Consider the following 62,307-nt stretch of genomic DNA (forward strand, 5'->3'; position numbering starts at 1 on the left):
GCAAATCAATTACCGGATGCATTTAATGACTCCAGAAGAGTTACTAAATCACATATTCCTGCTGAAAATGCTCCGATTAAAATCGATGTCCCTGAAGGACAAATTACAAGTGCTAATGAGTCTAAAGTTGTGTCAATGTGAAATGGTTTGAAGAATTTTTATAGAGATTTTAGAACGTATTTGCTATGCATTTAATTTTAGTTCACATTTTGTTTCATTTGAAAATTTTAAATATAACTATTAAAAACATAAAGGACCATGTTGCTCAAAATTTCAAAAATTATGGACCAAAAATGTAAAATTAAAACTTTTGACTAATCCCAATTTGTTTTTCACCATTAAATATTGTAATATTTAGTTGTTCTAAATATGCTTAAAATTAAAAACTTTGGGCGTTGCATTTGTATTGGTTGAAATATTAGGGTCTAGTTTTGCACATCAACTAAACATTGGGATAAAAAATGTAGTTCTCTCTTATATTTAGGCCAAGTAGATGAATAGAATATCATAAAGAGTTGAGCCTTGATTTTTTTCTCCTTTTTTTTTTCTTCTCAAAAGAAGCCAATAGTAGACACGGGTTTTATGCTAAATTGTAATAGTTTTAATCTTAAATGTAAAGGCTGAAAAGCAAATTGGTATAACACGTGACTCGTTTAATTTTAAACAAGCAACATTTTATGGTCAAGATGCTTAATTTTTCTGTGGCCAACTATATAACACGTGACTCGTTTGATAAAAATAAAAAGAAAAATAAAAGGTATCATGCATGAGCTGTGTTGCTCATGTTGGAAAAGAACTTGGTCCATGGTTTCCAAATCCCCTCGACAGAATCATAAAGAAACAGAAGTTGAAAGTTTTCACTCTTCGAAAAACTGAAGTCCAGCGAGACTCATACTGCTGACTCCAAATGCTGAAAACCATGGTTAAATATCAGTATGCAAAATCCCTTTTTCGTTGTCCACACAATTTACTAAAGTAAGTTAACTTTTTTTTCGTTTGAACCCTCTCACTTATACTCCCTTGTTCTCAACCATCCAACCCATTTCTCTATTAAATCAATGGGCCGTTTGGTTTAGGGGTTTTGATATTTGAAATTACAATAATTTTAATACTGTGCACTTGATCCAATACAATGAGAATTGAAATATTAAAATCATGTTTTAAAATTTGGCCATTTATGATTCCCGACTAAATTGAAAAGAATTGATCAAAATCCTCATTAATGGGCCCTCTATCCATTATTCCATTTCTTTTTCCAATTCCAAAGCAAGAACCAAGCGCCTCCTAAGTTACTTGATTCTCCATTCTGGTTTATTTTGCCAGTTGCAAATTCTGGTTACTAAAGTACTCCAAAGCACATGTAAGGGATAAATATCTCATTCCAATGCTACAACTCCCATCTCTTTCAAAAACAAAAGGGGTCACCAGCAATAAAGACAGAGTAATTGTATCGGGGTTGAATTTTCTAGTATTCGATTACACTTTCCAGGACAAATTACACTTTACAACCTGTGATTTAGTAATTTTTCACATAATTCCCCTATAGTTTCAAAAACTATACTTAATCCCATAATAGTTTGGATTAAAGTGTCAAAGTGATGGAAATGATCATTTGTAACTAAACCTTTAAAAATGTCAAAATTACCCTTATAAATACATGACACACTAATCCCGTATGATTTTGTGTTTTACCATATGACCCCATTATGATTTAACACTTTATCATATAACTCCCTTATAATTTTCAAAATATACACATAATCCCGCTTGGTTAATAAATAATTTTCAACTTTACATAAGAGTATTTTTGATATTTTAAGTGACTCCGTTACGAACGATCATTTTCGTCACTTTGACACTTTAATTCAAATCATGAGAGGGTTATGTATAGATTTTGAAACTATAAGGGACTATGTAGAAAAATACTAAATCACAGGAGGGTAAAGTGTAATTTGTCCAACTTTCTAGGCAACGGGAAGCCTTGGGGAACTCATTCTTCTCCTCTTTAACTTTGATATAACAAGAACAAAGAAGGTTCAGAGATCAAACATGCACCAAGTAACAATCATAAAGTTCAAATTTCTAACATATGATTCAAATGAAAAGACTTATTGTAAAAGCTAAGGCATCAAACCAAAAAAATACGACCAATATTAAACTCATCTAACGAGCATGATTTTTCCAATTCCCCATTTGATCTCCAGTTCAGTTCATTCGACGACCGCATAGTTCACCAAGAGCAACCAAACTTTCATGATAAATATCAGCTTGCAGGGTGGTTGGAGACCCATGAATGTTGTATTTTGTAAGACTTCCTCGATTATCACCTAGGACAGCACATGAAGCCAACTGTCCATTGCTCATTTCCCAAAGCAGTTTATTACTGTTCCACGAAGATAACGGGCCCTGGATTCCTGAGAGTGGTCCTATGGAAAACTTTTTAACCCAAGACTCCTGCACGCCGTACTCCATCATCACCCATATGTCGAAATGCTGATCCGAAATTTGACTCCCTGTAATGTTATACCATATCATGGCAAGTGAATTGTCCAAGACAATGAGTTTCTGCATGCCATATTCTCCTTCCGTGTCTGGTGCTCCATCAGGAAATTGAATTTCTCGAAATTGCTCAGTGCTCAATTCAAAAGAAAGGATCTGGAGGCCAAAAGAATCAGTAATTAATGGTGTGCACCAATGGAAGCATCCATTAAATAAAACAGAGAAGCGCGGGTAATACACCCCTTCCGGCAGTTTGACGTCTGGATCGAGTTCTCTCCAAGAATTAGTACTGAGACTGTATATTTCAACCTTGCAGGAATTAAGATCATAATTGTATTCCTTAGGAGAAATTCCTGTAAAAGTGATGATCTTGAAATCGTCACTGATTGCATCAAACCCAAACCCCATTTCACCCACCAGGCAAAAATACCCTTGTGGGCAACGAAAGGGACGATCAGGGAGTGCAAGAAACTCTCGAGTTGCAGGATTGCACAAATAAATACCACCCGATTCATTACTTTTAAGACAAATTATGCCATGGCATGTGCCGACCAAAATCATATTGACGTATGTTGAGTACGGCACCTCAAAATCAGGGGCCACAACCTGGAGAGATAAAGATTCATCCATTGAATGGAATGATAAAACAATTTTTCTCTCATCCCTGATGAAGCGCTTCACCAGGATGACACCTTCCTGATCGCCGTTCTTGGCTCGAGTGACATGCAAATGCGTGAAACGGGGGCTTTTGATCAAAGAGCACCAAGATTTGCTAACGCATTTGAATTGGAACAAACATTTCACGGGTAATCTCACCAAGATCTCCATCAGGATGTCCTCCGGAAGAACATCCATTTCTGTGGGTTGTTTGGTCAATAGATTGATAGCAGAGGAGCAGAAAAATAAAAATAAGGTTGCGAAGATAAGGGTTCATCAAGAGGTCTCCTCATTTGCAGCTTTCATCAAGGCTCTCCTTTCTTCAGTGGGATCATTTCCTCGCGAGTAGTGAGAAGATTTATTGAGTGGATCGCTACTTGCTCACTTTATGATTAATTGGGAATAGAGTGAACGGCCGGAATGATCGCTCAACTACTCAAAATAGCATCCTTTGGTTATCAAACTTTTTTTGTGACCAAAAAGATCATTAAACTCACATAAACGTGCTAACAGAGTCATTTTACCGAATTTTAGTGATAAATCATCTGGTTACAAAAAACTCATGCAGGAATATTTTTTAGGGGGCAAAAAAGTCCAACAAACTCTTCCTTAAACGAAGGTGGCCTTATATAGCATGATCGAATGAGTTGGATGACTTTAGTGGTTTTGAATATCATTGTACTTTATAATTTGGTTTCATTGAGAAATCATGATTTTTTTCAATCAGTACTATAATGCATGTCTGATTCGTTGAACCCTCGCCTCCTGACTCTTGAACTCAACTGACTTCTACTACATAACCCATGCATATTAGTTCCAATTTCACTCATATTTTGAACAAAGTCACTGTTAATTTTTGACGTTTAGGTCCTTGTCACTTGCTTTCAAAAGGATTGCTATTCATTTCAAGTATTCATTTCATATATTAATTTTTCCCTTTTTCTGCTTTACTTCGATATAGAACTCATGATTTTCTTGTTCTCATAACTGTTTGCTTGCATCAAACATTTGGGGTTGGCTCCGCATATATAAGGCCTAAGAGGACACAGTTAAAAGAAGATGATGAAAAATCTTAATTAACTAAATTTATCTCTAGGTGCTCCCTCTTATAGCACTTGAATGAGCTAAGGATTTCATTTTTTTTAAATGTTTTATTTTAAGTGTAAGTGGAAGGGTTCAAACTCAATATTTCTCACTTACACTCTTTCCTTCGAACCATCCAATCCACCACTCCCTCCCCTAGTTAAGGCTTTCATTTGATTCAAAAAAATGAAAAAAAGGTGGGTTGTCCTTGAACTTAGAAATTGCAAGTAAAATAGAAGTTCATTAGTCAAACAAAATTTTCTCCATTTTTACACTTGGCAATTCGTATCTGTGTTTTTTTTTTAATTATTTTTTAAACTATTTTTGAAAAAATATGGAAAAAAAACCATCCAGAGCCGGCAATATTTTTTGGTAAAAACAAATAACTCTCCTTGGAAAAAAAACAAATAAAGATTGATTATAACTCATTGGCTGATAAACAACAATTACGTGGTGTTTTTGTAACTCATTAGCCGAATTAGTATGCATTCTTAATTGCTATTAATACTTTGAAAGCAAGTGACAGGTCAAATCAATTGTCTCTCTTTATTTTTCTCTTTATTCAATGCAGATGATAACAAATAAAGATTGTGAAAAAAAAAATTGTGAAAGAAAGTCAATTCTTGTGGTAAAATTTAAGTTTGGTCAAAGAAGTCACTTCTTTATGAATATGGATTCTCTAATGGATAAGATAACTACTCTATAAATAGAGGGATTAATCGCTTTAAACTATCATCTTCCACTCACACACAGCACTATTTCATCAATTGGGACGAAGGCGGTGTTTTTTAAGTTGTTATTTTTGCTGCTTATACTTTGTCCATTGGCAGCCAACTCATTTTTCGAGTATCTGAAATTTGTCCAGTAATGGCCTAAAGGCTTTTGCCATTTCAAATGTTCCTGATGCCTTAGAAACCCACCGCCTGAATTCACCGTCCATGGCCTTTGGCCAAATAGCTTCACAAAGATATTGAAACACTGCTCAAGCTCTAAGTACAAATTGTTGGTAATTCCTATATAAAACTTTCAAACATTTTGAACATGAGATACGCGATGTCATTATATATGTATGTTATGTAAGAAATTTCCAAGATCCCAATATCAGATATTTGAATAGAATTGTAATATAGACGCGGAAGCGTACCTGAATTCATATTGACAAACTGGTACTTGAATCCCTAGTGATTTTGGCATGATCTTTCAGGTCAACACGTATTTGTTAATCCTTGAGAGAGTCCTTTAATTTCTCTCTAGTATTTTTATTAACGATGGAATATCAGGAAAGAATTATTTTGTGGTACTAGAAAGTATGACAATAAGAATACTTATGACTTGGGACAATAATCCTATTTATAAATAATATTCCTGTTATTTCTTGAATTCCTATTTTAACCCATCATAAAAATAGAAAATACCCTTAAATCTCTGCTCATTAAAGGCATACACCCTACTAGATACACTAAATCTAAACCATATTTGATCACATTAATTAAATTTAACCTTATTTGACAGTATGCAACACATAATCATTCACATATAAGTTCAACTTTGGATTAAGGATTCAACAATTTCCTATTTAGACTATATGTGTAACCTTATAATTATACTTTGCAATTAACCATATGAGCTCAACTCTACTGTCATTACTAAAATGTATTTATAGTCAATTCAGTCCACCAATCACACCAGAATAGGATCAAAGCGGCCTTTGTTACAATTTCGTAATTTGACCCATCAATGGTCACATATATTGATATAATTGAATGACATGAATCATGATATAGATGTATAGCATGAAAATTTCATGTAATGTGATCATAACATGTCCATTTCGACCGGTCCATATTAAATTTTCATAAGATTAAACCATACCAAAATCAGAGTGTAATAAATCCAAACTTTATTTATGTATAAAATATCCTTAAAACATTAATAACCGAAAATTATTGTAAGAGTATTTAAAATAATAAACTTTCACTAAAACTGTGCATCATTTAATAACATGACACCTATACGAGTAGTATGCTCATGAAACATTTTAAATGACAATTCTTTAATAAACAGATCCGCAACCATGGAGTTTGTCCCGATATACTCTATCGATAACTGTCCACTCTGCACTCTTACTTTAATAGCCAAGAACTTGATATCTATATATTTAGATTTTGTCGAGCTCCTGTTGTTATTGGAATATAGAACTGCTGACTTATTATTACAAAATAATTTGAATGACCTTTCAATACTATCCACTATACGTAATCTTGTAACAAAATTTTGCAACAAAATTTCATGGTTGGACGTCTCATAATAAGTTATAAACTCTGCGGCCATAATAGAAGACATTCTAAGAGACTGTTTAGCACTCTTCTAGGATATGACACTTTCAGCCAACAAGAAGATATATCCTGACATTTAGTTCATAGTATCTTGGCATCCAGTATAATCGGAATCAGTATATCCAATGATCTCGAGTTTATCTGATTTTCGATACGTGAGCATGTAGTCTTTTGTTTTCTGCAAATATCGCAAGACCTGTTTGGTTGTTTTCCAATAATTTAATCCAAAATTGCTTAAATATCTACCCAATATCCCGGTAATATACGCAATATCCGAACGCGTACAAATTTGAGCATACATCAAGCTCCCCACTGTTGACGCATAAGGAATCTTTTACATCTCTTTTTCCTCAAAATCATTCTTAGGACACCACTAAAGACTAAATTTGTCTCCTTTAACTACAGAGGTGTCACTTGATTTATAATTTTGTATGTCATATCTTTTAAGAACCTTTTTTATATAACCTTTTTGTGATAGTTCCAAAATACCCTGAGAGTGATCCCGATGTATTTGTATGCTTAACACAAAAGATGCATCACCAAAATCTTTTATCTCAAAATTCATAGTTAGAAATCTCTTGGTTTCATGTAGCATATGAGTCCAATTAGATCTGTGCTTTGAGGTAGGATTGATCTTGGAAAAAGTGAGCTTGTTGAGATTACAAAATTTGATTATACATTTGGAAACTGGGGAGATGAGAATGATATTCTGCTAGTAATTATTCTTAGTTTTGAGTCTCAATTTATCGACCAATCTGTCAACTGTTGCTGTATTTTACCCAAACATCATGAAACGAATGGCAATATGGAACTGTAGATCAGAATTGCTTTAAAATTTCAAAGAGGAGAAAATGTTGGACTGAATACTGTGCTGGCGAAAATGTTGGACAAAAGTTGTGCCGGGGCGAAGCCTTGCCAAATTCACAACAACACACTTCAGAGACAAAGAAAAGAAGCTACTGATGATTTAAGAGCCATCTCAATCAAATTCAAGATTCTAGCTGCTTTGCACTTCCCTCATCCACTTACAAGATGCACTTCCTTAGCAGTTATATAAATATTTTTATTTAGTTTTTTCAATTCTCAAATGTCAATGACAGAATATATTCACAAGAAAAATACAAATCTCAGTCAGAAAGAAATGAAAAGGGGTGATCGAGTATGTCCACGTTTTGGAAATATTGGACAAGTAGAGTAGGAGAAAAAGAATTGGGAAAATTCGGATATTATGGCAAGAAATTCAAAATAATTGCTAGTGTCTTTAACTGAGAAAATTCGGTAACCTTAATTCATGGCTAACAATTGACGTTCAAATTTTTTGTTAATGACACTCTATGTTTTCCATGTTCTATTTGCTAAAATTATAACGAAATGTCATTAATAATAATTGAAGTGTCAATATATAACATCACTTTTAATTCGATTGGTGAATGAAGACCACCAGGGTTTGCCCCTTCACTTTGCATTCTTCCAAAATTTGAAAGAGCATATACCACTTTTATATTATGCTTTTCCTTTATTAATTATTTCATGCATATTTCCCAGTAGTCATCTTACAAAATTTTTCAGGAGGTACATAGCAAAATTTCTATCAATACTTTCTTTCAATTTTACATATAAAAAATCCATCCTCTGGCCAACAAAGATCATAATTAATCAGAATTTTGCATAAAGACCACACCCTATTTTCTTTTGCTATATTTAAATAATTTAATTAGTGAAAAGCATCAAATAATGGAAAATATTTTTAAAGAATATGCTATATGTGGGGCCCTAGTCATCGTCTCAGTTTCTTAAGTCTTTACTCTTTAGCCGAAGCCTAGCTAGATCTTGGCTTTGCCGAACTATTGCCTGCTAATATTGTGGCTGACATATGAATTTGACACCTAACACATGCCACATGCCTATGGTAGAACTCTCTGCTTGAGAATAATGATAGTAATTAATGTTGATCATCCTCTGTCTTTTATGGATAGTAATTAATGTTGATGAATTGACGGACATAGGTGTTCAAATGATATCTCACAATATTTCAGAGATGAAGGGATTTAACGTACCAAAATAGTGGAATCTGGGAATTCAAATTTATTCGCTCCATTTGGATTAACTATTTTTAAAAATATTTTTTGAATATTATACTATAGCAGTGTATATGAAAAATTTTTACTGTTGATATTTTTTGTGGTGTTTTTCGATGGGTTTTTGAAATATATTTTGGGACAGTTTTTAAAATTAAAAATTTTTTTTAATTACTTTTTAAAAATTAACACTATCACTCACAACCACCCCTACCCACAGCCACCACCCTCTCCCTTCTTCTTTTTTCTCCCCCTTCCTTTTCCCCTTGCTCCTCCTCCCTCTTCCTTCTCTTAGATATTCCTCCTTCCCTCTTCTTCTTTTCTTTTCCTCCTCCCCGCCCTTTCCCCGCCACCCTTTGCCCCTTCCTTCTCCTCCCTCTTCCTTCTTCTAGATATTCCTCCTTCCCTCTTCTCCTTTCTTTTTCCTCCTTCCCACCCTTTCCCCGCCACCCTTTGCCCCTCCCTTCCCCTTTAGTAATCATCTTACAAAACTTTTTAGGAGGCACATAGCAAATTTCTATCAATACTTTCTTTCAATTTTACATGTTAAAAATCCATCCCCTGCCCAACAAAGATCATAATCAGAATTTTGCATAAAGGCCACACCCTATTTTCTTTTGCGATATTTAAATAATTTTATTAATGAAAAGCATCAAATAACAGAAAATATTTTTAAAGAATATGTTATATGTGGGGCTCTAGTCATCGCCTCAATTTCCTAAATCTTTAGCCAAAGCCTAGCTAGATCTTGGCTTTGCCGAACTGTTGCCTGCTAATATTGTGGCTGACCCGTAAATCTGACACTTGACATATGCTGTATGCCTATAGTAGGCATGTAGAACTCTGCTTTAGAATAATGATAGTAATTAATGTTGATCAACCTCTGTCTTTTATGGATAATAATTAATGTTGATCAATTGATGGATATAATGTGTTCAAATGATATGTCACAATACTTCTGAGATGAAGGGATTTAAAGTACCAAAATAGTGGAATTTGGGAATTCAAATTTATTCACTCCATTTGGATTATTTATTTTCAAAGGTGTTTTTTTTAATATTTTACGGTAGCAGTGTATATGAAAAACTTTTACTGTTAATATTTTTTGCGGTGTTTTTGGAGAGGCTTTTGAAATATATTTTGGAATGCTTTTTAAATTTAAAATATTTTTTAGAGTACTTTTTTAAAAATTAACACTACCACTCACAAACACCCCCACCCCCAGCCACCACACCTATCATCCTCTCCCTCCTTCTTTTTCCTCCCCCTTTCTTTTCCATTTCCTCCTCCCTCTTCCTTCCCCAGATATTCCTCCTCCCCTCCCTTTCCCTGCCACCCCCCGCCCCTCCCTTCCCCTCCTACTCGATGTAGGCCATCCCCTCCTCTCTTTCCCCGATCTAGAACTCTGCTTCAGGATAATGATAGTAATTAATGTTGATCAACCTCTGTCCTTTATGGATAGTAATTAATGTTGATCAATTGACAGACATAAGGTGTTCAAATGATATGTCACAATATTTTTGAGATAAAGGGATTTAAAGTACCAAAATAGCGGAATCTGGGATTTCAAATTTATTCACTCTGTTTGGATTAGCTATTTTTACAGGTGTTTTTTCAATATTTTACTGTAGCAGTGTATATGAAAAACTTTTACTGTTGATGTTTTTGTGGTGCTTTTGGAGGGGTTTTTTAAATATATTTTGGAATAATTTTTAAAGTTAAAAATTTTTTAGAGTACTTTTTAAAATTAACACTACGACTCACAAACACCCCCACCCCCAGCCACCACACCCACCACCCTCTCCTTCCTTCTTTTTCCTCCTCCTCTCTTTTCCTTCTCCCAAAAATATTCCTCCGTCCCTCTTCCTCCTCCCCTCCCTTTCCTTGCCACCAGATTATTATTTTTTGCTACGTAACACAAAGATTTTGTACCAAATTTGGACTATTAGTTTTAAAATGATATTATGGTAGAGAAAATCATATATACTCATGACCACTAGATACCAAAGAATGAAAGGGAAAATGATTGAAAAAATCTTCTAATTTGTCAGAATTGTTGCATTCAAAAGGCACTAAAATCTTTTGTGCCTTCAATTTCTCAAGTTCTGATATTAAATAAGTGCATCCTTAATATAATGTCAACCTCCTAATGTTCCACATGGCCATTTGATCTTTCTTTTCAAATTCAACCCTAACCCTTCCAATTAAACTACACTGCAGGCCACAGATCTAAGTTCATGATAGAAAATGTTGTAATTTGAAGGTAAGACATAATAATTCGATCATGGCTTTTTCTAACATCTCAGAATTTCTAGAGAAATCGGGAAAAATGAAAAAGGAAAAAAAAAGGATCACAAAGATTGTACATCTGCAAAGAAAATATTCAATTAAGTAGTTCAAAAAAATTAAAAAGAGGCGATTTTAACCAACCTGAATAGATTTTAGGTGCAAAAACAAGAAATGCAGGATTGTGAAGTCCTCAAAAGTAATCCTAAATCCATTTTTATAGATTAATGTAGTAACTGTGGAGGGAAGTATATGATTTTGTGCAACGGAGAAGAAGCAACAGAGCAAGAGAGGGTCAGTTTTCTTCTGGTGTGTAAAATATTATCAGTTGTCAATGGGACTACAGGTGCAAAGACTGCAGGTTTTCCTTATGGCATTCTGAAAAATGTTTTTTTTTTCAATTTTTCTATATTCATTTTTTTTTGTGAGAATAAATACAAGTTCTATTTTTCTCTCTTTTCTTCAAATAAATATATAGCTACACTTAGCTTGTTAAGCCCCATCGAGTGGAACCATTCCAAGAATAATCTCACACAAAATTTTTGTGCTACTATCAATTAACTTCTCATTTTCTTGTCTAACTAAGTGGTTTTGTCTAGGCATTTAGGGCAGAACATTTAACATGCTCCTCGTTAACAAAGTTTGGATTTTAAAACAAAAAAAGGTATTATTCTAAGCTAAAAATGTAATGTTTAATTCCCTCTAGTTTCTCTTCCTCCCGTAACAAAGTTAGGCCCCCATTGGAATTTGGTTAAGAATAAGATAATTACCCTTACTACATATACTCACTTTTCCTGCACTTGTCTTATTATTTTTACAAAGTATATGTTAGGACTGGCCCATGAATAAACAAACTAAAGTTAGAACAAAATAGGCTGTATAACCGACCATATAATGTTTAGGCGGTAGACACCAGTCATATAATACTTAGGCGGTACAACCGACCATATAAAAGGGTTGTGATAACCCAATAAAGACAAATAACAAAGGAAAATAAAAGACACAGAAATTTACGTGGTTCGGTCAAATTGACCTACATCCACAGGCAGAGGAGGAGCAAATCTTTCTAATATGAAGAAGATATATAAAAGCTTTAAGAAAATGGTTCTTAGGCCCAAAAGACACCTAATACTAAAATACAAAAGAGCACAAAAGATTTAACTAAACAAAATGTTTAATAACCCAAAGATCCAAATAGCCTACTAATGCTCTCTTGATTTAGTGCACTTAATTCCATCATAGGAGCCCTTTATTTATAGGAAACAAAAGGAAGGCTTTCTTGAACTTCAGCCGATGTAGGACTAAAGGCTCTTCATTTGCTGATGTGGGAAAGCCACACTAACAAATGTCCACCTTGGCGTATCCCCAACATCGACAATAGCAATACTGCTCCACCTTCTCCATATAAGCCCCAACGGGCCTGAATCACCATCAACTTTACAAACAACATTGTTACCCATTAAGACAACTCCATTTTCAGTTGATTCATATGTTGAAAACCAGTCTCTATTGGGACACATATGATATGAACAATCCGAATCTAAAATCCACTCATTGTTAGACCTAAATTTATTTTCCGTTGCACAGAAAATGGTTCCATCATTCTCATCAACTGCAATACTAGCCTCGGTGGTCTCACTCTTTTTCTCCTTTTGTTTTTCTTTATTTTTCAATTTAAAGTAATCAGAGATAACATGGCCCTTTTTTTTACAATAGCTGCACACCACATTTTTATGCTTGAATTTGAATCTACTTCTATTTTTCTATATTTCTCTTTTCAGATGTACCCCGAACAAACAAGCCATCGGTTTGACTCCCACTAGTTTTTCCAGTAATATCCCTATCTATCTGCTCTTTAGATTTTAATGCATATTTAATTTTTCGATACAAAATTTTTTCCTTTCCATAAATCATAGTATCACGGAAATACTTAAAGGACTGGGAAAGGGAATACAAAAGTAATAGAGCCTGATCTTCATCATCAATTTTCGAATCTATATTCTCCAAATCCATAATAATGGAATCAAATTTATCAAAATGGGAAAGTATAGATGTACCTTCAGACATCCGAAAACATATACAAACTCTGCTTCAGATATAGTCGATTCTCGACTGTTTTCTTCATATACAAGACTTTCAATTTATCCCATATAGCCTTGGCCGAAGTCTCCACTACTACCTCCTATAAAACTTCATCGGAGAGATTTAAGATTATGCTGGATCTGGCCTTCTTATCCATTTCGGCGAAATTCGCATCCTTTACAGCTTCTAACTTTTTCTCTACTCCCTATATTGCCAAATCAACTCCGTCTTGAACAAGAATGGCCTCCATCTTGAGCTGCCACATCCCGAAATTGACATTCCTGTCGAATTTTTTGACAACCGTCTTTGTTATCGTCACTGTTGCCACAAAATCTGTAACCTGAATCTTGTCTCAAAAACTAGTCAAACAAATATGCAAGTCTCATAAGCGGGTCCCACGGGATGAGCGGGCCCCACGGGATGAACAGCCCCACGGATAAATGGATCCCACAGAGTGAATGGGCCCCACAGGATGAACATGTCTTACAAAATATATCAACCAACTCTGATACCAGTTTGTTAGGACTGGCCCAGGAATAAACAAACTAAAGTTAGAACAAAATAGGCGGTATAACCGACCATATAATGCTTAGGCGGTAGACACCAGCCATATAATACTTAGGCGGTACAACCGAACATATAAAAAGTTTATGGTAACCCAATAAAGACAAATAACAAAACAAAATAAAAGACACAGAAATTTACGTGGTTCGGTCAAATTGACCTACGTCCACGGGTGGAGGAGGAGCAAATCTTTCTACTATGAAGAAGATAGACAAAAGCCTTAAAAAAGTGGTTCGTAGGCCCAAAAGACACCTAATACTAAAACATAAGAGAGCCCAAAAGATTTAACTAAACAAAAAGTTTAATGATCCAAAGGTACAAATAGCCTATTAATACTCTCTTGGTTTGGTGCACTTAACTCCATCATAGAGCCCTTTATTTATAGGAAACAAAGGGAAGGCTTTCTTGAACTTCAGCCGATGTGGGACTAAAGCCTCTTCATTTGCCGATGTGGGAAAGCCACACTAACAGTATATAGTCACTATCTTTTTTTTTTGGTTTAAATTTGGTAGAGAGTTGGAGGTCTGCATTTAAATTTATAATTTAAATCGCTAAACAAGAAACTTTTAATTACTGAATATTGGTATATACATGGCTTGGGTAGACCATTATATTGAAGGGTATACGCCATGTTGTGATGGATATGCAGTGTACCATGAACGCCCAAAAAGACACTAATGATATCAAGAATTTCATTACTTGATATAAGTTTGATTGAATTAGCATAATTATAGAAAATTCAAGTTGCTCAAATTTGACTCCATATAAAGCTCATTTGTACTTGAAACAACTCAAGTTTGATCACAATCTCGAACTTGTTTAGATAAAGAAACAAGTTTGATTATTAATGTGTTAGATTTTATTAGATAGAACATGTATACTATATGATAGGTTATGTAATGCACTAATATTAACAACTTATCAACAAATAATTGAATAAAAATGGTGGACTGTCCAAATATCATATAAGAAATGGCTCATTATGATACTCAGTGACTTTTAATTGATTCTTATACATTATCGTGTGATCCATATAATGCAACTAATATTTTTTTGATTTATTTAACTTGATTATATTCATTTACACTTTGTATCTTTTATTGTATCTACCTCGCTAATTCGAAAACTACTTCGTATTGTATACCTGTGGTACCTAACAACAAATACATTTGAACAAAAAAAAAGAAAAAAAAGAAAAGAAAAGAGTGTTAAGCCAAGAGAAGCACCAAGTGTCATTCGGTTCCCGCCCTTTCTTGGCACCTGGACCTTTGACAAACTGACACAGGAAAACTGCACCTCATTTTTCCTTTTGGTGCTCCTTAGTCTTAAGCAAGTATGGCTCAGCGTATGAGTCTATGCTAGGGCTGCAAACGAATCGAGGCGCCGCTCGCGAGCGGCTCGAGTCAAGCTCGAGTCGAGCTCGATTAATATCGAGCTCGAGCCAGCTTGAGTCCAACTCGAACTCGAACTCAGAATATTTAAGCTCGTTAGCTCGCGAGCTTGAGTATATATATATATATATATATTTTTTTTTTAATTTTTATTTAATAATAAAATTACGTATATTATATATATATTTTTTTATTTTTTATTTTCATAGTAAAATTACGTATATATCCTTAATATTTTATTATTTATTAAGAAAAAAATATTATTTTATTTATTTTTTTAAAAATAAAATAATTATTTTTTATTTTTTTCGAGCTCGAGCTTGAAAATTGCCGGCTCGTCGAGTTTGAGCTTGGTAAAATTCAGTCGAGACTCGGCTCGATTAGCTCAAAATTCGACTCGACTCGACTCGTTTGCAGCCCTAGTCTATGCAATGGGGCTTAGGCTTTACTTTCCAGGACTTCCCACAATCCGGGCTTTCTTATTTTCGCTCTCTCATTCTGGCATTCTAATCAGGTTTGATTAAACTCGCCTCTTTTACCAATTTTTTTGGTTATTTATTTGTTGGATAAGTACTTGTTTTTCAGCAGGTGTACAATTCTTGTGGTAGGTTTTTGTTTTCTCTCGTTTTCTTTATCGTGTGCTTAATTCTTGATTGTTATGCTCTGATTTCTCAGATATTAGAAAAAGCCCTGGTAAAATTGCCGTGGCTTACTTAAATTTTACAACTTTTTCTTTCATGAACTTTGACCTATAGCCTAAAGGGCCCTTTAATTGGAAGGATTTTGGGGAAAAAGCAGAGATTTAAAAAAAAAGTGTCAAATTGGCTGTTGGAAAATTTCCACAGGTTAAGGTTTTCAGAGTTTTAGAAAATTGAAGGAGATAAGATTTTAGTGCTTTTAGAATGTTATGTTTTTGATTGATCAGATTCATTTATTTTCTTTTTCTTTCATTTCTTTGGTAATCAATGGTAGTTAGTAATACCATTAGTTTCTAGTTCGTTGGTGAATGAGTTTACTGATGAATCATTATCTATACACTGTTATGCTCCGTTGCCCAAGTCTATCGTTTACAATGTTGTCATTTAATCTGTTCTTTAGACACGAATTTTATCACAGGAGCTGTAAAAAATTCAATATTTTGAAATTCAGGACTCCTTTGGATTATGTTCTTAAGGGTCAAAATAGTGCAATCCTTTGCACTGAAAATCAGTATCTTTCGGGGATCCGAATATCATGTTCAAAGTTTTTCTATGTGAAGATTTGATACTAAATCTTGTGTTAGCAATAGCAATAAAACTGAAAATCCCAGCATCCCACTGTTCTGATATTTCAAATCCCTTCTTTTCAGATATCTTGAGTCTTTATTTGTGGTCAATACTATTTTTATTCTTTTTATGTCCCATAGAGAACAGAGGTTGGAGCATTCTTTTTCACTTTGACTTTGTTCAGTAGCCTTAGAATTTGAGAGTTACTTTGAAGCCATTCTGAGATTTATGTTACTTGATTTGCTTTGTATGGAGAGGGCTTCTAGTGTTTGAATTGCTCTTTGAGTACCAGATCAGTCTATGCTTATTATGATTGCAGCAATTTAGTCTGTTTCTTTGAGTAATAGAGATTATGTTATTTGGGGTGTATAGATGCAAGTTACCATGGATGTTGTCAATGGCTGACTCCTTTGGCAGTTACGAAGTAACTACATCACCTGTGCTGAATTTATTTTATTTGTTTTATGAATTAGTTGTTCTTTGCAGGGTCAGTATTTAAGCTCAACAAAGTTAAAGTGCCTTAAGCTCTTAGTCTGTGTCACAAAGACCAGGTTTGGGGAGAGACGTGGAATTCAAGAAGTAAAAGTTGATAAGGGAACAGATAAAGCATCAGGGAGCAATATGGATGGCGTTGCTTTGAAGGAAGATGCCAACAAAGTTAAAGTGCATTAAGCTCCTAGTCTGTGTAATGAAGACCAGGTTTGGGGAGAGGCCTGGAATTCAAGAAGTAAAAGTTGATAGGGGAACAGATAAAGCATCAGGGAGCAATATGGATGGCGTTGCTTTGAAGGAACATGCCAACAGTCAAGATGAGAGCGTTGTCATCGAGGGAAAGGCTAACTCAGAGCCAAGTGAGTAGCTAGTGCGTAACAATGTCCAGGGAAATGAATAAGCTGAAATGCCGAATGTCACCGGAGAGGAACAGAATCTTAATCTTACAAAGGAGCTGAAAAAGAGAAAGTGCAGTGCCGATGCTGAAATTGCTACCGCATCTCCTACTGACAAATGTTCATCCAGGCTTCGCCCAAGGAAGGAGGTACCTTCATTCCAGATGGTGGATTTGAATGAGAACGACATTGAAAGGATTTTGGCAATGAGAATAAAAGTTTACTGGCCAGACTCAGGAAAATGGTTTGCAGGAAGAATTAAATCCTTCAATAGAGAGAAGATGCTTCATACTGTAAACTACGATGATGGTGACATAGAAGAGCTGGACTTGAAGAAAGAGAAATTTCAACTTGAGGTCAAGCCTAAAGATGGTTTTCACATAAAAGCATAACTTCACTCCAGAAAAAGCAAGAAGGATCTCAGTGGTCATGTGGTTGGGAAAACAAGTTTTAGCCAGGAGTATGTTAAGGCCAAGGACAATGCAAATATGGAAGGAGAACGCAATCAGGATCCCAGTGGAGATGTGGTTGCCAATGTGAGTTTTAGCCAGGAGTATGCTAGGGTCAAGGATGAAGCAGAGATAGGAGGAGAAAGCAAGAAGGATCTCAGTGGTGATGTGGTTGCTAACAGGATTTATAACCATATTAACAGGTATTTTGGGAGGAAAACATCTAGTCACCGTATTATGAGTGACCAACTAGTGTTTATAAGAGTACAAACCTAACAAACTATTTACAAGAATACCCTTACTAATTTATTATCTACAAGAATACTTATATTCTCTTAACACCCCCCTCAAGTTGGATCATATATATCATAAGCATCCAACTTGTTACAAATGTATTTCACCCTAGAACCCCCTAAACTCTTGGTAAACACATCAGCCAATTGATTTACAGACGGTACACAAGATGTCTTGATGACTCCGTCAAGCAATTTCTCTCGAATGAAATTACAATCAACTTCAATATGTTTTGTTCTTTCATGAAACACTGGATTAGACGCAATATGAACAGCTGTCTAATTATCACACACTAAATTCATAGGCTGTTTATGCTCAAACCCAATTTCAAGTAACATGCTCTTTAACCAAACTAACTCACATACAGTGTGAGCCATAACGCGGTATTCAGATTCTGCACTTGATCTGGAGACAACTGTTTGCTTCTTACTCTTCCACGACACTAAATTACCACTAACAAATACATAATATCCTATGGTCGATCTTCGATTTGAGGCAGAACCAGCCCAATCTGCATCACTATATCCTTTAATATCAGTGTGTCCATGATTTTGATACAGCAACCCTTTTCCAGGAGCACTCTTAAGATACATGAGAATCCGTATAACAACATCCCAATGACTAGTACGAGGGGTATCAAGAAATTGACTCACAACACTCACTGCAAATGAAATGTCAGGTTTCGTTACAGTGAGATAATTTAATTTACCCACAAGTCTTCGATATTGCCTAGGATCATCTAGTAATGTACCTTGATCTCCTACTAATTTCACATTAGGATCCATAGGAGTATCCACAGGTCGGCAACCTAACATCCCAACTTCACTCAGCATATCGAGTACATATTTTCTTTGACATATATAAATCTCATATTTAGATCGAACTACCTTAATACCCAGAAAATACTGTAGATGACCTAAATCCTTTGTCTGAAAGTTTGCCTGCAAATTGGATTGAAATTTCTGGATCCCCACAACATCATCACCTGTAATCACAATATCATCCACATAAACAACTAATAAAATTTTACCAGCATTAAAATGCCGATAAAATACAGAATGATCTACTCCACATCTTGTCAAACCGAATTCCATGACAACACTACTAAACCGGCCAAACCAGGCCCTCGGAGACTGTTTCAATCCATATAAGGATTTTTTCAAACGACAAACCAACCGCGAATTCTTTCGCTAAACAACAAATCCAACAGGTTATTCCATATATACCTGACAGGTGCCGAACCTGTACAATAATAATTACTTAAAAGTCCTCATTATCACCACAATTAATTATAGAACAAATTCAAGTACTGGAGCAGGGACCTTAGATGTGCAATGGGTTACTTGATTCACCCTGTTCTCGAAAAGTTTGTTTGATCCGATATACCAGATTTGTCTATAAAAATATTAATTTTGTGTATAATGGCAAGTAGGGTCGATTCCACAGGGAGCGGGTAGGAAATTATTTCTTTCCAAATTGGTAGAGCGAAATTGGGGGATTTTAAATGTGAGGCAAATAAAAATAAAACTAGAAATAAAACAAACAAAGTCCAAAATAGAGATGTAATCGAGCCGAGTCGAGCTCGAGTAGTGCTATACTCGAGCTCGACTCGACTCATATATCCCTAGGAGCTCGAGTTCGATCGAGTCAAAAAAATTGATACTCGAAACTCGACTCGATGTACTCGCGAGTAGCTCGAAACTCGACTCGATAAGCCTCGATAACGAAGGGTATTTTGTAAATTCCATATAACTTATACCCATAATGGTCATTTTATAATTATAATACATATATATTATTTAAATTATAAATATATTATTTAAATAACCCCGGCTCGACGAGTAGCTCGACGAGCCTCGAGCCGGGAATTTTTTACTCAAAACTCGACTCGATTTTCATTCGAGCTACTCGAACTCGGTCAACTCGAGTTCGAGCCAAGTCGTTGACCAAGCTACTCGCGAGTAGCTCGCGAGTAGCTTGGCTCGCGTACACCCCTAGTCCAAAACTAACTCACAGAACACAATTTATTAAAATTATCAAGTAATAAAAGTTCTACCCAAAATATCAACTGCTCAGGCACGGTCCAATTAAATGATCATCGATGCAACGATATTTCACCCATTTATCACTAGGTTAGTTATAGTTATCAATAAGCTCTGATAACCAATTCTTCCTTACCTTTTCGACAGTCAAGGTACAACCGTTGACTGTTTTTCTAACTAGATAACAACCCTAGGTACGACCTTAGGAATTTAATCATCCAATTGCATTAGAACTAGAAGAACCCAACCCTAACCAATAGACACGCTAAGAGGGTTTATTTAAATTAGATCCTGCGTTCCCCCAACATAAAACCAATTATGGTGGTTGTCACTAGTTATCAACCAAACGAACAATTACGGATCCAATTTAGTTAATGTGACAGTAGACTATTAAATTAAATCAAATACCCGGCCGTTGATATTTAATTAATAAAATAACCATGAACAATTAATTCAGAGAACACACGAATAGTGACAAATTGAAAGAAATAATGAAAATTCGATTAGATCTCACAATTATTATGGGCCGCGCCCTCGCATCGACTTTTGGGTAGAGGAGAAATTTAGCCACTTCCCATTATGTCAATCACGCCAGGGCTGGTAGGTTTCATCCGCATAATTATCAAAGAGATTGGAACGATGGACTAGCGACGAAAGAAAGAAAAGAAAAGGTCTCCCTTGTCTCTGCGTTAATATTCGTACTGAAGACGGCCGCACTACGCCAAAGTCATCAACAATTTTACAGAGTCAAAACTGAGGCCAAAGAGCCGCAAAGCGTCAAAGCCAAAAAGTAAAAGAAAAATCTTTGATGTCTCACGGAGAGAGCGAAAACAAAAACCGAAAAGCTAATCTAGTCCTGATGATCCGTGAAGCTGGCCCTTTTTTTCTCTTTTATATTCTCCTCTGCGCCGCCAAGAGAAAAGAAATAAACGTCTGGAGCACAGCTTCCTCTTTTGGGGCTTTAATCCTATACTTTGGGCTCACGTGAACCCAATTCATTAGTTAGTCCTACTGCTAGAGATCGCGAGTCCGGCTTCTCGACAACCTCTACCTTTTCTGGCCTGGGCACGCCCTGAGATGAAGGGTCTTATGGAGATTTGCCTCAAGAGATTACTTTTAACGCCAACCACCTATAATTCATACAAATATGAAATATGAGTAAAACCTCAATACTTAGCACTGTAAGTAACCAAAATTAGGACAAAATAACAGTGCAAAATGTGCCAAATAATTGCTCTATCAATACCTCTTCTTCCAAATCTCCATGCAGAAATGCATTTTTCACATCCAACTGATGCAATGGCCAATTGTAAATTGCTGCCAAAGAGATAAGAAGACGAACCGAGGTAATCTTTGCAACAGGAGAAAATGTTTCTAAGTAGTGTACTCCATACACTTGAGTAAATCCTCTAGCTACCAGACGAGTCTTCAATCTATCAATAGAACCATAAGGCTGCACTTTTATAGTGTACATCCATTTACAACCAACAACAAGCTTACCTGAGGACGAGTGACAAGATCCCAAGTACCATTTTGTTCCAAAGCAGACATCTCTTCTTGCATAGCTAATCTCCAACCAGGATGATTAAGAGCATAGGTAATAGACTTAGGAATGGAGATAGAATCAAGGGAAGCAACAAAAGAAGAATATGACATAGAGAGACGAGAATAAGAAATAAAATTAGAAATAGGATGGAAAGTACAATGTCTCTTACCTTTGCGTAAAACAATAGGAAGATCTAACTCAGAGGAGGGCATCATACCTAGATTTGAAGATTGAGAATTAATTGGTGAAGTGCGTGGCATATCAGGAACTTTCTCAACCATGGAACGACGAGAGTAAACTTGAAAATGAGAACGAGATAATCGAGCTATGGAATCTGGTTGACTAAATAACTCAGGTAATAAAGGGGAAGGAACTGGTAAAACAGGAGAGAAAAAAGAGGGACACTGTTCTAACTCACAAGGCATACTGTGTTTGATAAAATATAGAGTGGATTCAAAGAAAGTAACATCAGCACAAGTAAAAAATTGATTTAAAACTGGATTGTAACATCTATACCCTTTTTGCGCTCGTGCGTATCCTAAGAAAATACACTTAATAGCACGAGAATCTAATTTATCCACTCCGGGAGCAAGTTGATGAACAAAGCACACACATCCAAAAATACGAGAAGGTAATTTAAACACAGATTCATGAGAAAAAAGAATGGAGTGAGGTAATTGACCTCCAAGAATATTAGATGGCATGCGATTAATTAAATAACATGCCAATAGAACTGCATCACTCCAAAATTGTTTGGGCACATTCATGTGCAACAACAGTGTTCGAGCAATTTCGATTAAATGTCCAATTTTTCTTTCAGTAACTCCATTCTGTTGTGGAGTGTGAGGACAAGAGAACTGATGAATAATACCAGACTTACTCATAAAGGTATTAAAATGAGTGGAAAAATATTCTTTCGCATTATCACTGCGAAGTATACGTACAGACACACCAAATTGATTCTTTATTTCTGCAACAAATGCACAAAAAATGGAATATAGTTCTGAACAATCTTTCATTAAATAAAACCATGTAACTCTCAAAAAATCATCAACAAAGATTACAAAATATTTAAAACCTAACTTTGAAGTGACTCGACTAGGACCCCAAACATCAGAATGAACTAACAAAAAGGGTTCAGAAACCCGTTTATTGACTCTAGGAGCAAAAGAAACACGATGATGCTTCCCAAACTGACAAGACTCACATTCTAACGAAGACAACTGACTCAAAGTAGGAACCAACTTTTTCAAATTTTGTAGAGACGGATGACCCAAACGACAGTGAATTTCAAGAGGAGAAACAGTAGCAGGACATACAATCGGACTATTAGAGTTAAGAAAATAAAGACCATTATGCTCATGCCCTCCACCAATCATTCTCTTTGTTTTCAAATCCTGAATGACAACAGAATCAGGAGAAAAAATAACTAAACACTGTAGAAATTTAGTGAGCTTATTAACAGACATTAGATTAAAGGGCAAATCGGGTACGTAAAGAACAGAAGACAGCGGAAGAGATGGATTAATTTCTACAGTGCCTAGTCTTTTAACTTTAGTGGTAGATCCATCAGATAAAGTAACATGAGAAAAGAAAGTAGACTCTTGAAAATTAGAAAAGTTTTTAGAGGTACCTGACATATGATCAGTAGCCCCGAAATCAATAATCCATGAGTCATTACCTTTTTGTGCTAAAGAAGCAGAGGGAAGAGATGCGTGATTTGTAACTTGGTACTGTAGGAATTTAACGTAATTTTCCTCGGATATAGTAACAGTCTTCCGGGAACTCGATTCAACTTGGTCAGTGGTAACCGCATTAACAAACCTTTCAACCATAGCGAATAGCACTTTAAACCAAAGAAAGATTCAAAACTCGAGATGAACAGTGACGCTTGAACAGTGCCCGTGTACAATATGCGTGAACAGTACGTCGTGAACAGTGTTGCGCCATGAACAGTAACGATGTAAATAGTGCCGCAATGAACAGTGCGGCTGAACAGTACTTTTGCTAGATGTTTAACTCTAACCCTAGAACTTTAGCTCTGATACCATGTTAACAGATATTTTGGGAGGAAAACATCTAGTCACCGTATTATGAGTGACCAACTAGTATTTATAGGAGTACAAACCTAACAAACTATTTACAAGAATACCCTTACTAATTTATTATCTACAAGAATACTTATATTCTTTTAACAAACCAGAAGTATGAGAAGGTGCCAGGAGTATGCTAAGGTCAAGGATGAAGCCGAGATAGAAGGAGAAAGAAAGAAGGATCTCAGTGGCAATGTGGTTTCCAACACAAGTTTTAGCTAGGAGTATGATAAGGTCAAGCATAATTCAGAGATAGAAGGAGAGGGTCCTAAAACTGCAGTATCAAAGGAAGATGTGGAATCTAATCCAGGGGAACAACAACCTGCTGATAACAAGAGTGAGATAGATGAGAATCAAGTAGGTTCTGCAAGGCAAAATGCCAGGTTCACTGATGTAGATGGAAGCAGAAAGTGTTGAGTTGTCAGGAGCAAATGTAAGTGACCACTAAATTATTGCTGAAATTAACTGAAAGAGGTTGAACACCATTTCTAGCAAGTAAGCCTGCATCTAAAAATTATGTCTTTACTCTTAAAGGATGCCCTTCCATGGTGGTTCTCATCCTACTCCTTTCATTGCTTTATATTCATGCATTCAGTAAGTAATTTTACATGTAACAATTATGCACATAATGCTTGTCCATTGATATCTAAAAATATGTTTGGGTTTTTGTCTAAGTCCTGGCCCAATGATGCTCAATTAATACTGATGAAGAATCTTTAATTGTCATATAAATGTGTCTGTGCTTTGACTTAGACTTTTTGTTTTGCATTTCCTTTGGTCTGAAAGAGAAATATCCATCCTTTCTCTAGTAATAGATAGGAATTGAATTGCGCTATGCTTAAGATGGGTAAAAATTGCTAAATGCGAAAACTTACCGGGAGAGTGCAAGCTGAAACATTAGGTGACCACCATCCTTATGAATCATTTTTGCCAACCTAAGATGTGTTCCTGTCCTAGCAGACTTGAGATTTTGACAGGTTGACTGAAATATCGGCAGGAATAGAGAACAATTAACATGGTTTCCTCTTCCTACAGCCTACTATTTCAGAAGAAAGAAAGACTAATTAATTAAATTATAATTATTCCTGCCACCAGTATAGATGTAATCACCTGTGATTTTGTTGATCCGGAATCCTTGGCCCTGTTTTGCCCAAATAGATTAAGTTGTAGCATTTGTGCTTTGTACCAGAAAATCAACTTTTTCCCTTGGTTGGACCCTGACTGCTGAGACCGCGATTGGATCCTTCATCCTTATGAAGGGTCTATAGCCGATTGTCTGTTTCACCCATTACCGTAGCTCAGTTGATCAGCATGACACAACAGTACATTCATGTGCACCAACAAGAGATTTGGTTAGTTTGATTTGTGTGGTTCTGTAATTTTAAGCGACAATTTCACATGGAAATAATATCTAAAGCTTGCTGAAGGGCCAGAGCAAAGTGAAAGAATTGGGGCAAGGTTTTGTCAACAAATAAGAAGAATGAACTGATTGTTATAAGAAGAATTGGAGAAGCTTAATATAGAAATTAAGAAAAGAAATGGAGATGCAAAACGTTGTCGGATTGTTGATGCGAATTCCTGGATCCTTTTTCTGTCATGAGTCATTGACAGCTGTAAGAGCCATAGTCATCAACCAACTAATGCTGCGACTTCTGAAAAAGAATTTGCATTGTGTTTCCAATCTGCACAGAAAAGGAATCAAGGATATTAATGTAACCAATTCTGGAAAATACTTTCATGAGTAGTTCAGGAAGTTACAATAAATAATTGTCTATACATGAGTAGAGATACAATTTGTAAAGCCAAAAGTGAAAAAAGAATGAAGTTCGTCAAGGCTAGCACACACAACATGTTACAATGAAGCATGTTATGGATTCAATGAAATTGTTGCCTATTTGTGGAACTATCCACTCAATAACACAGTACAGCTTGTCTATCTGGATCAAAGGTTGTATGGGTAGCAAATAAGAATGAGCCTCTATAATATCTGTTCTCAACATGTTTGTTTCTTCATAAAGAACTTCCACGTTACCAATTCTCTGTTTCACTGATTCTATGGTGATTCCACTGCATTTTTTAATTTTCTGTTTGCAGAAGAATATCTCACATGACATGGAGAAGCCCCTCTACAAGACTATTTACTTCTGGTCCCTACAGAATGCCATCCACCAGAATCCTGAATATTGGAAGGGTGATATCCGACCTAGTCCAGTCCCTTTGCTTTTTGGATGCTTTTGTCTGGAAACCAGATGAAGTACATAGTTATATCATTTTGAAAGAAACCTTAGGATTAACTTGTTTATGAAGTAGACCAATTCCACTACTATCTCCCTGTTTATGTTGTGAATCTCCTTTGAAGTATGAACTATATAACCATATTATGTGTATCAATCTACATTTTTCTGTCAAGTTCCTACTTGTGTTGATCTCTTGCATGTATCTGATACATTTAGTTTCATAGTATACATAGAAGACCAACATAACTAAACTGCATCGTATAACTGGAAGGCAGTTAAACTTTTGGTTGATATATAGAAATGCCTGAACAAAGTTCTGAATTGTCTGTAAGAATTATGCTCCCTCTACACCTTCTGACAGCAATACTTATTTTAAATGAAATAAAATTAATTAGTGCATTTGGAATAAAATTTTTTTGCTTATACTTTTTATTGTAGCAATTTTTAATATGTTTTATATGAGATAAAAACATGATTAAAAATAAAAAAATACTAAAAAATATATTTAAAAATTTTTAGTTTTTTAAATGTAGAACTCAAACAAAATACAAAGCAAGGTATGAATAGGACACAAAATTATCAAATGACATTTTATTGACTCGTAAAAATCTTGTGAAAGCTACAAGGTAAATGAAAATTATCAAAATAAATTTGTTTACAATTTAAAAGGAAAAAGATAATCGATAGAAAACTTGTGCTGATATTTTAAGAATTTTTTTTTAAAAAAAATTACTCCGCAATACAACTTTTCAATTCTTTGGTATTATACTTTCTTTTATTTTTAAAATTTTTAAATCATGTGACTTTGCATTTTTTGTAATACGATGTTTGATATTCCGATTAAAAATATAGTATTATTCTAGAACTATTGTGTAAGGGCATTAATATCATTTTGTTAAAGTTTTGGATGGAAAATTCACTACTAACATTTGACTAGTCAATCAAGAGGGCAAAGTGCACATATTTAAAGTTTAGGAGGACAAAGTGTTATAAATGATCAAGTTCAGGGAGGCAAACTCTAATTAACCCTAATAAATTTGAAATCCCAAAATTCCACGGTTCTGGTAGTTTCAATCCCTTCATCTCAAAAATATTGTGACATATCATTTGAACATCTTATGTCCGTCAACTGATCAACATTAATTACTATCCATATAGGATAGAGATTGATCAAAATTAAATACCATCATTATTCTAAAGCAGAGTTCTACACGTCTACTATAGGCATGTAGCATGTGTCAAGTGTCGGATTCATATGTTAGCCACAATATTAGCAGGCAATAGTTCCCCAAAACCAAGATTTAGCTAGGCTTTGGGTGGCGTTTGGTTCGCACATCAGAATCGAATTCGGATTCGGATATCCTGGGTTTGGAATGAGATCATTCATTCCAATACATCTGTTTGGTTCAAGTACCTGGAATCAGGGGCAGAGCCAGAAAAAAATCTTAGTGGGGGCAAAAATAACACTAAAATTTTTTATCTACTCTTTTTCTAATTTTTTAAGCAAAAAAAAAAAAGTCTCATGCATAAAATCACCATTTCACAAGTTAAAATATTTATCAAATAACCCATTTATTAGTTATTACATTAACTAATCAATTTTCAAATTTCTTTAAAACAGTAATAGTCTCATGCTCTAGAAATATATTTGCAAACAAATTTATAATAATGATAATAATAAGTAATTGTTTAGAACCTGATTTTGATGGTCTCCTAAAGTTGGTGAAAAGAGCTGCAAAATGTGGCGGACCCAAGTCCTAGAAGATCAATTGATTCTGGTGCAATCTCTAAATAGGATGAAGTGATCAAAAGAAAGAGTAACAAGCTTTGGTTGTGGAAAAAAAAATGGCTCTCGTATGTATGTTGGGGAGTGGGGACAACCGAGAGCGAGATGAGGAAAGGGAAATTGGGGAGTGGGGACAAAGGAAGTAAATGATAATTGGATGAAATGATAAAAAGAAAAAGTAGTTGGCTTGGGTGTGGAAGAAGAGGAGTCGGTTGTGAAGGGAAATGGGAGACCACAGGAGTAAAGGGAACTTGGGAAGTGGGGACCAAAAGGCATGACTGATATAATTGGTACTTGGGCCCTGTCGGTGGGAAAATGGGAACTAGAGGAGGAAAGTGAATGATATAAATTTTGTGACCCATTCTTTCACATTTTTTCTAAAAAAAATTCTGGGGCACCTTTAAAATTATGTCAAAGTTGTAGATGTATTATAGAAATTTAAGGGGGGCAGTGGGGGCCCGTGCCCCCACTTTAAATCCGCCCCTACCTGGAATGTATATAATAACTATAGTTGATTTGGTTCGTCGACTTTTTCAGAATGGAATATAATAAATATATCATAAATTACATCGTAAATGATAGTCATTGGTTCTTTGTAAAAGGGATATAAGAAATTTCACTAATTAAATATAGTATAAATGTATTAGTAAATTCAGTATAACTAATTAATAATTTCTATTAGTAAACATGTACAATTATTAGTATAATTGATAATATCAATTATATTACATTAATTAATATAATTATATAATACATGTAACTAATAATAATATTATTATAAGTTTGTAACTAATTAAATTAAATATTATATATATAATTAAATATAAATATACAAATGTTATAATATAAATATATAATTATAATTATATAATATATACAAATATTAATTATAATAATATTTAATATAAATATAATATATATTACATATTAAATATAGTTATTATTATATATTATTATATTTAAAATAATAATTATTATTATTATTATATAAATTGTTAATATTATATACATGTATATATTATAATTATATGCACATATAATATACATTTATAAATATTAATTGTACTAATATTTTATATAAATAGAATGTATATTACATATTAAATATAGTTATTATTATATATTATTATATTTAAAATAATAAATATAATTATATAATTTATTAATATTATATACATGTATGTATTATAATTATATGCGCATATAATATACATTTATAAATATACATATATATTATAAATATATTATAAATATATTATTATATAATATTAATAAATTTATAATATATATTATATAAATATAATTATATTTAACTAAATAATTCTAATATATTTTTATATAATATACTAATATTATAATAAAATATATAATTATAATATATTATATAAATGTATATATTATAATATAAATATATAAATATATAATATATATAAATATTAATTATACTAAAAATATTATGTAATTATAAGATTTTGGAATCACACTTGGGTTTTGGACAAAACCCACCAACTTACTAAGGAATGGTGGAATGCTAAATTTTTAGATATCATTCCAAAATTTCAATTCCGATAGTAGTGAACCAAACATGAATCATGGGGTTTATTCCGATTCTCCATTTCGAAACCCTTTTACCAAACGCCACTTAGGAAACTGAGGCGATGACTACGGCCCCACATATAACATATTCTTTAAAAATATTTTCCGTTATTTGATACTTTTCATTAGTAAAATTATTTAAATATAGCAAAAGAAAATAGGGTGTGGTCTTTACGCAGAATTCTGATTATGATCTTTGTTGGTCCGAGGATGGATTTTTAATATGTAAAATTGAAAGAAAGTATTGATAGAAACTTTGCTATGTACCTCGTGAAAAGTTTTGTAAGATGACTAGTGGGAAATATGCATGAAATAATTAATAAAGGAAAAGCATAATATAAAAGTGGTATATACTCCTTCAAAATTTGGAAGAATGCAAAGTTAAGGGGCAAACCCTAGTGATCTTCATTCACCAATTGAATTAAAAGTGATGTTATATATTGACAGTTCAATTATTATTATTAATGACATTTCATTATAATTTTAGCAATAGAGCATGGAAAACATAGAGTGTCATTAACAAAAAAAAAAAAAAAGGAACGTCAATATTGCTAGCCATGAATTAAGGTTATTGAATTTTCTTAGTTAATGAAACTAGCAATTTTTTCAAATTTCTCACTATAATCTCCGAATTTTCCCAATTCTCTTTCTCCTATTGCGACTCATCCAATATCTCCAAAACATGACTTATTCGATTATCCCTTTTCATTCCTTTTTGATTGAGGTTCTTTCTTTTTTTTGGGGTGACAATATTCTCTCATTGACGTTTGAGAATCGAAAAAACTAAATAAAAGCACGTATATAACTGCTAGCCACGGCTATTGTAGGATAGACTTTTAGGGAGAATACAAAACACAAAAGCAAAAAGAAAAGAAGTTCTGGGACGTGACATTTGGAAATCTAAAATAACCCATTTGGAATTCTAGCTCATTAATATCTTTCCCACAAGTCCAATTTTCATGTTAAAATCGAAAACAAATAGAAGATCAAAGTTGCCATATTCGACATGTCCAATAAATTGTTAAATTTCTGAAAATTTGCATCTCCTTAATCTATACAGTTTTTCAATCAGTGACAACAAAAATCAACGGTACGAGTTTTATCAACTTTATCCTCCTCCCTCATTCACGATCAGAATTACTTAAAGTTTTTGACACCCTAAGTCCCGAGTTCAGGGCTCTTTTGCTTTTCCCCTTCTTTGACTAGTGTTTATGTGTGTGAATCAGAAATTTTCTTCTTAGCATGCTGTTGGGTTTGTATAATGTGCGGGCAGGAAGAGGATGAAGCCAAACTTAACAAGCCGAGTTTCCTACTTGCGAACACAAAAAAGGATAAGAGGCGCAGAGTTGGGGCTAAGCCCTCCGCGATGACTCCGATGCCTAAATCAACTTGCAAGAAGTTTGGAGATTGTGTAAGTGAAAAAGCCGATCAAAAAAGTGTCACCTTTTACGCATGAGAATGGGAGGTATTTACACCCTCCCTCTTTTTATAACTGATGTTTAAGATTTTGTACACCAATTAAGAAAAGTTTTTCGTTGCTTAAATCTGTACACTACTTTCCTTTTGTATCCTCATTAATTGTCCAATTCACTCATATTTTCTCTCACTAGAATACGGAGGGGCAAATAATTACTAGGGTTGTTACAAAGAGAGAAACAATAATTACTAAGAGTGGTAATTAAGAACCCTGTATTGGAAAAGAGAGATAAAAGGGTAAAATTATAAAAAAATAATTAATATTTTATGAGAATAATAAAATGATAGATAAAAGTATACTAGAGCAAATTTCTTAAACGTCAATTAAAAAAGAATGGAGGGAGTATAATCCCAAAAAGTGATACAGATTGCTAAAAACCGAGAAAATGTGACAACTATAGGTGGCGCCATGGGTCAACTTCTAGGCATGTCAAGTGTCAGATTTACGGGTCAGCCACAATATTAGCAGGCAATAATAGTGCGGTAAAGCCAATATCTAGTTAGGCTTCGGCTAAAGACTTGAGAAACTGAGACGATGACTAGGGCCCCACATATAACATATTCTTTAAAAATATTTTCCGTTATTTGATGCTTTTCATTAATAAAATGACTTAAATATCGCAAAAGAAAATAGGGTGTGGTCTTTATGCAAAATTCTGATTATGATCTTTGTTGGCCCGAGGATGGATTTTTAACATGTAAAATTGAAAGAAAGCATTGATAGAAATTTTGCTATGTACCTCCCGAAAAGTTTTGTAAGATGATTACTAAAGGAAAAGCATAATATAAAGGGTAAATTACATTTTACCCCCTGGTTTACCCTTTTTTACATAACCCCTGTGGTTTCAAAAGCTATACATAACCCCCTCATGATTTGGATTAAAGTGTCAAAGTGAAGGAAATAGTCACTCGTAACGGCGTCATCTAAAATGTCGAAATTACCTTTATAAATACATGACATATTAATCTCGTATGATTTTAAACCTTATAAATACACGACATATTAATCCCGTATGATTTTTTAAAATCATACGGGATTAATATGTCATGTATTTATAAGGGTAATTTTGACATTTTAGGTGACGCCGTTACGAGTGACTATTTCCGTCACTTTGACACTTTAATCCAAATCATGAGGGGGTTATGTATAGCTTTTGAAACCACAGGGGGTTATGTAAAAAAAGGGGTAAACCACAGGGGGTAAAATATAATTTACCCTAATATAAAAGTGGCATATACTCCTTCAAAATTTGGAAGAATGCAATGTTAAGGGGAAAACCCTGGGCCTGGTGGTCTTCATTCACCAACTGAATTAAGAGCGATGTTGTATACTGACACTTCAATACTTATTAATGACATTTCATTATAACTTTAGCAATAGAACATGGAAAACATAGAGTGTCATTAACAAAAAAAAAATGGAACGTCAATTGTTAGCCATGAATTAAGGTTACTGAATTTTCTCAGTTAAAGACACTAGCAATAAATTTGAATTTCTCGCCATAATATCCGAATTTTCCCAATTCTTTTCCTCCTACTCTACTCGTCCAATATTTCCAAAACATGGACTTACTCGACCATCCCTTTTCATTTCTTTCTAACTGAGATTTTTATTTTTCTTGTGAATATATTCTCTCATTGACATTTGAGAATTGAAAAAACTAAAAAAAAATATTTATATAACTGCTGGGGAAGTGCATCTTGTAAATCGTTGAGGGAAGTGCAAAGCAGCCAGAATCTTGAATTTGATTGAGATGGCTCTTAAATCATCATCAGTAGCTTCTTTTCTTCGTCTCTGAAGTGCGTTCTTGTGAATTTGGCAAGGCTTCGCCCCGGCACAACTTTTGTCCAACATGTTCGCCAGCACAGTAGTCAGTCTGAACGTGTGTGTCGACTCTCCTCTTTGAATTTTTAAAGCAATTCATGCTCTGATGTCTCCAGCAATTTCAACATTAAAACTTTTGCCATAGTTTACCAAAAAATTGCAGATTTGGAGGTCTGATAGTTGTAGAATTCTAATCTACAGTTCCATATTGAGGATCAAAAGTAAGAATAATTGCTGGCAGCATAGCAGAATATCATTAACATCTCCCCAGTTTCCAAATGTATAATCAAATTTTGTAATCTCAACAAGCTCACTTCTTCCAAGATCAATCCTACCTCAAAGCACAGATCTAATTGGACTCATCATAATGATACAGGTTGGGCAGCGAGCAATGCATACCACATTCTTACGACTTCAGAGTTAGAGAAAGTAACTAAGAAGCAAACACTTTTTAAGTGATAACACACTGACACTACCATAGTTTTATCATTCAAGAGTGCTCAAAGTCAAACTACTTGGGATGAACATATATTTTGAAACTCAGATGAAAGGTCAGGAGGGTTCCCCAAAAATAAAAAGAAAAGGGCTGAAAAACCCAGGTTGAAGCATTTTGGTTTCATTGAGGTTTGGGGAGTTGTCACTATTTCAGAAAAACCGAAGCTGTAAAATTTGGCTCTCAATTCATCAGTAGCCTCTTTTCTGTTTCTATGAACTTCACTTATTTGAATGGGAACGCACGTAAGGCTTCGCCGAGCACAATTACAATCCAACCACAGCGAACAGTCAGTCAGTCACTGCTGTATCACTCAATAACATGACTTTTCCAAGATTAGGCCAACCTCAAAGCACAGATGTAATGGAATTCAAAATGGTACAGATTACGCAGGAAGAGTACACATTCTTGTATCTAGGGGGAGAGAGAGAGAGAGAGAGATTTTTAACTTGTAATAGACTTACATGACTATAGATGAATCACTCAAGAATCTCAAAATCAAACTATGAGTGAGTCACTAGAGCATTAAGCCTACCATCATCAAACTATTATGCTACCATGTTTGTAATATAGAAGAGACAGGCCTACCATCTTCAGGAGAAATATAATCTCTTCCCCTTTGATCAAAAGCATAGCATTTCGAATCAATTCAACACCGTTCTCAGCATTATCAATGCAAGAATCGGTTACTTACCCCTTCATCATACAGCCGGACATCACGGAAGCTTCAATCACAACAAGCATTCTTTCTCCCAAAACAACCTTCCTTTGTTTCTAGAATCACCAATTACTGCACTTTCAGAAATAAACTTAAGAGCAACAAATCCAACTGTATGGTAATAGAACATATTAACATGAAGACAAAAAAATCTAAGTTTTTAGTTAATCCCACCATCAGTTTGCTCCAAAATCAGTAATGGATCAATATCCTCGGAGACTAATGCATCTAATCTCCTTGAACATTTCCACCACAGCTTCAACCAAAGCCTCTTCTTTACCTTCAAAAGCATCTTTTACTACCAAGTAATCAGCTCCTTCATAACCAGTAAAACCATTCATACAATTTTTTTTGCCCAAGAAAAAAGTTCTCTTATCCACAAGAGAGTTTAACTTCACTGCGTCAACATCAAGCACAGGGGTGTTCGAGAAGGTGTATGATTTGCTATCATCCATTACAATTCCAAGATGTCGATTCCACATTAGAACAAGATCACGTTTTGCAAGATCCAGCTTCCCCCACTTCTTGGAATCAGTGATAACAACACGGACAAGGGATTTTGGTAAGAAACAAAAGAAGGTTTCCATTAGTGAAAATATGCTGCAACCGATAGCCATAATAAATTCAAATATGTCTCCAGATAACCTTACTTCTCGAGCATAAACATTTATTGAAGTATCCTCAATATATCGTCTGGGGCAAATGAGAAATATTAGGCTGGATGATTTCATGTCAATCTTCCACTTCACTAGAGGTTCTTTCTCAAGACAATTGAGGCTGGGCCGATCATCCAATTCAAGACAGTTGAATTCCACATAAAGCGATTCTAAGGAGGTGAATTTGCCAAGAAATTTGGAAGTGAGATCGGACAACAATTCCATGCCAGTGCAAGAGGACTCGGACTCAAAGGACATCGGAAACTTGTCAAAGATGGGAAAGAAGCCAAGTGGAACGGTAACAGAATGGAGTGGCTTTCCTGGGAGAATAAAAAGTTCTGGTTCAGCCTTTTTTGTGGTAATTTTTTGTTGAATTTGAAGAGGGATTTTGACAGAAACATTTTTAGTTTGATAAACAAGTGAAGAAAAACGTTTTGAGACTAAAGAGCATCTGCAGAGGGATTTGGCTTCCCTGATTTTGTCCAAAATCATGGAGATTATCAACTCATCTGGTAAGCATATGAAGGGATCGTCAGATTGATTAGCCGCTTGCCCTATCGCTTCTCCTCTAGCCCCTACTCCCACCTCATTTACCAAATCTTCCATATCGTTTTCTCTTCTGCAGAATTTCTGAACCGTTAAAAATTGCTCCAACAGAAGCAGTCAGCAGCAGCCCGAATGATACCAAATTACTAAGATCCCTCCAAAACCAAAGGCTGAAAAAAAAGAGTTTATCTGCAGAATCAATTAATAAACCACCTAAATGCACAAACCATAAAACAGTACAGGAAAGGTGCACAATCGGAATCTACCTAATAATTCCAACACTGAAAATAAAAGTTACAAATCAAGCTCACAAAGAAATTCATGTAAGGATCGGGCCTGCATGTGAAAGAATGAAATAGTATGAAGTGTTGATTATTTTCTATACGATTTTTGTTTAGTATGATCACCAAAAAATGAATGGCATGCATCTATAGTATGGCATCCCTTAGTTGAACTTCTACAAAGTCCTACATATGTAAATCCATCCTCAAAGTCCTACCTTTAAATCTATTATACTGCATCCAACTCCAATCACGAGGCTTCTGAAAACCCTTTAGAACTTCCCAGTGGATCCATTTTCCACATCACATTGACACTACAATGCATTCAATCATCAACCAAAGACAAGATTACAGTACAAATCTGATGGGAAAAAATTAGATGGGACTTTTACAAAAAAGGCTGACCTTTTGTTGGAAAAAAATCGGAAGAAAGGATTGACAAGATTACAGTAGGCATCGAGGATTGCAGAAGGTGGCTTCCTAATCTTTGCAGAAGATGGTAGAAAGTTTCGGGGAAACTGTAACTTCCACTCCGCAAAATGGTCACCTAAGGCCAATTCTGAGAAGAGTAGCGGTGGGTTTATAGAAGATTAAATTTAATATAGTCTATTACTATTTTATTGCCAAAGTTATCTACTTTAGCAAGGGTTCTCATTTTTCAAATGCAAAGAGATAATAGAAAAAAAAAAAGGAAAGGGAAAAAATTAAATGAGAAAATGGCAAATAAAATTATAATTAAAGGGATAATAATAGTAAGAGAAGGTATTGGATGAATTACACGCAGTCCTTGGTGTATTAATACGATCACTATAATTGGTAATTGGCATATTAGAACGGATCACCATAATGCTTTATTTTGATTGATACTCGTTATTGTTACATGGAACACATGGTGCACATAATTTTTTTTTTTTTTTGAGGTAGTGATCTCATTGATCTGAATTTTAAAATTTAAGTTTACTTAATGGTAATTTTCACGAATTTACAAAGTTGGAAATTAGGCTTAATTTTCCTCTTGTTGTAAACTTGTAAGCATGTATATCAAAATTAATAAATTAGTTAGTCTATTGTTAAGTGAAAACTATGCTCTTGCAATAATGCAACACATAGTGAGGAATATAATTGTGGATTTTTTCTTTTTGGTATAGGAAGTATAGGATTTTGGAATAGGTGATTGAAGAAAAGCTAAAGAAATTTCGCATTGAAATTCTAGAAGGAGATAATACAATTGATTTAAATACTAAGAAAATAACTTCCACGTAAAAAGTGCAAATAATATTTTTACTTGTTGAGCTTGTTTCAAAGTATTGATGCTAATTTTTTTTTTTTTTTTTGTACTTGAGTTTCATTTCAGATGCAAGAAGACGTACAATTTGACGTGTTCAGCTTGCTTTTGTTATTCGTTATTTAGAAGATTCTATACTGAATAATACATTTACGTTCACCAAATTATTGAAATTTATTTTTTTCGTTCATTAAAATTGTCTTTTTGCTTTACAAGGAGGCAATTATGAGTTATTGCTTCACTATGACGAGTGAATGTAAGAAATATATTTCAAAACATTTCAAAATATAGTACAATTTCATTGTGCATTTGTCAAAATTAAACACTATACAAATGAGCAGACTGCATATGTATCTTAAGCTAATTTCTATATAAGCTTCCAATTAGGTCTTAATGTGAGGCTAATTTACAAAATTTGAGGTGTCAAGAGTAGGAGATCTTTATTTTAAGTCTCACGATTATGAAAATGCTATTATACGAATGAAATAATTGCCAAAGTCCTCCTGCCATTCATCCACTCTTTTACTGCTACGAATGAAATAATAACTTTTCTACTGCCCATTTTAGACATCCAGGTTTGGTATTTCCTTTTTTTGGGTTTTTTTTTTTTTTTTGGGGTAATAGAAGACAACACATGTTAGAGCAACTTGGTATTTGATAATTGGGTCCAAGGCCAAACTTAATTTTTATTTTTGGTTTTTTTTTTTTGTAATAGAGGCCCATACATATTAAAACAACTTGGTATTTGATAATTGGGCCTGAAGTAGTTAAAAGTCCAAATCTCTTTACAACCGCGACAACCATATCCTCTCCTCAAATAGTTATGATGATTTCTTTCTGCTGCTGATAAAATGGGAGGTGTAGAAGAAGCACATTTCTTACAGACAATTTAGAGCTTTGTTCAGGCATTTCTATATATCAACCAAAAGTTTCACTGCCCTCCAATTATATAATGCAGTTTAGTTATGTTGGCCTTCTATGTATACCATGGAACTAAATGTATCAGATACATGCAAGAGATCAGCACAAGTAGGAACTTGACAGAAAAATGTACACATAATATGGCTATATAGTTCATACTTCAAAGGAGATTCACAACATAAACAGGTTAAGTGCGGAATTCTGGTTTCTTTCAAAATGATATAACTATGTACTTCATCTGGTTTCCACACAAAAGTATCCTAAAAGCAAAGGGACTGGACTAGGTCGGATATCATCCTTCCGACATTCAGGACTCTGGTGGATGGAATTCTGTAGGGACCAGAAGTAAAAAGTGAGATATTCTACTGCAAACAGAGAATTAAAAATAATGCAGCGGAATCCCCATAAAATCAACAAAGAAGTCAAAAGTAGTCTTGATTATTTATCACACCATGGATGACGTTGTATCAGTGGACCAGTAAAATTTACAATGACAGTCCTTTTCTTTTCTTTCCTCGCAAGATACTTCAAAGATTTCCTGATAGATTTGAAGCCATTGGGGAGTACATTGGGTCCTGCAACCTAAGTTCTAAACCATAGTTGTTTGTGGGCTCTATCAGATTACCAAATAAATTCTATTTAATGCTGCTATAGGAACACAAATTGTTGAAAACATTTATGAAAACTATGTTAAGAATCACAAGTCAGAACAGTTTTGGTGTCTATTAAGAGTAGGGACCTTGAAGATGCAAATACTGGTCTTATTCCTCCATCTTAACCAAGAAAAAAGAAATGGCATAATTAAGAAGGGGGAGGAAAAACACAGGGAGAGGGGCAAGCTAATATAGTTCCTGCATTTCGTTAGGTAAATGGGTCATGATGCAGCTTTTATTTCACTAGTTTTCTTTGTCAGAACTACTTGATCTTGGCTGCCCAAATTCCTTTTATTACCATCAACTTGATATTTTACATGAAAACTACAGGCTTGCTATCCTTAGACAAATATAATTCTCTTGGCAGTTTCCAAATTTGTATTGCGGAAGTTCTTTATGAAGAAACAGACATGTTGAGAACGCATATTATAAAGGCTCGTTCTTATTTCCCACACTTACAACCTTTGATCTAGATAGACAAGCTGTACTGTGTTATTAAGCGGATAGTTCCACAAATGGGCAACAATTTCATTGAGTCCAAAACATGCTGCATTGTAATATGTTGTGTGCGCTAGCCTTGACCAACTTTATTCTTTTTTTCAATTTTGGCTTTACAAATTGCATCTCCACTCATGTATAGACAAGTATTTATTATAACTTCCTGAATTGCTCTAGCATTTTCCAGAATTGGTTACATTAATATCCTGAATTGATTCCTTTTCTGCGCAGATTGGAAACACAATGCAAATTCCCTTTTTGGCAGTCGTAGCCTTAGTTGGTTGATGACTTCAGCTCTTATAGCTGTCAATGACTCATGACAGCAAAAGGATCCAGAGAGAAGCATCAACATCCGATGACGTTTTGCATTTCCATTTCTCTTTTTAATTTCTATATTAAGCTTGTCAGTTCACTCTTCTTATTTGTTGACAAAACCTTGCCCCAAATCTTTCACTTTGCTCTGGCCCTTCAGCAATCTTTAGATACTATTTCCATGTGAAATTTTCACTTAAAATTACAGAACCATACAAATCAAACTAATCAAATCTCTTGTTGGTGCACATAAATATACCATTGTGTCTTGCTGATCAGCCTAGCAATGGTAATGGGTGAAACAGACAGTCAGCTATAGACACTTCATAAGGATGAAGGATCCAATAGCTGTCTGAGCAATCCTAGATTCAGACAACCAAGATTCAGTTTCTAGATTCAGTTTAAGGCAGTACAAAGCACAAATGCTACAGCCTTTCGACAAAATCACAGGTGATTACATCTATTCTGATGGCAGGAATAATTATAATTTAATTATTTAGCCTTTCTTTCATCTGAAATAGTGGGTTGTAGGAAGAGGAAACCATGTTAATTGCTCTCTATTCCGGTCGATATTTCAAAAACTCAAGTCTGCTAGGACAAGGACACATCTTAGGTTGGCGAAAGTGATGCATAAGGATGGTGGTGACCTAATGTTTCAGCTTTCACTCTCCCGGTAAGTTTTCTCATTTAGCAGTTTTTACCCATCTCAAGCATAGCACAATTCAATTCCTATCTATTATTAGAGAAAGGATGGACATTTCTCTTTCATACCATAGGAAATGCAAAACAAAAAGTCTAAGTCAAAACACAGACACATTTTATGACAATTAAAAATTCGTCATCAGTATTAATTGAGCATCACTGGGGCAGGACATAGACAAAAACCCAAACAGTACCCAGCTACTTTTAGATATCAATGGACAAGCTTTATGTGCATAATTGTTACATGTAAAATTACTTCCTGAATGCATGAATATAAAGCAATGAAAGGAGTAGGATGAGAACCACCATGGAAGGGCATCCTTTAAGAGTAAAGGCATGATTTTCTAGAGCAGGCTTACTTGCTAGAAATGGTGTTCAACCTCTTTCAGTTAATTTCAGCAATAATCTAGTGGTCACTTTTGTCTGCTCCTGACGACACAACGCTTTCTGCTTCCATCTACATCAGTGTACCTGGCATTTTGCCTTGCAGAACCTACCTGATTCTCATCTATCTCACTCTTGTTATCAGCAGGTTGTTCCCTTCGATTAGATTCCACATCTTCCTTTGACACTGCAGTTTTAGGACCCTCTCCTTCTATCTTTGAATTATGCTTGACCTTATCATATTCCTGGCTAAAACTTGTGTTGGAAACCACATTGCCATTCAGATCCTTCTTTCTTTCTCCTCCTATCTCTGCTTCATCCTTGACCTTAGCATACTCCTGGCACCTTATCATACTTCTGGTTATAAATCCTGTTAGCAACCACATCACCACTGAGATCCTTCTTGCTTTCTCCTCCTATCTCTTCTTCATCCTTGACCCTAGCATACTCCTGGCTAAAACTCACATTGGCAACCACATCTCCAGCGGGATCCTGATTGTGTTCTCCTTCCATATTTGCATTGTCCTTGGCCTTAACATGCTCCTGGCTAAAACTTGTTTTCCCAACCACATGACCACTGAGATCCTTCTTTCTTTTTCTGGAGTGAAGTTATGCTTTTATGTGAAAAACCATCTTTAGGCTTGACCTCAAGTTCAAATTTCTCTTTCTTCAATTCCAACTGTTCTACGTCACCATCATCATAGTTTACAGTATGAAGCATCTTCTCCCCATTGAACGATTTAATTCTTCCTGCAAACCATTTTTTCAAGTCTGGCCAGTAAACCTTTATTCTCATCCCCACAATCCTTTCAATGTCGTTCTCATTCAAATCCACCATCTGGAATGAAGGTACCTCCTTCCTTGGGCGAAGTCTGGATGAACATTTGTCAATAGGAGATGCGATAGCAATTTCAACATCTGCACTGCGCTTTCTCTTTTTCTGCTCCTTTGTAACATTAAAAACTGTTCCTCTCCGGTGACATTTGGCATTTCAGCTTCTTCATTTCCCTGTTGGCATCTTCCTTTATCTGTTCCCTTATCAACTTTTACTTCTTGAATTCCTCGTCACTCCCCAAACCTGGTCTTCATTACACAGACTAGGAGCTTAAGGCACTTTAACTTTGTTGAACCTAAATACTGACCCTGCAAAGAACAACTAATTCATAAAACAAATAAAATAAATTCAGCACAGGTGATGTAGTTACTTCGTAACTGCCAAAGGAGTCAGCCATTGACAACATCCATGGTAACTTGCATCTATACACCCCAAATAACAAAAACTCTAATACTCAAAGAAACAGACTAAATTGCTGCAATCATAATAAGCATAGACTGATCTGGCACTCAAAAAGCCATTCAAACACAAGAAGCCCTCTCCATACAAAGCTAATCAAGTAACATAAATCTCAGAATGGCTTCAAAGTAACTCTCAAATTCTAAGGCTACTGAACAAAGTCAAAGTGAAAAAGAATGCTCCAACCTCTGTTCCCTATGGGACATAAAAAATAAAAATAATTTTGACCGCAAATAAAGACTCAAGATTTCTGAAAAGAAGGGATTTGAAATATCAGAACAGTGGAATGCTGGGATTTTCAGTTTTACTGCCATTGCTAACACAAGATTTAGTATCAAATCTTCACATAGAAAAACTTTGAACATGATATTCAGATCCCCGAAAGATACTGATTTTCAGTGCAAAGGATTGCACGATTTTGACCCTTAAGAACTTAATCCAAAGGAGTCCTGAATTTCAAAAATATTGAATTTTTTACAGCTCCTGTGATAAAATTCGTGTCTAAAGAACAGATTAAACGACAACATTGTAAACCATAGACTTGGGCAACGAAGCATAACGGTGTATAGATAATGATTCATCAGTAAACTCATTCACCAACGAACTAGAAACTAATGGTGTTACTAACTACCATTGATTACCTAAGAAATGAAATAAATGAATCTGATCAATCAAAAATATAACATTCTAAAAGCACTAAAATCTTATCCCCTTCAAATTTCTAAAACTCTGAAAACCTTAGCCTGTGGAATTTTTCCAACAGCCAATTTGACACTTTTTTTTATAAAAAAATCTCAGCTTTTTCCCCAAAATCCTTCCAATTAAAGGGCCCTTTAGGCTATAGGTCAAAGTTCATGAAAGAAACAGTTGTAAAATTTAAGTAAGGCACAGCAATTTTACCAGGGCTTTTCCTAATATCTGAGAAATCAGGGCATAACAATCAAGAATAAGCACACGATAAAGAAAACGAGAGAAAACAAAACCCACCACAAGAATTGTACACCTGCTGAAAAACAAGTACTTATCCAACAAATAAATAACCAAAAAAATTGGTAAAAGAGGCGAGTTTAATCAAACCTGATTAGAATGCTAGAATGTGAGAGCGAAAACAAGAAAGCCCGGATTGTGTGAAGTCCTGGAAAGTAAAGCCTAAGCCCCATTGCATAGACTGATCCACTGAAAAATGAGGTGCAGTTTTCCTGTGTCAGTTTGTCAAAGGTCCAAGTGCCAAGAAAGGGCGGGAACCGAATGACACTTGGTGCTACTCTTGGCTTAACACTCTTTCTTTTTTTTCTTTTTGTTTTTTTGTTCAAATGTATTTGTTGTTAGGTACCGCAAGTATACAATACGAAGTATTGGTAGATAATTTTGGAAATGGAGTAGTCTTAGAATTAGCAAGGTAGATACAATAAAAGATACAAAGTGTAAATGAATATAATCAAGTTAAATCAAAAAATATTAGTTGCATTATATGGATCACATGATAATGTATAAGAATCAATTAAAAGTCACTGAGTATCATAATGAGCCATTTCTTATATGATATTTGGATAGCCCACCATTTTTATTCAACTATTTGTTGATAAGTTGTTAATATTAGTGCATTACATAACATACCATATAGTATACATGTTCCATCCAATAAAATCTAACACATTAATAGTCAAACTTGTTTGTTTATCTAAACAAGTTCCAAATTGTGATTAAACTTGAGTTGTTTCAATTACAAATGAACTTTTTATGGAGTCAAATTTGAGCCAAATTTGAGTAACTTGAATTTTCTATAATTATTCTAATTCAGTCAAACTTATATCAAGTAATGAAATTCTTGATATCATTAGTGTCTTTTTGGGCGTGCGTGGCACATTGCATATCCATCACAACCAATGATGGAGCCAAGGGGGGCAGAGGGGGCCATGGCCCCCCCTAAGTTTTGAAAATTTTAATTCATAATATGTAAATATATGTATAAGACAAAGTTGGCCCCCCCTAATTTTTTACAATTTTAGTTTATATTATGAGAGTTTATATATATAGATATATATATATATCTCTCTGTGTGTGTATATGAATTAGCCAACTTTGATTTAATTTTTTCTTCAAAAAAAAGTTATTTATTTTTTTATTGTGCTAATTATTTAACATTCAAAAAATTAAACATATAATTTGATAATCCATAATAAATTGACCCAATTTTATATATTATAATAAAGGACTCAATTCATAATTATCAATGGGCTAAAATAAAAATAATTACTTTATTGGTCCATATACAAATATACAACTTAACCTAATTGATAAAAAATTTAAAATTAGTGATCTATACTCATGTTGACTCATATACAAATGTACAAATAATTACTTGAAGGCTTTGTGAAAACAAGAAATTGAGTGTCTATTCTGTTGTTGACAGATTGATTACATTTGTTCTCACTCTTCCTATATCAACTGCAACTATAGAACGGACATTTTCAATTATGAATATAATCAAAACAAATATCCAAAACAAGATAAAAAATAATTTCTTGAATGATTATCTAACAATGTACATAAAAAAAGGGAAGTTGTTCAAAAATTTAGTATTGATTCAATTATAGATGAATTTAGTTCTATGAAAGAACGTAAAGCTCAGTTTACTTTTAAAAAAAGAGGTTGAAATTCAAGGTATGCTAACATAACTTTTATCTTTTATTAATTGAAAATAATTATATTTTTGTTTTTGCACAAGTGACATATTGGAGCATTTTCTCATAATGTACAATTTGGGTAATTTGTGATCTTATAAGATATTTAATTAAAGGTTATTTCTTATCCTAATTTTTGTTATGACTATGCTGCATATTTATGAAATAGACATACCTTTATAATTAAAATTAAAATTTGATATTTTAAGATGTCATATATTTAAATAGATGAAAATTATTTTGAATATAACATATTAAGATGATTTTGTTCAGAAAAATTCCCCCCCCCCCCCCCAAAAGGAAAAAATCCTGGCTCCATTCTATAGTCTATAGAATGGACATTTTCAATTATGAAGATAATCAAAACAAAACTCCAAAACAAGATAATGGATAATTTCTTGAATGATTGCCCAACAATGTACATAAAAAAAGGAAGTTGTTCGAAAATTTAGCATTGATTCAATTATACATGAATTTAATTCTATAAAAGAACGTAAATCTCAATTTATTTTTAATAAAAGAGGATGAAATTTCAAGGTATGCTAACATAACTTTTATCTTTTTTTAATTGAAAATAGTTATATATTTGTTTTTGTACAAGTGACATATTGGAGCATTTTCTCATAATGTGCAACTTAGGTGGTTTGTGATATTATAAGATATTTAATCAAAGGTTATTTCTTGTCTTAATTTTAGTTATGACTATGTTATATATTTATGAAATAGACATACATTTATAATTAAAGTTAATATTTAATATTTTAAGATGTCATATATTTAAATAAATGAAAATTATTTTAAACATAACATATTAAGGTAATTTTGTTCGAAAAAATTTTGGCCCCCCCAAGGAAAAAATCCTGGCTCCGTCACTGATCACAACATGGCGTATACCCTTCAATATAATGGTCTACCCAAGCCATATACCAATATTCAGTAATTAAAAGTTTCTTCTTTAGCGATTTAAATTATAAATTTAAATGCAGACCTCCAACTCTCTACCAAATTTAAACAAAAAAAAAGATAGTGACTATATACTTTGTAAAAATAATAAGACAAGTGCAGAAAAAGTGAGTATATGTAGTAGGGTAATTATCTTATTCTTAACCGAATTGTAATGGGGGGCTAACTTTGTTACAGGAGGAAGAGAAACTAGAGGGAATTAAACATTACATTTTTAGCTTAGAATAATACCTTTTTTGTTTTAAAATCCAAACTTTGTTAACGAGGAGCATGTTAAATGTTCTGCCCTAAATGCCTAGACAAAGCCACTTAGTTAGACAAGAAAAGGAGAAGTTAATTGATAGTAGCACAAAAATTTTGTGTGAGATTATTCTTGGAATTGTTGCACTCGATGGGGCCTAACAAGCTAAGTGTAGCTATTTATTTATTTGAAGAAAAGAGAGAAAAATAGAACTTGTATTTATTTTCACAAAAAAGTGAATATAGAAAAATTGAAAAAAACATTTTTCAGGATGCCATAAGGAACACCTGTAGTCCCATTGACAACTGATAATATTTTATCACACCAGAAGAAAACTGACCCTCTCTTGCTCTGTAGCTCCTTCTCCTTTGTACAAAATCATATACTTCCCTTACTACATTAATCTATAAAAATGGATTTAGGATTACTTTTGAGGACTTCACAATCCTGCATTTCTTGTTTTTGCACCTAAAATCTATTCAGGTTGGTTAAACTCGCCTCTTTTTAATTTTTTTTGAACTACTTAATTGAATATTTTCTTTGCAGATGCACAATCTTTGTGATCCTTTTTTTTTCCTTTTTCATTTTTCCCGATTTCTCTAGAAATTCTGAGATGTTAGAAAAGGCCCTAATCGAAATGTTATGTCTTACCTTCAAATTACAACATTTTCTATCATGAACTTAGATATGTGGCCTGCAGGGTAGTTTAATTGGAAGGGTTTGGGTTGAATTTGAAAAGAAAGATCAAATGGCCATGTGGAACATTAGGAGGATGACATTGTATTAAGGATGCACTTATTTAATACCAGAACTTGAGAAATTGAAGGCACGGAAGATTTTAGTGCCTTTTGAATGCAACAATTCTGACAAATGAGAAGATTTTTTCAATCATTTTCCCTTTCATTCTTTGGTATCTAGTGGTCATGAGTATATATGATTTTCTCTACCTTAATATCATTTTAAAACTAATAGTCCAAATTTGGTACAAAATCTTTGTGTTACGTAGCAAAAAATAATAATCTAGTGGCAGGGAAAGGGAGGGGAGGAAGAAGAGGGACGGAGGAATATTTGGGAGAAGGAAACGGGAGGAGGAGGAAGGGGAAGAGGGAGGAGGAGGAAAAAGAAGGAGGGGGAGGGTGATGGGTGTGGTGGTTGGGGGTGGGGGTATTTGTGAGTGGTAGTGTTAATTTTTAAAAAGTACTATAAAAAATTTTAAACTTTAAAAACTATTCCAAAATATATTTAAAAAACCCCTCCAAAGCACCACAAAAAACATCGACAATAAAAGTTTTTCATATACACTGCTATAGTAAAATATTGAAAAAAACACCTGTAAAAATAGCTAATCCAAACAGAGTGAATAAATTTGAAATCCCAGATTCCGCTATTTTGGTACTTTAAATCCCTTCATCTCAAAAAATATTGTGACATGTCATTTGAACACCTTATGTCTGTCAATTGATCAACATTAATTACTATCCATAAAGGACAAAGGTTGATCAACATTAATTACTATCATTATCTTGAAGCAGAGTTCTAGATCGGGGAAAGAGAGGAGGGGATGGGCTAGATCGAGTAGGAGGGGAAGGGAGGGGAGGAGGAAGAGGGGAGTAGGAATATCTGGGAGAAGGAAGAGGGAGGAGGAAAGGGAAGAGAGAGGGGGAGGGAAAAGAAGGAGGGAGAGGATGATAGGTGTGATGGCTGGGGGTGGGGGTGTTTCTGAGTGGTAGTGTTAATTTTTAAAAAGTACTTTAAAAAATATTTTAAATTTAAAAAGCATTCCAAAATATATTCCAAAATTCTCTCCAAAAACACCGCAAAAAATATTAACAGTAAAAGTTTTTCGTATACATTGATGTCGTAAAATATTCAAAAAAAACAGCTTTGAAAATAAATAATCCAAATGGAGTGAATAAATTTGAATTCCCAAATTCCACTATTTTGGTACTTTAAATCCCTTCATCTCAGAAGTATTGTGACATATCATTTGGACACATTATATCCATCAATTGATCAACATTAATTATTATCCATAAAGGACAGAGGTTGATCAACATTAATTACTATCATTATTCTAAAGCAGAGTTCTACATGCCTACTATAGGCATACAGCATATGTCAAGTGTCAGATTTACGGGTCAGCCACAATATTAGCAGGCAACAGTTCGGCAAAGCCAAGATCTAGCTAGGCTTTGGCTAAAGATTTAGGAAATTGAGGCGATGACTAGAGCCCCACATATAACATATTCTTTAAAAATATTTTCTGTTATTTGATGCTTTTCATTAATAAAATTATTTAAATATCGCAAAAGAAAATAGGGTGTGGCCTTTATGCAAAATTCTGATTATGATCTTTGTTGGGCAGGGGATGGATTTTTAACATGTAAAATTGAAAGAAAGTATTGATAGAAATTTTGCTATGTACCTCCTGAAAAATTTTGTAAGATGACTACTGGGAAATATGCATGAAATAATTAATAAAGGAAAAGCATAATATAAAAGTGGTATATGCTCTTTCAAATTTTGGAAGAATGCAGAGTGAAGGGGCAAACCCTGGTGGTCTTCATTCACCAATCGAATTAAAAGTGATGTTATATATTGACACTTCAATTATTATTAATGACATTTCATTATAATTTTAGCAAATAGAACATGGAAAACATAGAGTGTCATTAACAAAAAATTTGAACGTCAATTGTTAGCCATGAATTAAGGTTACTGAATTTTCTCAGTTAAAGACACTAGCAATTATTTCGAATTTCTCGCCATAATATCCGAATTTTCCCAATTCTTTTTCTCCTACTCTACTTGTCCAATATTTCCAAAACATGGACATACTCGATCACCCCTTTCATTTCTTTCTGACTGAGATTTTTATTTTTCTTGTGAATATATTCTCTCATTGACATTTGAGAATTGAAAAAACTAAATAAAAATATTTATATAACTGCTAGGGAAGTGCATCTTGTAAGTGGTTGAGGGAAGTGCAAAGCAGCTAGAATCTTGAATTTGATTGAGATGGCTCTTAAATCATCAGTAGCTTCTTTTCTTTGTCTCTGAAGTGTGTTGTTGTGAATTTGGCAAGGCTTTGCCCCGGCACAACTTTTGTCCAACATTTTCGCCAGCACAGTATTCAGTCCAACATTTTCTCCTCTTTGAAATTTTAAAGCAATTCTGATCTACAGTTCCATATTGCCATTCGTTTCATGATGCTTGGGTAAAATACAGCAACAGTTGACAGATTGGTCGATAAATTGAGACTCAAAACTAAGAATAATTACTAGCAGAATATCATTCTCATCTCCCCAGTTTCCAAATGTATAATCAAATTTTGTAATCTCAACAAGCTCACTTTTTCCAAGATCAATCCTACCTCAAAGCATAGATCTAATTGGACTCATATGATACATGAAACCAGGAGATTTCTAACTATGAATTTTGAGATAAAAGATTTTGGTGATGCATCTTTTGTGTTAAGCATACAAATACATCGGGATCACTCTCAGGGTATTTTGGAACTATTACAAAAAGGTTATATCGAAAAGGTTCTTAAAAGATATGACATACAAAATTATAAATCAGGTGACACCTCTGTGGTTAAAGGAGACAAATTTAGTCTTTAGTGGTGTCCTAAAAATGGTTTTGAGGAAAAAGAGATGTAAAAGATTCTTTATGCGTCAGCAGTGGGGAGTTTGATGTATGCTCAAATTTGTACGCGTTCGGATATTGCGTATATTACCGAGATATTGGGTAGATATTTAAGCAATTTTGGATTAAATTATTGGAAAACAACCAAACGGGTCTTGCGGTATTTGCAAAAAACAAAAGACTACATGCTCACGTATTGAAAATCAGATAAATTCGAGATCATTGGATATACTGATTCCGATTATACTGGATGCCAAGATACTATGAACTAAATGTCAGGATATATCTTCTTGTTGGCTGAAAGTGTCATATCCTAGAAGAGTGCTAAATAGTCTCTTAGAATATCTTCTACTATGGCCGCAGAGTTTATAACTTATTATGAGACGTCCAACCATGAAATTTTGTTGCAAAATTTTGTTACAAGATTACGTATAGTGGATAGTATTGAAAGGTCAATCAAATTATTTTGTAATAATAAGTCAGCAGTTCTATATTCCAATAACAACAGGAGCTCGACAAAATCTAAATATATAGATATCAAGTTCTTGGTTGTTAAAATAAGAGTGCAGAGTGGACAGTTATCGATAGAGCATATCGGGACAAACTCCATGGTTGTGGATCCGTTTATTAAAGAATTGTCACTTAAAATGTTTCATGAGCATACTACTCGTATAGGTGTCATGTTATTAAATGATGCACAGTTTTAGTGGGAGTTTATTATTTTAAATACTCTTACAATAATTTTCGGTTATTAATGTTTTAAGGATATTTTATACATAAATAAAGTTTGGATTTATTACACTCTGACTTTGGTATGGTTTAATCTCATGAAAATTTAATATGGACGGGTTGAAAATGGACATGTTATGATCACATTACATGAAATTTTCATGCTATACATCTATATCATGATTCATGTCATTCAATTATATCAATATATGTGACCATTGATGGGTCGAGTTATGAAATTGTAACAAAGGCCGCTTTGATCCTATTCTGGTGTGATTGGTGGACTGAATTGACTATAAATACATTTTAGTAATGACAGTAGAGTTGAGCTCATACGGTTAATTGCAAAGTATAATTATAAGGTTACACATATAGTCCAAGTAGGAAATTGTTGAATCCTTAATCCAAAGTTGAACTTATATGTGAATGATTATGTGTTGCATACTGTCAAATAAGGTTAAATTTAATTAATGTGATCAAATATGGTTTAGATTTAATGTATCTAGTAGGGTATATGCCTTTAATGTGGGGAGATTATTTTCTATTTTTATGATGGGTTGAAATAGGAATTCAAAAAATAACAGGAATATTATTTATAAATAGGGTTATGGTCCCCAAGTCATAAGTATTTTTATTGTCGTATTTTATAGTACCACAAAATAATTCTTTCCTGATATCCCATCGTTAACAAAAATACTAGAGATAAATTAAAGGACTCTCTTAAGGATTAACAAATACGTGTTGACCTAAAAGACCATGCCAAAATCTCTAGAAATTCAAGTACCAGTTTGGCCAATTGATGAAATAGTGTTGTGTGTGAGTGGAAGATGATAGTTTAAAGCGATTAATCCCTCTATTTATAGAGCCGCGCAAATTGTAAGATTTTAGTTCTCTTCTCCACTTGGGATGTACCAATAAAAAAAAAAACTAGGCACCATTTAGAGAAAGTTAATTTAGAAGAAGAAAGTCAGTTCCACAACTACCATACCAGATTACTGCACTTACATGTCAGACGGGATCCTCTGTCCAATTTTTTGTGTCCAATTTCCTGTCCAACATAAAACTACGTAGTTCCACTTATTCTTGTGGCTGACGTGGCACATAAAAATAAATGCCTGTTTGGCGCAAGCACCAAGCAACAGCCCTGTCAAATTGTAACCATTCACCGTGAATTCCTCCAAAGCAAACCACTAGCCTAACGGAAAGACATAGCAAAATTTGAGACATACAGAGAGACAATCAAATCCTTGGAAGTACAAAGCAAAATTTGCAGCTGGGCCTAACGGAAAGAATAATCTAAAAAATTTTTATGTGCCACGTCAGCCACAAGAATAAGTGGAACTACGTAGTTTTATGTTGGACAGGAAATTGGACACAAAAAATTGGACAGAGGATCCCGTCTGGTAAGCAGACGGGATCCTCTGTCCAATTTTCTGTCTAACACAAAACTACGTAGTTCCACTTATTCTTGTGGCTGACGTGGCACATAAAAATAAATGCCTGTTTGGCGCAAGCACCAAGCAACAGCCCTGTCAAATTGTAACCATTCACCGTGAATTCCTCCAAAGCAAACCACTAGCCTAACGGAAAGACATAGCAAAATTTGAGACATACAGAGAGACAATCAAATCCTTGGAAGTACAAAGCAAAATTTGCAGCTGGGCCTAACGGAAAGAATAATCTAAAAAATTTTTATGTGCCACGTCAGCCACAAGAATAAGTGGAACTACGTAGTTTTATGTTGGACAGGAAATTGGACACAAAAAATTGGACAGAGGATCCCGTCTGGAATTTGACAGGGCTGTTGCTTGGTGCTTGCGCCAAACAGGCATTTATTTTTGTCATAAAAGAACGAACTCTTAAAAACCTAATTTGCTGATTGGCAATAAACTCTGCCTCAACTTTTCGTCTTAGCCTTATCTTATCCATTAGAGAATCCATATTCATAAAGAAGCGACTTCTTTGACCAAACTTAAATATTACCACAAGAATTGACTTTCTTTCACAATTTCTTTTTCACAATCTTTATTTGTTATCATCTGCATTGAATAAAGAGAAAAATAAAGAGAGACAATTGATTTGACCTGCCACTTGCTTTCAAAGTATTAATAGCAATTAAGAATGCATACTAATTCAGCTAATGAGTTACAGAAACACCACGTAATTGTTGTTTATCGGCCAATGAGTTATAATCAATCATTATTTGTTTTTTTTCCAAGGAGAGTTATTTGTTTTTACCAAAAAATATTGCCGGCTCTGGATGGTTTTTTTTTTTCCTTATTTTTTCAAAAATAGTTTAAAAAATAATAAAAGAAAACACAGATACGAATTGCCAAGTGAAAATGGAGAAAATTTTGTTTCACTAATGAACTTCTATTTTACTTGCAATTTCTAAGTTCAAGGACAACCCACCTTTTTTTTATTTTTTCGAATCAAATGAAAGCCTTAACTAGGGGAGGGAGTGGTGGATTGGATGGTTCGAAGGTAAGAGTGTAAGTGAGAAATATTGAGTTTGAACCATTCCACTTACACTTAAAATAAAACATTTAAAAAAAATGAAATCCTTAGCTCATTCAAGTGCTATAAGAGGGAGCACCTAGAGATAAATTTAGTTAATTAAGATTTTTCATCATCTTCTTTTAACTGTGTCCTCTTAGGCCTTATATATGTGGAGCCAAGCCCAAATGTTTGATGCAAGCAAACAGTTATGAGAACAAGAAAATCATGAGTTCTATATCGAAGTAAAGCAGAAAAAGGGAAAAATTAATAAATGAGATGAATACGTGAAATGAATAGCAATCCTTTTTGAAAGCAAGGGACTTTGTTCAAAATATGAGTGAAATTGGAACTAATATGCATGGGTTATGTAGTAGAAGTCAGTTGAGTTCAAGAGTCAGGAGGCGAGGGTTCAACGAATCAGACATGCATTATAATACTGATTGAAAAAAATCATGATTTCTCAATGAAACCAAATTATAAAGTACAATGATATTCAAAACCACTAAAGTCATCCAACTCATTCGATCATGCTATATAAGGCCACCTTCGTTTAAGGAAGAGCTTGTGGGACATTTTTGCCCCCTAAAAAATATTCCTGCATGAGTGAATGCCTTGTAACAAGATGATTTATCACTAAAATTCGGTAAAATGACTCTGCTAGCACGTTTATGTGAATTTAATGATCTTTTTGGTCATAAAAAATGTTTGATAACCAAAGGATGCTATTTTGAGTAGTTGAGCGATCATTCCGGCCGTTCACTCTATTCCCAATTAATCATAAAGTGAGTAAGTAGCGATCCATTGAATAAATCTTCTCACTACTTCTGGTGAGCTGTGAGAAAATGATCCCACTAAAGCAAGGAGAGCCCTTGATGAAAGCTACAAATGAGGAGTGCCCTAGATGAACCCAAGTGAGTAAGTAGCAATCCATTCAATAAATCTTCTCACTACTCGCGAGGAAATGATCCCACTGAAGAAAGGAGAGCCTTGATGAAAGCTGCAAATGAGGAGACCTCTTGATGAACCCTTATCTTCGCAACCTTATTTTTATTTTTCTGCTCCTCTGCTATCAATCTATTGACCAAACAACCCACAGAAATGGATGTTCTTTCGGAGGACATCCTGATGGAGATCTTGGTGAGATTACCCGTGAAATGTTTGTTCCAATTCAAATGCGTTAGCAAATCTTGGTGCTCTTTGATCAAAAGCCCCCGTTTCACGCATTTGCATGTCACTCGAGCCAAGAACGGCGATCAGGAAGGTGTCATCCTGGTGAAGCGCTTCATCAAGGATGAGAGAAAAATTGTTTTATCACTCCATTCAAAGGATGAATCTTTATCTCTCCAGGTTGTGGCCCCTGATTTTGAGGTGCCGTACTCAACTTACCTCAATATGATTTTGGTCGGCACATGCCATGGCATAATTTGTCTTAAAAGTAATGAATCGGGTGGTATTTATTTGTGCAATCCTGCAACTCGAGAGTTTCTTACACTCCCTGATCCTCCCTTTCGTTGCCCACAAGGGTATTTTTGCCAGCTGGGTGAAATGGGGTTTGGGTTTGATGCAGTCAGTGACGATTTCAAGATCATCACTTTTACAGAAATTACTCCTGACGAATACAATGATGATCTTAATTCCTGCAAAGTTGACATATACAGTCTCAGTACTAATTCTTGGAGAGAACTCGATCCAGACGTCACCCTGCCAGAATGGGTGTATAACCCACGCTTCTCTGTTTTATTTAATGGATGCTTCCATTGGTGCACACCATTAATTACTGATTCTTTTGGCCTCCAGATCCTTTCTTTTGAATTTAGCACTGAGCAATTTCGAGAAATTCAATTTCCTGATGGAGCACCAGACACTGAAGGAGAATATGGCATGCAGAAACTCATTGTCTTGGACAATTCACTTGCCTTGATGTGGTATAACATTACAGGGAGTCAAATTTCGGATCAGCATTTCGACATATGGGTGATGATGGAGTACGGTGTGCAGGAGTCTTGGGTTAAAAAGTTTTCCATAGGACCACTCTCAGGAATCGACTGCCCGTTATCTTCGTGGAACAGTAATAAACTGCTTTGGGAAATGAGCAATGGACAGTTGGCTTCATGTCCTGTCCTAGGTGATAATCGAGGAAGTCTTACAAAATACAACATTCATGGGTCTCCAACCACCTTGCAAGCTGATATTTATCATGAAAGTTTGGTTGCTCTCGGTGAACTATGCGGTCGTCGAATGAACTGAACTGGAGATCAAATGGGGAATTGGAAAAATCATGCTCGTTAGATGCGTTTAATATTGGTCGTATTTTTTTTGGTTTGATGCCTTAGCTTTTACAATAAGTCTTTTCATTTGAATCATATGTTAGAAATTTGAACTTTATGATTGTTACTTGGTGCATGTTTGATCTCTGAACCTTAATTGTTCTTGTTATATCAAAGTTAAAGAGGAGAAGAATGAGTTCCCCAAGGCTTCCCGTTGCCTAGAAAGTTGGACAAATTACACTTTATCCTCCTGTGATTTAGTGTTTTCCTACATAATGTCTTATAGTTTCAAAAGTTATACATAACCCCCTCATGATTTGAATTAAAGTATCAAAGTAACGAAATGATCATTCGTAACGGAGTCACTTAAAATGTCAAAAATACCCTTATGTAAAGTTGAAAATTATTTATTAACCAAGGGGGATTATGTGTATATTTTGAAAATCATAAGGGGTTATATGATAAAGTATTAAATCATAAAAGAGTCATATGGTAAAACACAAAATCATACGGGATTAGTGTGTCATGTATTTATTTATAAGGGTAATTTTGACATTTTTAAAGGTTTAATTACAAATGATCATTTCCGTCACTTTGACACTTTAATCCAAACTATTATGGGATTAAGTATAGTTTTTGAAACTATAGGGGGTTATGTGAAAAATTACTAAATCACAGGATGTAAAGTGTAATTTGTCCTAGAAAGTGTAATCGAATACTAGAAAATTCAACCCCGATACAATTACTCTGTCTTTATTGCCGGTGACCCCTTTCGTTTTTGAAAGAGATGGGAGTTGTAGCATTGGAATGAGATATTTATCCCTTACATGTGCTTTGGAGTACTTTAGTAACCAGAATTTGCAACTGGCAAAATGAACCAGAATGGAGAATCAAGTAACTTAGGAGGCGCTTGGTTCTTGCTTTGGAATTGGAAAGGGAAATGGAATAATGGATAGAGGGCCCATTAATGAGGATTTTGGTCACTTCTTTTCAATTTAGTCAGGAATCATGAATGATCAAATTTTAAAACATGATTTCAATATTTCAATTCTCATTATATTGGATCAAGTGCACATTATTAAAATTATTGTAATTTCAAATACCAAAACCCCTAAACCAAACGGCCCATTGATTTAATAGAGAAATGGGTTGGATGGTTGAGAACAAGGGAGTATAAGTGAGAGGGTTCAAACGAAAAAAAAAGTTAACTTACTTTAGTAAATTGTGTGGACAACGAAAAAGGGATTTTGCATGTTAGTGCAATTTCAAAAATAACTAAAATTTAACCATGGTTTTCAGCATTTGGAGTCAGCAGTATGAGTCTCGCTGGACTTCAGTTTTTCGAAGAGTGAAAACTTTCAACTTCTGGTTCTTTATGATTCTGTCGAGGGGATTTGGAAACCATGGACCAAGTTCTTTTCCAACATGTGCCTATGTCTGCCGCAAACATTGCCGTAGCACAGGACATCAGCAACACAGCTCATGCATGGTACCTTTTATGGAGTGGCAGATTAGCCATTAAATCTATCACCAATTTTGCCAATTTCGTCCCTAACTTTTATTTTTGGTTACTTTGATACTTGAACTTATTTTGCAGTTTCAATTAAGGATTTATGCGGTGGCACTACTATCTAAAACTAACTTGGCTCTTAATTAACTAACTAAAAAGGGATATTATGGGAATGTCACTCATGCGACTGTAATAAAACAAGTAAATTATATTAAAAAAATCATCAAATAAAACTTTTAAATCATGTAAAAGATCACCACGCAAAACTTTTTGAAAATTAAATCTTGTAATTTTTTAATATGATTTACTTGATTTATTACATCCTCGTGTGACATTTTCAAAATCCCTATTTAGTTGGTCAATTTGGTTAGTGCTGCCACATTAGAACCACAAAATAGATTCACATATCAAATTAGTTAGAAATAAAATTTAGGAACTACATTGGCACTAGTACAAAAGTTTATAAACGAAATTGGCTATTTACCCAAACCAATTTATCAAACTATCACCAATTTTGCCGGTCTTACGGAATGGCGGATTAGCCATTAAAATTTCTTGACTATCAATTGCATGTCTGCATATAGTTGATATATGGTTTAATTGTTTTTCTTTTTCATTTTTTCCTTTCTCCTATCAATTCATGCCATAGAAATCTCTCCCATATAATATTACCTTGTGGACCAATAATATCAACAGATTCAGTACTATTTTTGAACTTTACATGAGTCACAAAAATATCAAATTGCTACAAATGACAGTGGTTCTTATGAAAATACCAACCCAAATACAAATACACAATGCTATTAAACACTAAACATGTCGCTGTTCATCCTATTTCTTAACTGAATATGAGAGAAATTTCCAAGTTGATGATGAATTTTAAAAAAATTCTGCAAAAGGGGTGTTTTAAGTGTAGAATTCCACCAATGCAATGCCCCATTGAATTTCCAATCTGCAAAAGAAAAAAAAAAAGAAAATTACTTCATACCTCGCATTAAACAGATGTGAGGCACGAAGCCTTTTATTTTTCGATCCAAGGCTCATGCGTTTCTTTTCTTTTCATTTTTTTGGGCAAAAGTAAGCAGGCCGTTTCCTTTTGGAGTGTGGATTTTGTTTTTTCTTTTGTGAAATTATGGAGAACGAATTTTGATAGGTTGCAATTTGTTGCTAAATTTATAATTATTTGTCCCTTGACCTTAGCCAAATATTGTATTAATTGATGAATTCTACTCATATTTGGTTAATAGTCCTAATTGTGTCAAACATTTAGCAATAGATTGCCTAAACTTCAGCAGGAATATGAATGATTTATAGGAGTTGTAAATTGTTTGATTCTCTAGCCTATAAGTTCTTGGGCGCTAAAGCAAACATTGCAACTTAGCACATGAGCAACATGGCTCATGTATGGTACCATTTTTTCCCTTTTTGTTTTAATCAAACAAGTCACATGTTGCATATTTGACCACAGAAAAAGAAAACATGTTGACCATAAAATGTTGCTTGTTTAAAATTAAATAAAATACTAATGCTATTACACCTTTTACTTTCCCAACTTAACAATAGAAATCAGTTTATCAAACTATCTCCAATTTTTCCAGTCTTATGGAATGGCAGATTAGTCATTAAAATTTCTTGAGTATCAAATACATGTTTGCAAATAGTTGATATATGGTTTAATGGCTTTTCTTTTTCATATTTTTCCTTTCTCGCGTCAATTTATAACATAGAAATCCCTCCCAAATAATATGACCCTATGGACCAATAACATTAATAGATTTAGTACTGCTTTTGAACTTTATAGGTTTGGTTTGTTCTTCCACACAATTTAAGAAAAGTTAATTAATTTTGTTGGAAGAATAAATCTGGCGTATTATCTTTCTAAAATTCCCTTACATTAAATGGAGTATAACTAATTAGCTTTATATTAAATAAGTTTGGTTATACTCAATAACAACTTACATTAAAAATAAAGTATTTTAGAGAAATTATAAGTTAACTACATTCTTCAATTGAATAGTGGATTATAATTTAGAAGAATGAAAAAGTAAAATAAACCTAACAAAGTGGGACATAGGAAGTAAAATTTAATCAGCAGTTCTATAAATAGGCTCAGTATAATCTTCCACTCTCCACAACCAAAAATTTTATGTGCCAATTGCTATACTGTTGTTGGGATGATGGGCTAGTGTTTAAACTTGTCCTTCTGATTCTCATGCTTTGCCCCCTAACAATCAACTCAAGCTTTCAGTACCTTACCTTTGTGCAACAATGGCCGAGAGGCTATTGTACTGTTAATCCAAGCAGATGTCAAAGAATCCCTCTACCAACCGTTTTCACAATCCATGGTCTTTGGCCGGGCAACTTCACCAAAATTTTGCAAATTTGCACAACGACTTCATATACTCAACTACAGGTAATTTCTATCGGGCTTTCTTATGTCTTGAACATGAAATATGCACTTACACAGATTCACTAATGTAATTATCATTCTTGTAAGCAGAATTTCCAGGATTGGAACAATAGAAACTTACGGTGGCCAGACCTCGCCAAACCATTGCCAACTATGCAAAATTTTCAAGAGCCGAGGTTTCAATCATTTTGGAAACATGAATGGAAAAAGCATGGGACGTGCTCGGAAAACATGTATCCCGAAGCTACATACTTCAGCAGGACTATTCAGCTTAGCAATATATTTCCCGGCAGCAATCCTACCGTAAGTTCGGTAAATTCTACAATTTACAGAGCTATCAGTAACCATGTGCCAGATTTGATGTGTGTGACTCCTCCCCATCAAACTCCAGCCTTGGTAGAAATTGGCATTTGTTTCACTGCTACTATGACAACGATTATTGATTGTCCTTCACAATTTCTGCGAACTGGGAGTTGTGGCATCGGCACGATAAATTTCCCTGCATAAATCATCTCACCATTTCCACCGCACTTTAGTACTTCTGATTTAAAAATGGCATTGAACATCGTTATTGTGATGGAAGATCATGTAATAAATCAAATGAATTCTGAGATGAAGTGTGTGAAACAAGGATAATGAAGACAAGTAAAAGTTACAACATTACAAGAGAGCTATTATGGTATTATTGACTAGCTGTCGGATTTCATTCATTTGTCAGCTTTTACATTTCAAACTGAAGCATCAAACTAAATTCAATCATTAAATTTAGTTTGTTTTCGTTGCTTAAGTATAAGTTTCTGCTGACATTCATCTATATGACCATGCCTTGAAACAAATTTTGGTAATAAATTATTGGGGTTTTCAATTTTCTTCAGCGTTAAAACTAATACGGAGGCTGAATGTCTAGCGCTTTTAGATGGTGTATGCAGCTTTTGCCTCAATCAAGGTTACTATCAGGTGGAGGTGGACATAGGTTCCAAGATTTTGGTGCAAATGATAGGGCAAGACAATAGTTCCCTAGAAGGTCATTACCATTCTCCACCAAATTAAGAGTATGATTCAAGGAAAGAAATTTCACTTTTACTCGCCCATTAAGATTAACAAATTCTGTGGCAGATGCTCTATCCAGACAAGCAAAACGTACAATCTTCTCAATTTACAAAGTTGGTTAGGCATGCTAAATTTAGATAGAATCCCCTGGTTTTTGTAATCTTCAATTAGCTTGGAAGGGAGTAGTAACCATTGTTTATATTTTGTTGCTTCGGTTTGCCATTAAAAACGATAAGTGGTATTGCATATAAAGTAGTTTTCATGTTAAAGATAATCTATCCAAATATCAATAAAAATATTCACTAAAATACCGATTCATTTATCAACAAACATTTATAAGAGATTTTGTTTTAAAATAAAAGATAATTGATCTAAAAAGAAATTACTCAAATACCAATTTGCTTTTCAGCCTTTACATTTAAGATTAAAACAATTACAATTTAGCATAAAACCCGTGTTTACTATTGGCTTCTTCTGAGAAGAGAAAAAAAAAGGAGAAAAAAATCAAACTCTTTATGATATTCTATTCATCTACTTGGCCTAAATATAAGAGAGAACTACATTTTTTATCCCAATGTTTAGTTGATGTGCAAAACTAGACCCTAATATTTCAACCAATACAAATGCAGCGCCCAAAGTTTATAATTTTAGGCAAATTTAGAACAACTAAATATTACAATATTTAATGGTGAAAAACAAATTGGGATTAGTCAAAAGTTTTAATTTTACATTTTTGGTCCATAATTTTTGAAATTTTGAGCAACATGGTCCTTTATGTTTTAAATAGTTATATTTAAAGTTTTCAAATGAAACAAAATGTGAACTAAAATTAAATGCATAGCAAATATGTTCTAAAATCCCTATAAAAATTCTTCAAACCATTTCACATTGACACAACTTTAGACTCATTAGCACTTGTAATTTGTCCTTCAGGGACATCGATTTTCAGCAGGAATATGTGATTTAGTAACTCTTCTGGAGTCATTAAATGCATCCGGTAATTGATTTGCAATTTTTTGCAACGAGAATCAAGGAAATTCAATGATATTTTCCAAGTGATTTCCTTTTTCAGTTGATTTTTATCTCCCCCTAATTGGAAAATGTGATTCATCAAAATGACAATCTGCAAATCTCGCAGTAAATAAATCACCTATCAATGGTTCCATATACTTAATAATTGATGGTGATTCATAACCGATATATATCTCCAATCTTCTTTGGGGGCCTAATTTACGACGTTGGGGCAGTGCAATTGGGACATACACCGCACAACCAAATATTCATAAATGAGAAATATTTGGCTCATAACCAAAAATTAATTGTAGGGGTGTCAATGTACCTCTATATATAGGTACTACAAGATTAAAGGAACATCAATCCTATTAAACACTCACTATTACAAGAATATGAAGAAACTTATGAAACGGTTTCTCCACTACATGAGTAGATTTATGGATTGTAACTTCTATACATAATATAGCCATAAATCATAAATTAATTTTGTTGGGAATACAAGGGACATCCACACTTTAAATTGTTTCATAACATTACTTAAATTTTACAACTTTTTCTTTTTCTTTCATGAACTTTGACCTATGGCCTAAAGGGCCCTTTAATTGGATGGGTTTTGGGGAAAAAGTAGAGATACGTCTTAAGGTAATTGGCACCATAATGCTTTATGACCTTTGATTGATACTTGCGTATTGTCACGTGGCACACATAATATTTTTTAAGGTAGTGACCTAATTAATCAGAATTTTAAAATATAAGCTTACTTAACAGTAATTTTCAAGAATTTGCAAAGTTGGAAATTAAGCTTAATTTTCCTCTTGCTGTAAACTTGTAAGCATGTATATCAAAATTAATAAATTAGTTAGTCTATTGGTAAGTGAAAACTATAGTGCTCTTGCAATAATGCAACACATAGTGAGGAATATAATTGTGGGTTTTATTGTTTTTTTTTTTTGGTATAGGAAGTATAGGATTTTGGAATAGGTGATTGAAGAAAAGTTAAAGAAATTTCGTATTGAAATTCTAGAAGGAGATAATACGATAGATTTAAACACTACGAAAATAACTTTCACGAAAAAAAGTGCAAAATATATTTTTACTTGTTGAGCTTGTTTCAAAGTTTTGATGCTAATTTTTTTTTTTTGTACTTTAGTTTCATTTCATATGCAAGAAGACGTACAATTTGACGTGTTCAACTTGCTTTTGTTATTCGTTACTTAGAAGATTCTACACTGAATAATATATTTACATTCACCAAATTATTGAAATTTATTTCTTTTTTGTTCATTAAAATTATCTTTTTGCTTTACGAGGCAATTATGAGCTATTGCTTCACTATGATGAGTGAATGTAAGAAACATATTTTAGAACATTTCAAAATATAGTACAATTTCATTGTGAATTTGTCAAAATTAAACACTATAAAATGAATAGACTACATATGTATCTTAAGCTAATTTCTGTATAAGCTTCCAATTAAGCCTTAATCTGATGCTAATTTACAAAATTTGAGGTGCCAAGAGTAAGAGATTTGATTTTAAGTCTCACGATTATGAAAAAACAATTATGAGAGTTTTCATCCCACTATTTGTGCATTTTTTTTCTCTTTTGAATGGAGGGTTACAACACGAGAACTAAGTAGTCAGTCATCCACCTTAGAGATCCAGTGTATTAGTTTGCAACCATTATTTGTGCATTTGTATGATGTTGTGGGCTGTTAGTTGACAATATGTTAATATTATGTTTTCAAATAAAAAAAAATCATTACTCCAGTTGGCTATATCCTGTTTGTCTATAGTATTTGACACAAGTTGAGGTGACAAAATAAATTACGAATGAAATAATTACCAAAGAAACAAAAGTTGAATCAAGATGTTGTAAAACTAATAAAATGAAATACTACAATAGGAATTGAAGAAGTATCAGAGAAAAGAGTAGAGAAAGGGATAATGATATCCTTATATTTCAGCAAGATACAGAAGTACTTCCAAAGATTTTCAATGTACCTCTATATATAGGCACTACAAGATTTAAGGTACATAAATCCTATTAAACATCCACTACTACAATAATATGAAGA

General features: G+C 34.1%; 4 protein-coding genes and 1 long non-coding RNA gene across 8 annotated transcripts; 2 read left to right on the plus strand and 3 right to left on the minus strand.

The window, feature by feature from the left end:
- Positions 1–2,035: 2,035 nt before the first annotated feature.
- Positions 2,036–3,546, minus strand: LOC113690664 (F-box/kelch-repeat protein At3g06240-like). The gene has a single exon (XM_027208662.2). The coding sequence runs from the start codon at positions 3,352–3,354 to the stop codon at positions 2,206–2,208; it is 1,149 nt and encodes a 382-aa protein (XP_027064463.1). The 5' UTR covers positions 3,355–3,546; the 3' UTR covers positions 2,036–2,205.
- A 29,755-nt stretch (positions 3,547–33,301) lies between these two features.
- LOC113688711 (uncharacterized) lies at positions 33,302–35,715 on the minus strand. 4 transcript variants are annotated; one of them, XM_027206546.2, is made up of 3 exons: positions 35,385–35,715; positions 34,334–35,055; positions 33,302–34,204 (listed from the first exon to the last, which is right to left on the minus strand). In XM_027206546.2, exons 2-3 carry the CDS (start codon positions 34,943–34,945, stop codon positions 33,887–33,889), a joined length of 930 nt encoding a protein of 309 aa, XP_027062347.1. In that variant the 5' UTR covers positions 34,946–35,055; positions 35,385–35,715; the 3' UTR covers positions 33,302–33,886. The 4 variants fall into 4 exon arrangements, with proteins under 4 accessions (XP_027062347.1, XP_071906485.1, XP_071906491.1 ...); XM_072050384.1 differs by having other exon boundaries at positions 33,302–35,074; positions 35,385–35,480; positions 35,572–35,711; XM_072050377.1 differs by having other exon boundaries at positions 33,603–35,055; positions 35,385–35,480; positions 35,572–35,711.
- A 4,000-nt stretch (positions 35,716–39,715) lies between these two features.
- Positions 39,716–42,503, minus strand: LOC140007609 (uncharacterized). Its single transcript, XR_011814898.1, has 2 exons — positions 42,293–42,503; positions 39,716–41,064 (listed from the first exon to the last, which is right to left on the minus strand). It is a non-coding gene; the product is annotated as an uncharacterized lncRNA (long non-coding RNA).
- A 10,349-nt stretch (positions 42,504–52,852) lies between these two features.
- LOC113690675 (F-box/kelch-repeat protein At3g06240-like) lies at positions 52,853–54,397 on the plus strand. Its single transcript, XM_027208670.2, has one exon. It carries the CDS (start codon positions 53,078–53,080, stop codon positions 54,224–54,226), a length of 1,149 nt encoding a protein of 382 aa, XP_027064471.1. The 5' UTR covers positions 52,853–53,077; the 3' UTR covers positions 54,227–54,397.
- Positions 54,398–57,902: 3,505 nt separating this feature from the next.
- On the plus strand, positions 57,903–58,873 carry LOC113690682 (ribonuclease S-2-like). Its single transcript, XM_027208681.2, has 2 exons — positions 57,903–58,169; positions 58,257–58,873. The coding sequence occupies exons 1-2, from the start codon at positions 57,903–57,905 to the stop codon at positions 58,671–58,673; spliced, it is 684 nt and encodes a 227-aa protein (XP_027064482.2). The 3' UTR covers positions 58,674–58,873.
- The last annotated feature ends 3,434 nt before the right edge of the window (positions 58,874–62,307 follow it).

The sequence above is a fragment of the Coffea arabica genome, chromosome 1e (assembly GCF_036785885.1).
Source record: "Coffea arabica cultivar ET-39 chromosome 1e, Coffea Arabica ET-39 HiFi, whole genome shotgun sequence".
Lineage (NCBI taxonomy): Eukaryota > Viridiplantae > Streptophyta > Magnoliopsida > Gentianales > Rubiaceae > Coffea > Coffea arabica.

Coding starts and splice junctions, on each gene's coding strand:
- LOC113690682 (XM_027208681.2), top strand. CDS start 57,903: ATGTGCCAATTGCTATACTGTTGTTGGGATGATGGGCTAGTGTTTAAA. Junction 58,170..58,256: donor CTTCATATACTCAACTACAG/GTAATTTCTATC, acceptor TCTTGTAAGCAG/AATTTCCAGGATTGGAACAA.
- LOC113690675 (XM_027208670.2), top strand. CDS start 53,078: ATGGATGTTCTTTCGGAGGACATCCTGATGGAGATCTTGGTGAGATTA.
- LOC113688711 (XM_072050390.1), bottom strand. CDS start 34,945: ATGGAAGATTTGGTAAATGAGGTGGGAGTAGGGGCTAGAGGAGAAGCG.
- LOC113690664 (XM_027208662.2), bottom strand. CDS start 3,354: ATGGATGTTCTTCCGGAGGACATCCTGATGGAGATCTTGGTGAGATTA.